At 42.2% G+C, this 60,948-nt stretch overlaps 3 protein-coding genes across 7 annotated transcripts in view; 2 read left to right on the top strand and 1 right to left on the bottom strand.

Annotated features, from left to right (window-relative positions):
* Nucleotides 1–4,813: 4,813 nt before the first annotated feature.
* On the top strand, nucleotides 4,814–9,710 carry LOC139549444 (heterogeneous nuclear ribonucleoprotein R-like). Of its 3 annotated transcripts, none has more exons than XM_071359945.1 (11): nucleotides 4,814–4,943; nucleotides 5,848–5,927; nucleotides 6,132–6,250; nucleotides 6,406–6,513; nucleotides 6,636–6,749; nucleotides 6,957–7,133; nucleotides 7,405–7,540; nucleotides 7,638–7,843; nucleotides 8,027–8,179; nucleotides 8,270–8,379; nucleotides 8,474–9,710. In XM_071359945.1, exons 2-11 carry the CDS (start codon nucleotides 5,852–5,854, stop codon nucleotides 9,003–9,005), a joined length of 1,731 nt encoding a protein of 576 aa, XP_071216046.1. In that variant the 5' UTR covers nucleotides 4,814–4,943; nucleotides 5,848–5,851; the 3' UTR covers nucleotides 9,006–9,710. The 3 variants fall into 3 exon arrangements, with proteins under 3 accessions (XP_071216046.1, XP_071216044.1, XP_071216045.1); XM_071359943.1 differs by having other exon boundaries at nucleotides 5,848–6,014; XM_071359944.1 differs by having other exon boundaries at nucleotides 4,862–4,997; nucleotides 5,848–6,014.
* Nucleotides 9,711–20,889: 11,179 nt separating this feature from the next.
* On the bottom strand, nucleotides 20,890–27,753 carry LOC139549442 (protein NLRC3-like). Of its 3 annotated transcripts, none has more exons than XM_071359940.1 (11): nucleotides 27,464–27,753; nucleotides 26,839–27,025; nucleotides 26,392–26,763; nucleotides 26,147–26,180; nucleotides 23,431–25,422; nucleotides 23,161–23,334; nucleotides 22,907–23,068; nucleotides 22,554–22,727; nucleotides 22,233–22,397; nucleotides 22,073–22,119; nucleotides 20,890–21,974 (listed from the first exon to the last, which is right to left on the bottom strand). In XM_071359940.1, exons 1-11 carry the CDS (start codon nucleotides 27,509–27,511, stop codon nucleotides 21,448–21,450), a joined length of 3,882 nt encoding a protein of 1,293 aa, XP_071216041.1. In that variant the 5' UTR covers nucleotides 27,512–27,753; the 3' UTR covers nucleotides 20,890–21,447. The 3 variants fall into 3 exon arrangements, with proteins under 3 accessions (XP_071216041.1, XP_071216042.1, XP_071216043.1); XM_071359941.1 differs by having other exon boundaries at nucleotides 21,837–21,974; nucleotides 22,233–22,416; XM_071359942.1 differs by having other exon boundaries at nucleotides 21,837–21,974; nucleotides 22,233–22,347.
* A 20,608-nt stretch (nucleotides 27,754–48,361) lies between these two features.
* Nucleotides 48,362–60,948, top strand: part of LOC139549655 (neutral amino acid uniporter 4-like) — a 293,437-nt gene continuing 280,850 nt past the window's right edge. Inside the window, exons 1-6 of the mRNA XM_071360322.1 lie at nucleotides 48,362–48,629; nucleotides 49,083–49,204; nucleotides 52,900–52,993; nucleotides 54,113–54,127; nucleotides 57,268–57,352; nucleotides 59,394–59,482. Of these exons, the coding sequence (XP_071216423.1) occupies nucleotides 49,186–49,204; nucleotides 52,900–52,993; nucleotides 54,113–54,127; nucleotides 57,268–57,352; nucleotides 59,394–59,482 (302 nt within the window). The 5' untranslated portion in view covers nucleotides 48,362–48,629; nucleotides 49,083–49,185. The remainder of the gene's footprint in view (nucleotides 48,630–49,082; nucleotides 49,205–52,899; nucleotides 52,994–54,112; nucleotides 54,128–57,267; nucleotides 57,353–59,393; nucleotides 59,483–60,948) is intronic.

Genomic DNA, 60,948 nt, shown 5'->3' with positions numbered 1-60,948 from the left:
CCATCTCGAATCCCACCGTACCTTCTCCGCTGTGCAATCCGGTTTCCGAGCCGGTCACGGGTGCACCTCAGCCACGCTCAAGGTACTAAACGATATCATAACCGCCATCGATAAAAGACATTACTGTGCAGCCGTCTTCATCGACCTGGCCAAGGCTTTCGACTCTGTCAATCACCATATTCTTATCGGCAGACTCAGTAGCCTCGGTTTTTCTAATGACTGCCTTGCCTGGTTCACCAACTACTTTGCAGACAGAGTTCAGTGTGTCAAATCGGAGGGCATGTTGTCCGGTCCTCTGGCAGTCTCTATGGGGGTACCACAGGGTTCAATTCTCGGGCCGACTCTTTTCTCTGTATACATCAATGATGTTGCTCTTGCTGCGGGCGATTCCCTGATCCACCTCTACGCAGACGACACCATTCTATATACTTCCGGCCCTTCCTTGGACACTGTGCTATCTAACCTCCAAACGAGCTTCAATGCCATACAACACTCCTTCCGTGTCCTCCAACTGCTCTTAAACGCTAGTAAAACCAAATGCATGCTTTTCAACCGTTCGCTGCCTGCACCCGCACGCCCGACTAGCATCACCACCCTGGACGGTTCCGACCTAGAATATGTGGACATCTATAAGTACCTAGGTGTCTGGCTAGACTGCAAACTCTCCTTCCAGACTCATATCAAACATCTCCAATCCAAAATCAAATCAAGAATCGGCTTTCTATTCCGCAACAAAGCCTCCTTCACTCACGCCGCCAAACTTACCCTAGTAAAACTGACTATCCTACCGATCCTCGACTTCGGCGATGTCATCTACAAAATAGCTTCCAATACTCTACTCAGCAAACTGGATGCAGTTTATCACAGTGCCATTCGTTTTGTTACTAAAGCACCTTATACGACCCACCACTGCGACCTGTATGCCCTAGTCGGCTGGCCCTCGCTACATGTTCGTCGTCAGACCCACTGGCTCCAGGTCATCTACAAGGCTATGCTAGGTAAAGTGCCGCCTTATCTCAGTTCACTGGTCACGATGGCTACACCCACCCGCAGCACGCGCTCCAGCAGGTGTATCTCACTGATCATCCCTAAAGCCAAAACCTCATTTGGACGCCTTTCCTTCCAGTTCTCTGCTGCCTGCGACTGGAACGAATTGCAAAAATCTCTGAAGTTGGAGACTTTTATCTCCCTCAACAACTTTAAAAATCTGCTATCCGAGCAGCTAACCGATCGCTGCAGCTGTACATAGTCCATCTGTAAACTACCCACCCAATTTACCTACCTCACCCCCCATACTGCTTTATTTATTTACTTTTCTGCTCTTTTGCACACCAGTATCTCTTCTTGCACATGATCATCTGATGATTTATCACTCCAGTGTTAATCTGCTAAATTGTAATTATTCGATTTATTGCCTACCTCATGCCTTTTGCACACATTGTATATAGATTCTTTTTTTTTCTACCATGTTATTGACCTGTTTATTGTTTACTCCATGTGTAACTCTGTGTTGTCTGTTCACACTGCTATGCTTTATCTTGGCCAGGTCGCAGTTGCAAATGAGAACTTGTTCTCAACTAGCCTACCTGGTTAAATAAAGGTGAAATAAAAAAATTAATAAAAAATTATGTGATGATCCGACCGCATTCTATCCCCTATCAACACTTTTTTAACTTTTGGTGCCAGAGAGAATGGTATAAGAAAGTAGTCAAGACGACTAGCTTGATTCAGCCTCCGCCATGTATATCTCACTAAATCAGGGTATTTAAGTCTCCATATATCCACTAATTCCAATATATCCATGACATTCATGATTTCCTTAAGTGCCTGAGGGTGATAGTTTGTAGTGTGATTTCCTTTCCGGTCTATAGAGGTATTTAAGACCGTATTAAAATCTCCCACTATAATAATAGAGTCTAGTGTTGCTTGTAGAGTTGATAAATTCTTATATATATTTTCAAAGAAGCTTGGATCATCATTATTCGGACCGTATAGGTTAACCAGCCATATTTGTTTATTGTCCAATAACATATTTAAAATAATCCATCTACCTTGAGGATCTGTTTGGACAATTTGCACATTTGGATCAAAATTATTGTTAATTAAGACCATCACCCCTTTTGAATTTCTTTGCCCATGGGAGAAATATATTTTGCCCCCCCAGTTCTTTTTCCACAAAACTTCATCTAAAACTGTTGAATGGGTTTCCTGTAAACAATAGATATTATAATCCTTCTCTTTTAGCCAGGTAAATACTGATCGTCTTTTCTTATTATCTGCTAAGCCATTACAATTGTAACTGGCTATACTTATTTCACCACTTACCATAATGAGACACACCTTTCAGTCTTTTAATCAGAATATATTTTTGTAAACGTACTATTAAAAAGTAACATAATGATTGAGTGTCTATATAGTTGTACCATGATATTTGCATTTCTACTAAGTAAACCTCCAATTGGTCCCTACTATTCCACCCGCTAAAAGCCCTCCTCAACCCGAGTTGGGTTGTCATCCCAATGCCCGGCAGACCACCCTCGACCCCCTGTATCCCATAGCCCTGAACCGACTGGGATCCATCCTTTGAAAAGAGCATACAGTGCCATTTACCGGATTGTAGTAGATCAATTGCCATATGCATTTCCATTGCCCTCACCTCGATTTGTATTATATATAGCTGTGGATCATCCTCTATTGTCCCTAACATCTTTTACTTCTTCCTTCGCAACAGTTGTGGGATACACACATACACTCACACACACACACTCAGCCCTTACCCCCACACAACCATAAGCTCACTTTCTCAACAATTGCACCATCCCAGAGCCCAACTCAAGATGGGTCATGAATTACAAATGTTACTGCAGTTGCAGCTGCATGAGAAGGCCTGCAAGACCGCGCAAAATAATGAGCAAAAATTGAGAGATTTATTTACCATTGTCACATCCTAGATAATGGTGGTCAAATGTACACCTTAGTCCTGAAACACCCACAATACGGCCACCCGTCATGACCATGTCCCCACGCATCTCCATGCAGTCCGACTTTGATTTTGTGCCGCCAGGGCCACAATAATATACCCCCTCTCTGAATGTCCGAGTGTGACCCCCTCCCCATGGGTTACTGCAGCTAGTGTTGCCAGCACTGCCACTGCCTGGGTGGGGGCACCCCACCGGAATCCCCACCGGCTAGGTACAAGGTCGTCAAGGTTCTCATTAGCAGCTTTGAGAATTTCCTTGTGTGCAGTGTCAAAGGACACTTTGATAATGAGTAAAGTTGACTGAATAGATTTTATTGGTAAGGCTATCAATACGACTCGGTTTGTGGAAAGCAGAAATGCCAGGTTGAAGGTTATTGTGGAGACTGCAAAAGAGAGATTGGGGTAACAGATGTTACTGTTGAAATGGTTGTTGGCATGCTGAACAATCCTAATGGAGGAGTGTTTCAGCATGATAATGTTTCATGGCATTGGGGAGGGGGACGGTGTAGTATAGCTTAGTAGGGATTTATTTGTTTTTATTTTATTTTCATGTTAGTACAGAATTGGGCAGATCATGATTGATCGTGCATTCCAGCACAGAAGGTGGCGGCATTTACTTAAACGATTGTTTGTGGACCGCCATTATATCATAGAAGAAGAAGTCTTTCGTTGACAGATTTTGGGGGCCCGGGAAGATGGTGGAAATTGAGGTTTTGTTTGAAGCTGCTAGTGAGTCAAGTGAAGCTAATGGTACAGAAAGTGAGAATGAATGGGTTACAGTGGCGAAGAAAAAGGGAAACTAGTAGTAAAGCTATGTTGGAAAATAGGGAACTGCTAGACCTGTTTTTAGTTGGAGTCAGGGTTTTGAATCAATGCTACTTGGAAATCCGTTTAACATCTCCAGGAAAATCTGGAATGTGTTGGAAGAAAGTGTGGAGTCGGTGAAAGTCACAAGAAGTGGTCTCATTTTGATTTTTTGTGTGTCTGCGGAGTGGAATGTTTCCTGCATGGATTTTGGTAGCAGGGCGCCTATCAATGGGGTTATTTCTGGGGTGGTGTAAGAAATAAAGGCAGAGGATATAACTGAAGACATCGATGGAGTGGTTGGTGCACGTCAATTGACCTGCATGGTGGACGTAGAAAAGAAGTTCACTTCATCCATGCTACTGTTCTTTGATGAACACATGAAGTTAGGATTCATGAGATACCCTGTAAGAGCTTTTGTGTACAAGCCCCTTCAGTGTCATTAATGTAAAAGATTTGGTCTTGTGTCAAGTGTGTGCAGAAGGGAAGAATATATGCCAGATGAAGGGAAATGCTGCAACTGTGGAGGTGAACATGCGCCTGAATTTTTGGTGTGCCTTGTTAGGGAGAATGAGGTTGCAAAGGTGTCTCCTATCTGGAGGCAGTGAGAAAATTGGAAGGAACGAGTGGCGGAAAAGAAGTAATGATAGTAGAGCCACCACGACCTGTGAATGTTTCTCATCAACCGAGGGATAGTGAAATGCTACATGTTAAAAAGGTGGACTTTGTATTATTTATTGCTATGGTCAAACTGTACAGCACAATTGGAGAAGAAGTCTAAGAAAATTGGATTCATTGTGAATGCCGCTGAATGTTTTTTGGGTCTTCATGATTTCACAGCCAAGGCGGTGCAATACATTCTGTTGGTGAATGTAGCCTGTGTAGGGATGTAATTTTGAAGTGGACTGTGATTGAAGAAGTATGATGTTTTATATTTGTAGTTGATGTGTTTTATTTTGTATGATGTCGTTTTCCATCTTTCCCGGAATGTTTTATAAAAAGTTGCTTATTCAATACCCCGTCCAGCTGGTGGCGGTAATGCACCATTAACATTGGATGCCAACCGCCGTTAAACCCTATCGAAGAAGAAGCAATCCCTCTCGCTTCGACTCTTCTCAAACATCTTATTCATATTTGCCATATTGGATCACTCTTCTGGGTAACTGCTGAAAAAATATATTTTACGATACTGTTATTTTTCTGGAAAAGATAGGTACGTGTTTGTTAACTATTAATTGTTCACCTCTTTTGGCGGATGGTTTATTCGAATTCTGAAAGGTGTCCAGCAAGCTAACAGGCCTTGTCTTTAACTAGCTAACGTTAGCCCTGCTAACTAGCTATTTGCGTAGCCAAGCTTATGAATCTTGATACTAGGTTATGTTTTTTTAATGTTGGTATTTCTAACGCTAAAACGATTATTTGGTTGGATGTGAAAGTTCCAAATTGTGACAATCCAGTCTTTTAGCTAGCTAACTTTGGCTGTTGGAAGGGGGCGGGACGGTGCTAAGTCAAGAAAAACACCGCAAAGCAACATTTTATATACAGTACTTTGGCTTGACTAAGTTGACTAGGTACTGTAGCTAGCTTGCCCCCGATATAAACGTACCTTTAACTTGTATCCAGGTATTTGTTATTGCAGACCACGATTGTTCGCATTGAAATGAATGTTTAAGCATTTCTGATGCATTTACAACATCTTTAGCTACCATCTGAAAGATACAAACTGTTAAGATTGCCAGAAGATACCAACCGTTCCGTTACGCTTGTTTACACTGAGCTGCAGCGTTAACAAGCATAACGGTATATTCTTGCGAACTGTTGAGTACTTTCGGGGGGATAGCTAGATGGGAGTAACTATTGCAACAGGACAGCATTTGCAAATATGCATGTTAGAAATGGGGGCGTTTGTGTTCTCTACAAGTTACTAGTGTCATGATCTGTAAAAAGCAGTTGAAACAATATGATTGTGTTTTAGATTAGAATGTCAAATATTATGTTCTAATGAGCAACATTTTAACTGAAATTCTGTTTTTTTATCTTATCTCTATTCCCCTTTCTCCCAGGAGAATGGCTGCTGCCGAGGTGAACGATAGTTCTGCCCCAATGAAGGAGGAAAATGAGCCTATGGAAGTCGCGGCCGAAGGTGAGCACACAGAGAACTACCAGACACTCATCGATGCTGGACTGCGGCAGAACGTGGCTGAGAGTCTCGACAACATATTCTCAACCGGTGGGGCATCTGTCATACAATGGCTGAGTCTAATCTATTTTCTAAAGATACGTGATGTTGCTCGAGGATCCATGAAAGGCCAGTTTGTAGTAGTAGTAATCTGTCTTGTACCCACAGGGTTGCTGGCGTACGCTGACCTAGAAGAGGGGGTCATCGATGCTCTGCGGGCATTCAATGAAGAGGGAGCGCTGTCTGTACTCTCACAGTTCAAAGAAAGTGACCTATCTCATGTGCAGGTGAGTTACAGGGGGAGCTGAATGAACGAGAATGAATGGAAGTCAGTTTAAATTATGATGCATTAGAGTCTAAGAAGTTGACATTGAGGTCTATCATTTTTCCTCTGCTCATAACACCAATACATAAATCAATTCTGCTGTGGTTTAATTTCCAGAACAAAAGTGCTTTTCTTTGTACAGCTATGAAGATGTACAGACAGAGGGAAAAGCAAGGAAGTAAAGTACAAGAATCCACTAAGGTTCCTGCTGAGTCCAAGATCAAGGTAAAATGCAGCAGTTTGAAAGTTCATTCAGTTGCGTCAATAGAACTTCCTGTGTGTGTCTGTACACCTGCTCAGGTTGTGTAGTTATGCAGTGGTTATGCTGATGTCTACGTGTTCCCCAGGCACTGCTGGAGCGGACAGGATACACCCTGGACGTCACCACCGAACAGAGGAAATACGGAGGGCCCCCACCAGAGGAAGTGTTTAAAGGAGAACAGCCTGGGATTGGAACTGAGGTAAAGCTGCTGGAGTTGCTTCGTTTTCAAGTAACATTATTTGAAAGGGTCATGGTCATCGTGGCAAGCCATTGACTGATATAGGGAAGATAAATGAGTTTGCAAGACTGTGGAAGAATGTCAACAGAAAAGTTGATAGCAACACTACAGCAGTCTTCCCCGATCACATTGTGTAACCCTCACTCAGGCTCTGTTTTCTGCCTTTAGGTGTTTGTGGGAAAGATCCCCAGGGACCTGTATGAAGATGAGCTGGTGCCTTTGTTTGAGAAGGCGGGCCCAATCTGGGACCTGAGGTTAATGATGGACCCACTGTCAGGTCAGAACCGGGGCTACGCCTTCATTACCTTCTGCGGCAAGGATGCAGCAACTGAGGCAGTGAAACTTGTAAGTCCCTGCAGCCAGTCTATAGTCTTAGTTTATCTTCTAAGAACCAAGGGGCTGTTTCCCAGACACCGATTAAGCCTGGTCCTGCACTAAAAATCGCTTTCAATAGGGAATCTTCATTGGGTGTGCTTTTTAGTCTAGGGCCAGAGTTAATTTGTGTCTGAGAAACCGACCCAAGATGTGATACATATTTCATTGGAGCAGTTGTCGGACCACTTTCAGCTACCTTTTCAACCCTACAAAGCCATCTTTCCTCTACTCTTGTTTTCAGTGTGACAACTATGAAATCCGGTCTAGGAAATACCTTGGAGTATGCAAATCCGTAGCAAACAACCGCCTGTTTGTCGGATCAATCCCAAAGAACAAGACCAGAGAGAATATATTGGAGGACTTCAGCAAAGTCACAGGTCAGTTAAGTGCAGGCCAATTTTGTTTACACTGTTTTATATTCTTTGGGTCATCATTGGTCAGATATCAGTGATGTGACTCTCCTTCTTCCTCCAGAGGGGCTTCAGGAAGTGATCCTCTACCCCCAGACGGATGACAAGGAGAAGAACCGTGGCTTCTGTTTCCTGGAGTACGAGGACCACAAGTCTGCAGCCGAAGCCCGCCTCTGCCTAATGAGTGACACGGTGATGGTGTGGGGGAACCCGGTCACTGTGGAGTGGGCCAACCCGGTCACTGAGCGCAATGCGGGTGCCTTGGCCCAGGTGAGTCTCATCTCTCTCTCTCACTTTGTGGATCTCACTCGCTCTCACACTTCTTTCTTTCTCTCCCCATCTCTTGTTTTTGTTTTACCCCTCTGTGTTCCACTTCTGTTGTCTTTTATTCAACTTGTGCTTTTATTTATACTTTTCTAAACTGAGTTGAACTTTGATGTCTGTGTGAGTCAGCAGGTGAAGGTCTTGTTTGTCAGGAAGCTGGCCGCCTCAGTCACAGAGGAGCTACTGGAGAAGACCTTCTCTGCCTTTGGCAAAGTGGACCGGTTGAATAAGATAGAAGACTACGCCTTTGTCCACTTTGAAGACAAGGACGCAGCTGTGAAGGTGGGTTAAAACATATTAATTGTTTTCAGTTTTTTGTTGGAGGGGGTTTGCCTTGCTTCGGCTATGTAACAATTTTCCTGTTTGTCTTAGGCAATGGCAGAAATGAATGGGAAGGAGCTGGGGGGAGGGGAGATTGAGATAAGAATGGCAAAGAGGAAGAAAGCGCGAAATGCTCAGCGCCAGGCCACCAGAAACCGAAGGTGAGGCCACAGAGACTGGGATTTACTAATCTATTATCTGATTGAGTAGATCTCCCATCATGGGATTACATTGAAGCTGATATGTTTTCTGCAGGAATGATGCTGATTACAACCACCCACCGCCACGCATACCTCCACCAGATAGGGTCCGTGGCCGAGGGAGCGGGGACTATGCCGCCTATCCCCCAGACTACAACAGCTACGATGACTACTACGGCTTTGACTATCACGACCCCCGCAGAGGTTACGAGGACCCCTACTACGGTTACGAGGACCCCTACTACGGTTACGAGGACCGCTATTACGGTTACGAGGACCCCTACTACGGTTACGAGGACCCCCACTACGGTTACGAGGACTTGTACAGCATGAGGGGCCATGGCAGACTGCCCAGCAGGGAAGGCCTACCCCCACCCAGGGCCCGCAGACCACCACCCACACAGGGCTATGCGGAGAGGGGTCCACCCATTGGAGGGCCCAGGGATGGCAGAGTAAGGGCCCGTGGGGGACCCTTCCAGCCACAGAGGGGCCGCGGTAACCGAAAAGCCAGGGGGAACCATGGGGGCGGGAAGAGGAAGGCAGACGTCTTCGTCCAGCCTGACTCAAAGCGCCGGCAGACCAACTAGTAGAACTGGGGGTCTCAGCCCATCGCCCAGCAGCAAGGTGGCGACTATTCCGGTAACTATGGTTAAGGTAATGAAGAAGACACATGAAAAAGGCATTTGACAGAAGTACAACAACAGAAATACCCCCCGAAAAAACATTTGGCTGCAATTCTTTTGACTTTTTATTCTCCATCCCTCACGAAGAAAATAAACATCACTGAGAGAGAAAAGTGGTCAGACCCCCAGAATCTGCTTGATTGGCTGGAATTGTATTTTGGCCTCTAGATGTGAATGTAACTGTTTTGCTGAATCCTTTCTTACTGTTACATGGGACGTATGTTTTAACTCACAAATCACTTTTACCTAAAAGTGTGTCTAGCATTTCTAGAGGTAAATTATCATTTTTTTTGCTGGTACAATAACTTCCTATGTTTTCTTTGGGAAGCCATAGCAGTTTCTCTGTTTGTATTCATAACAATTTATGTTTATTCCGTTTCAATAAAATTGTTTTATTCAATTGCCAGATACCATCAAATTCAATGGTGTCATTCAGTATTTAGTCTATTCCTAAATCTATCTCAAATTTCACATTTGGAACAAGATTTTCTCAGCTTTTTGCTCATGGAATAAATCAGGAGACCAAATTTCAATTATCAAATACCAAAATAATTTATGACAGCGCACAAACAATGTATGAATGACTGAATAAAAACATTTTAACTATTATTTTTTTATTATTTTTTTATTCAGGAAATGCCACTCTTATGATCTTGGTAACACCATAGCAGCTTGTTTGTACAACAATGCAGATTTTTCTACCTTAATCTTCTACGTTGGATTAAACTGGAAGACCAGAACAACCAAGAATGCAAATACATTCCACTTCCCTGAAGGCCCTGGATCAGCTGCAACTCACCTCCACTCAAACACCACGAGGCGCAATTACTCAGTGATTTGCTATTACACACCAAGATTCTCCAAAGGCTTAAAAAGTTATTAGCAAATTATCATAAGTAATGTCAGTGGTGCTAATCGTTTGTCTTGTCGCTGTAGCAATGACCCCTCAAGCCCTTCTGTATTTTCACAGAGAAATGCTCAGAGCAAACATCTTCGGTCCCATTCTATCACTGTATTTGTATTTGTTTTCTCCTTTTATTCCAACTGATCCAGGTGGTGAAGTGAGAGCAGCATCGCTTGAGTGATGAACAAACTCAACCTGAACTGTGTTCCTTTACAAAAGGGTGAGCAATTATACTGAACAAGAATATAAACGCAACATGCAACAATTTCATAGATTTTATTGAGTTACAGTTCAAATAAAGAAATCAGTCAATTCAAATAAAATAATTAGGCCCTGATCTATGGATTTCACATAACTGGGCAGGGGTGCAGTCATGGGTGGGCCTGGGAGGGCATAGGCCCACACACTTGGGAGCCAAGCCCACACACTGGGGAGCCAGGTCCAGCAAATTAGAATTTGTTTTTCCCCACCAAAGAGCTTTATTACAGACAGAAATACTCCTCAGTTTCATCAGCTGTCCTGGTGGCTGGTCTCAGACGATCCCGCAGGTGGAGAAGCCGGATGTGGTGGTCCTGGGCTGGCGTGGTTACACGTGGTCTACGGTTGTGAGGCGGGTTGGACATTCTGCCAAATTCTCTAAAATGAAGGAGGTGACTTATGGTAGAGAAAGTAACATATACTTCTCAGGCAACATCTCTGAAGGACATTCCTGCAGTCAGCATGTCAATTACACACTTCCTCAACTTGAGACATTTGTGGCATTGTGTTGTGACACAACTGCATATTTTAGAGTGGCCTTTTATTGTCCCCAGCACAAGGTGCACCTGTGTCATGATCATGCTGTTTAATCAGCTTCTTGATATGCCACACCAGTCAGTCAGGTGGATGGATTATCTTGGCAAAGGAGAAATGCTCACTAAAAGGGAGGTACACAAATTTGTGCACAACATTTGAGAGAATAAGCTTTTTGTGCGTATGGAACATTTTTGGGGTGCCTGATGAAGACCAAAGGGTCGACACGTTTGTTATAAATAAAACCATCTGGGAGCATGAGCAGCAGTGTGTGGCATTTTCCTTTCTGTTTTCCATCTTTTATTTAATCTCATGAAATTTGGGACTAGCACTTTACGACAAGCATTTCGCTACGCTCGCATTGACATCTGCTAACCATATATGTGACCAATAAAATTTGATTTGACATGTTACATTTTATATTTTTGTTCCATATTTACTAGTAGTTTATTGCCCAAAGCGTTTTCATGAGAAGACCAATTTCCGGGTTGTAGCTAGGCCACCTTCCACCTCAGGTGTGGAAGGCCGACATCGGCAGATACGGTGGAGTGAGACGCAGGCCATGGGGGAAAAAACAAGTCTAGCTTAAACAGATGGATTTTGATGCCAATTAATTTGATGCTAATGATTTTGATGCTAATTAGACAGTGTGCTGACTGCAGAAGCAACTCATAAGGAAATCAGTCAATTAAATAAATTCATTAGACCCTAATCTATGGGTTTCACATGACTGGGAATACAGATATGCATCTGGGATCTTTTATTTCAGCTCATGAAACATGGGGAAAACACTTTACATGTTGCTTTATTTTTGTTCAGTATACATTGAGTTTGATAACAGTTTTAATAGGATTTCCATTGTCATTAATATTCCAAAATAAAAATAACCCTGAGAACAATATAAAGAAAAAAGCTAAGAAGAAGTTCCCCTTGTACCTGAACGCAACAACATAGCATACAGAACAGAGCATTCGGAAAGTTCAGGCCCCTTGACTTTTTACACATTTTGTTACATTACAGCCTTATTCTAAAATTGATAAAATAATTGTTTAAACTCAATCTACACACAATAACACAATGACTAAGCGAAAACTGTTTTTTTTTAATTTTTTGCACATTTATTAACAATAAAGAACAGATGCCTTATGCCTTTACATAAGTATTCATAAGTTTCACGCACCATTCCTATGGTGGTGGCAGTATCATGCTGTGGGGATGCTTTTCAGCAGCAGGAACTGGGAGTCTAGTCAGGATCAAGGGAAAGGTGAACAAAGCAAAGTACAGAGAGTTTCTTGATGAAAACCTGCTCCAGAGCGCTCAGGACCACAGACTGGGGCGAAGGCTGAACTTCCAACAGGACAACGACCCTAAGTACACAACCAAGACAGCGCAGGAGTGGCTTGGGGACAACTCTCAATGACCTTGAGTGGCCCAGCAAGTGACTGGACTTGAACCCGATCAAACATCTCTGGAGAGACCTGAAAATAGCTGTGCAGTGACGCTCCCCACCCAACCTGATAGCGCTTGAGAGAATCTTCAGAGAAGAATCTGAGAAACTCCCCAAATACAGGTGTGCCAAGCTTGTAGCGTCATACCCAAGAAGACTCAAGGCTGTAATCGCTGCCAAAGGTGCTACAACAAAGTATTGAGTAAAGGGTCTGAATACTTATGTAAATGTTATAATTACATTTATTTTTTATACGTTTGCTAAAATAAATAACGTTTTTGCTTTGTCATTATGGGGTATTGTGTGTAGATTGATGAGGGGGAAAAAACTATTTCATCCATTTTTAGAATAAGGCTGTAACGTGACAAGTCTTCCTCTTTCCTATATTGAATAAGAAATATACAGTACAAATACATTTGGACCTCAGAGATATTAATACTTCGGGAATAGTGGTCGTTTGAAAACACTGAAATATTTGTCATTTTTAAATGTACAGGAAGGGGTGGGGATTCAAAACATTATCGAAAATAATGAGTATTTCCATGTATTTTCAAGAACAGTGGTTCCCAAACTTTTTACAGTCCCGTACCCCTTCAAACATTCAACCTCCAGCTGCGTATCCCCTCTAGCACCAGGGTCAGCGCACTCTCACATGTTTTTTGCCATCATTGTAAGCCTGCCACACACACACTATACGATACATTTATTAAACATAATAATGAGTGTGAGTTTTTGTCACCACCCGGCTAGTGGGAAGTGACAAAGAGCTCTTAATTTTGCACTTTATTTAGCCATCTTACATATAAAACCTTATTTGTTCATCAAAAATGGTGAATTACTCACCACAGGTTAATGAGAATGGTGTGCTTGAAAGGATGCACATAACTCTGCAATGTTGGGTTGTATTGGAGAGAGTCTCAGTCTTAAATCATTTCCCACACACAGTCTGTGGCTATATTTAGTTTTCATGCTATTGAGGGCCGAGAATCCACTCTCACATAGGTACATGGTTACAAAGGGCATCAGTGTCTTAACAGCGCAATTTGCCAAGGCAGGAAACTCTGAGCACAGCCCTATCCAGAAATCTGCCAGTGGCTTCTGATTAAATTTCGATGAGGCTCTCTTGTTCAGATATCGGTAAGTGGACTGGAGGCAGGGCAGGAAAGGGATAACGAATCCAGTTGTTTGTGTCATCCGTTTCGGGAAAGTACCTGCGTAATTACGCACCCAGCTCACTCAGGTGCTTCGCTATATCACATTTGACATTGTCCGTAAGCTTGAGTTCATTTGCACACAAAAAAATCATACAACGATGGAAAGACCTGTGTGTTGTCCTTGTTAATGCAGACAGAAAAATTTCCAACTTCTTAATCAAAGCCTCAATTTTGTCCCGCACATTGAATATAGTTGCGGAGAGTCCCTGTAATCCTAGATTCCGATCATTCAGGTGAGAAAAAACATCACCCAGATAGGCCAGTCGTGTGAGAAACTCGTCATCATGCAAGCGGTCAGACAAGTGAAAATGATGGTCAGTAAAGAAAACTTTAAGCTCGTCTCTCAATTCAAAAAACGTGTCAATACTTTGCCCCTTGATAACCAGTGCACTTCTGTATGTTGTAAAAGCATTACATGGTCGCTGCCCATATCATTGCATAATGCAGAAAATACACAAGAGTTCAGGGGCCTTGCTTTAACAAAGTTTACCATTTTCACTATAGTGTCAAATGTCTTTCAAGCTCTCAGGCATTCCCTTGGCAGCAAGAGCCTCTTGGTGGATGCTGCAGTGTACCCAAGTGGCGTCGGGAGCAACTGCTTGCATGCGCATTACCACTCCACTACGTCTCCCTTTCATGGCTTTTGCACCATCAGTACAGATACCAACACATCTTGACCACCAAAGTCCATTTGATGTCACAAAGCTGTACAGTACTTAAAAAATATCCTCTCATGTGGTCCTGGTTTGCAGAAGAGGATGTCTTCCTTAATTGACCCCCCATAAATGTAACAGACATATACAAGGAGCTGTGCCAGGCCCGCCATGTCTTTTGACTCATACAGCTGTAACGCATAGAGTTCACTGGCTTGTATGCGAAGCAGTAATTGTTTCAAAACATCTCTTGCCATGTCACTGATGCGTCGTGAAACAGTGTTGTTTGAGGAAGTCATTGTCTGTTTATTTCTTTTTTTACTTTTCCCCTCAGCATTGTCCCAGCCATATCCGTTGCAGCAGGAAGAATTAAGTCCTCCGCAATAGTATGGGGCTTGCCTGTCCATATGATGATTCTAGCCCCTTCTTATTAATGGTACAGTATCTGTTGCTTTCATATACTGTATGTCTTACTACTCGAAAGTTGTCTTAATTCTCTCCAAAAACTTCTTTGGCAAATTTTTCAAATTGGCATGTTTTGTTTCGAAATGTCTGCGCAAGATTCCAATTCCTCCATCAGTGCTCAGATTGTCCGCAATAGGCTGAGAGAGGCTGGACTGAGGGCTTGTAGGCCTGTTGTAAGGTAGATCCTCACCAGACATCACCGGCAATAACGTCTCCTATGGGCACAAACCCACCGTCGCTGGAACAGACAGGAATAGCAAAAAGTGCTCTTCACTGACGAGTCGTGGTTTTGTCTCACCAGGGGTGATGGTCGGATTCACGTTTATCGTCGAAGGAATGAGCATTACACTAAGGCCTGTACTCTGGAGCGGGATCGATTTGGAGGTGGAGGGTCCGTCATGGCCTGGGGCGGTGTGTCACAGCATCATCGGATTGAGCTTGTTGTCATTGCAGGCAATCTCAATGCTGTGCATTACAGGGAAGACATCCTCCTCCCTCATGTGGTACCCTTCCTGCAGGCTCATCCTGACATGACCCTCCAGCATGACAACGACACCAGCCATACTACTCGTCCTGTGTGTGATTTCCAGCAAGACAGGAATGTCAGTGTTCTGCCATGGCCAGCGAAGAGCCCGGATCTCAATCCCATTGAGCACATCTGGGACCTGTTGGATCGGATGGTGAGGGCTAGGGCCATTCCCCCCAGAAATGTCCGGGAACTTGCAGGTGCCTTGGTGGAAGAGTGGGGTAACATCTCACAGCAAGAACTGGCAAATCTGGTGCAGTCCATGAGGAGGAGATGCACTGCAGTACTTAATGGCCACACCAGATACTGACTGTTACTTTTGATTTTGACCCCCCCTTTGTTCAGGGACACATTATTCAATTTCTGTGAGTCACATGTCTGTGGAACTTGTTCAGTTTATGTCTCAGTTGTTGAGTCTTGTTATGTTCATACAAATATTTACACATGTTAAGTTTGCTGAAAATAAACGCAGTTGACAGTAAGAGGACATTTCTTTTTTTGCTGAGTTTATAACACACTGTGGTTGAGGAAAGGCACTATTCCCAATGTAAGTGAACCCCAAGTCAATGTAGTTCTCATCATATTTGCGCTTCTTCGATGGTCCAACCTCCCTGTCTGTTGTTCGGTGCTTTCCCGGGTAAGGGGGCAGTAGCTATTCGGCTGCATCAGATTCACAACTCAGTGTCCATGCTAGCTGGGCTAACAACAAATGTAGAATATCTGATGCTTACATTGGATGTGCTCGTGGAAGCATGTTACGCACTCCTCTGAGAAGAGGGAACGCAACTCCCTGCTGCAACTCAACTCCCTGTGAAGTGCAAGAGGTATGGACTGTAGGCGTGAGTAAGGACGACAAAGGCAGATTTTACCGTTACTAGGATTTATTTCCTTACGGTAATATGGGGAAAAGGGGCTGGACGGAACCAAAGCAAAGAAAGTAAATATCAAAACTTCCCCCTTTCCTATCTAACCTGCCTACCCACTACTTACCTATCTTAGCACCACCTGGTGCCCTAACCAAAATACAGGGGGTGGTCCGCCCAGGTCTTACCTAGTGTGCCTAGACAATGAATATACTACGGGTATATGTATGCCCGCGGGCCTCTTGCCTAAGCACTCCCAAAGTGCCTTCTCCTTCCCCCCTGGGAACAAATGAAACAGAACAATTACTAACAATTTCACAAACACTCAGAAACACAGGACATCAATGAGGCTCTGTCTGACTGAGCAACAAACTCACAGAATATACTAACTGCTCCCAGCAACAACTAACACAGTAAATTACCCCAAAGCCATCAGCCTCCTCTCTCAGCAAATATCTCTCTTTTAAATCAAACTCTCTGCCTTCCTCAGCCTTCAATGATCTCTCCCTGCCTATCCTCTCTCTCTAATAATTTCTCTCCCTCCAAAAAAAATCTCTCTTCCTGAACAGAACACTGGATTTTATTTTCCTCAGGTGGCAAAGGTAATTAGTGTCAGCTGCTTCTTGACAAGGGGGCGTGGTCAGCTCTCCAATTATCAATTAGCCATGGAGTACTCAGGAAGCTATCTCCTGAAACACACACTCAAATACATACCAAAACACAGAAAACTGGGGAACGTAACAAAGCAGAACAACTTGTGTCGTCGACAGGTGCAGGTGTAGTACTGCTGGTAGTAGCAGTACTACCAGTAGAGCTGGTATGTGTCTCTATGGACGCGGGCCTTACTCTTTTCTAACCATTTATCAATTTTCGAGCAAACGGAATGAGCAGCAGATACGTTTGGCTACATATGGACCGTTAGTGGAATTCCCACGAGAGAGTAACATTTAATGTGATTGGATGTTAATTATTTGACTAGGCTACCTGTATTTGACATTGTGTTGTTATTTCGCTGAACACACTAGATGGTTTCATTTTATTTTTGGCAGTGAAACGAGGCTACTCGGGCGAGAGAAAAAAAACTCATCCAAATTTATAGCCCCGTTGGAAGATATAAATGGACTGTGAAAATATGAAGATTTAAAAATACACTGCTCAAAAAAATAAAGGGAACACTTAAACAACACAATGTAACTCCAAGTCAATCACACTTCTGTGAAATCAAACTGTCCACTTAGGAAGCAACACTGATTGACAATAAATTTCACATGCTGTTGTGCAAATGGAATAGACAAAAGGTGGAAATTATAGGCAATTAGCAAGACACCCCCAATAAAGGAGTGGTTCTGCAGGTGGTGACCACAGACCACTTCTCAGTTTCTATGCTTCCTGGCTGATGTTTTGGTCACTTTTGAATGCTGGCGGTGCTTTCACTCTAGTGGTAGCATGAGACGGAGTCTACAACCCACACAAGTGGCTCAGGTAGTGCAGCTCATCCAGGATGGCACATCAATGCGAGCTGTGGCAAGAAGGTTTGCTGTTTCTGTCAGCGTAGTGTCCAGAGCATGGAGGCGCTACCAGGAGACAGGCCAGTACATCAGGAGATGTGGAGGAGGCCGTAGGAGGGCAACAACCACGCAGCAGGACCGCTACCTCCGCCTTTGTGCAAGGAGGAGCACTGCCAGAGCCCTGCAAAATGACCTCCAGCAGGCCACAAATGTGCATGTGTCAGCATATGGTCTCACAAGGGGTCTGAGGATCTCATCTCGGTACCTAATGGCAGTCAGGCTACCTCTGGTGAGCACATGGAGGGCTGTGCGGCCCCACAAAGAAATGCCACCCCACACCATGACTGACCCACCGCCAAACCGGTCATGCTGGAGGATGTTGCAGGCAGCAGAACGTTCTCCACGGCGTCTCCAGACTCTGTCACGTCTGTCACATGTGCTCATGTGCTCAGTGTGAACCTGCTTTCATCTGTGAAGAGCACAGGGCGCCAGTGGCGAATTTGCCAATCTGGGTGTTCTCTGGCAAATGCCAAACGTCCTGCACGCTGTAAGCACAACCCCCACCTGTGGACGTCGGGCCCTCATACCACCCTCATGGAGTCTGTTTCTGACCGTTTGAGCAGACACATGCACATTTGTGGCCTGCTGGAGGTCATTTTGCAGGGCTCTGGCAGTGCTCCTCCTTGCACAAAGGCGGAGGTAGCGGTCCTGCTGCTGGGTTGTTGCCCTCCTACGGCCTCCTCCACGTCTCCTGATGTACTGGCCTGTCTCCTGGTAGCGCCTCCATGCTCTGGACACTACACTGACAGACACAGCAAACCTTCTTGCCACAGCTCGCATTGATGTGCCATCCTGGATGAGCTGCATTACCTGAGCCACTTGTGTGGGTTGTAGACTCCGTCTCATGCTACCACTAGAGTGAAAGCACCGCCAGCATTCAAAAGTGACCAAAACATCAGCCAGGAAGCATAGGAACTGAGAAGTGGTCTGTGGTCACCACCTGCAGAACCACTCCTTTATTGGGGGTGTCTTGCTAATTGCCTATAATTTCCACCTTTTGTCTATTCCATTTGCACAACAGCATGTGAAATTTATTGTCAATCAGTGTTGCTTCCTAAGTGGACAGTTTGATTTCACAGAAGTGTGATTGACTTGGAGTTACATTGTGTTGTTTAAGTGTTCCCTTTATTTTTTTGAGCAGTGTATATTTTTTTCTTAGTATTATTATTATTATTTAAAAAAAATGTGAATCACTTTTTTATTTGGCGTACTCCCGACGGCATTGTGTTCCCCGGTTTTGGGAATAGCTGCTCCAGGTAGATGGGTTGCCTCTCACAATGTAACAATGTTCCAGCATACATATACATTTAGATTTTAATTTAATAATAACAAATATTTGTTTATTTTCTATTGAGAATACTTATTTGGGGATTTGTTTTATATTGCACAATTTCACAGGCAACCACTGTGATAGCAAGGCAGGTTCTATTATAAAGCAAGATGTTTTTGTATTTGAGTGCAGTAGTCAGAGAAGATATTATCATGGTGAAACACATTTAATCATGGTCGGACAGTGGGAATTAGAATTGTGTAAAACCAGCCCAGAAGGGCCTCCATTGTCAGTCTATCCCTTCACTCAGGGGACCCCTGTCTACCATGAAGGTCCTATACAAAGTCAATCCATTTGACATTGTTGTAAAGGACTTCCCCTCACAATATGGTCACAGCCTAGACGTGTCCTCCACTTTTAAGTGGCATTGTAAAAAAAGCCATATGTTTCCACACACAGTTTACAGCAGCAAAATAAGTGGTAGCTACTATATCTGCATAATATCAAGGCCTGTAGCCTGGTGACTTGACCTGGAGGTTAATCTAATCCATGTGACGTGGTTTTGGTTTAAAGCCTAGCTAGCTGCAGAAGCTAATAGCACTCAAATGACTGTCTGTCTGTCTGGTGAATGAGTTTTGGAGGGAGTTATCACCTCAGTCAGGAATAGGCTACTAACCTGGACCTATCAATCTGTTCTGGTGGTGAGTCTGCCGGTCTGTTTTTCTGCATCTGCACGATACTTTGTTAATATTTTTTATATACAATACAATGTTAATAATGTCATTATTATATCATATTTTCCTTATTTTAACAATACCCTGATACTGTATTATAAAATTGGCAGATCTGCAAAAGGAGGCTACAGTCATAGTATGTGGGTACTACAACAGTCCATGCTATCTGGGACCCTTGGGACATCCCAACCACATTGAAGTTTAAATTTAAGATGGCGGTTGGGAACTTGGGCCGGTGGCCGATAGGTCTCTGGTTCGGGTCCGTTTTGACTTGGTGGGAGATCTGTCAACGTGCCCTTGGCCGGGGCGCTTCACCCTGGTTGCTCCTGTAGGTCGTTCTGGATGGGAGTCTGCTAGATGACTGAATGTAGTGTAAATGTTGAGCGGCTTCACTGCAGGTAGATTGTATGTTTTAATATTTAAAAAATAAAACATTAAGATGGTTAAGTTTAGGGTAGGGACGTCAAGGATCCCAGATAGCACTGACAATACTACAACATGGCTGCTTTTACTCTTCTCTGAACAGCTGATTTAACCACAAAAAAGTAAACATGACTTTCTTAATTGCAAATTAGTGAGTATTGTCTTGAGTTGTTGCCACCAGCTATATGTCATTGTGTATAGTGGTCAGCAGAGGGCGCTAGAAGACACATATTTACCTTAACATTTCAAGGCCTCTTTGCAAGAGCTCAAACTGAACAAATCAATTTTAACCTTCAAATTCTGAATGCAGTGTGTGCACCCCTGGGTCAAACGACGTTCCCTGCTAAAGCACAGGTTGCCAAACCAACCAATAAGTATAATACAACAGATACAAAAGGCCAGGGATTTCTATTACTTTGTTTCCTCTTGTCTGTGATCAAAGGGTGTGTTGGGGATATATCTGCTTCCTTCCTCTATCTATCCGCTATGTGGTAAAACTACCCAGTAGGCAATGAGAAGGGCTCTAGTCTAAAAACAAGATGTCTTCTTGAATGAATCCAGCCTCTTCCCTATGCTCTAGTCTCCTCATGTCTCATTAAAAGTTGGAGGGAGACAGATGGTGCTGTGCAAGTCAAGCATGGCTGACTTCATATGTCGGCTTCTATCTCTGTGTGAGCTCTCTTTCGTGTAACTCTTAGGCTGTGTTCAGACAGGCAGCCCAATTCGGATATTTTTTTTCACTAATTGGTATTTTGACCTATCAGATCAGCTCTGAAAAAGACCTGCTGAGCCCAGCCTTTGACGCTCTTCTCCCTCTTTCTCTCTCCAGCCCCGAGGGCGAGTATGTATTCTTAACGGTCCACCCTTCAGGGGAGTGAGTGTGGATGGATTGGTGAGATGAAAGTACAAAACATTTTGAGGTAACGAGATTAAGAAATTAAATAACTTTTTATTGGTTAAAAATCATATTTATTGTGTATTATAACACATAAGACCACAATCATGCATACAGTACAATTAATAGATTTAATTTCCATTTTCATTATTCAAAAATAAAAACACCTCGAACGCTGAGAACAATGTAAAGAAACAAAACAAAGGAGAAGTTCCCCTTGTATCTGAACGCAACGACATATTATACAGAATAGGTCATACTTTCACAGAACTAGCGTAAAGCTGTAAAACAAAGTCTTCCTCTTTCCTATATTGAATAAGAAATATACAGTATAAATACAGTAGGACCTCAGAGATACGAACACTTCAGGAATGGAGGTCGTTCAAAACACTGAAATGTTTGTAATTTTTTTAAATATACTGAAAAAATATCAAACCATTATAGAAAATATGAACTGAGTATTTCCATGTATTTTCTCGGGCCAACTGATCACCTTGAACAGGATATGGTCTTGACTCTGTCATGGACTCAGACGAACAGCAGTCTATTAGTAAACATTCAACATCACCCTCCTTTACTCCTCATTCTAGACCTAGCACAGGGACACTGATGAATAGTCATTGACTGAAAATGCTGGATAGAGGGGTTCAGTGAAGGTGGAGTGGAATGTGTGCAGGTGGGTCAGTGTGTCAGAGGAGACTAGGTAGAAGGATAGAGTGCCTTGTGAGGAGTTCAGATACACCCCAACTCTGTCAGCGCAGGAAGAGGGGACAGGTATGACCTTGTTCGTATTATTGTGACAGATATATAGTCTGCGTTTGAGGAGTCTCAGGCTCCAGGATTTGTCATTGTAACCGAGCAAACAGTCATGTCCTTTTCCAACCCTGCTCATGTCTTTATATGCCACACCTACACTAACCGCTCTCCCACTCCACTCAGCCTCCCAGTAACAGCGCCCAGTCAGAACCTCTCTACACAGCACCTGAGGACAGTCATCAAATCTCTCGATGTGAGGACAGTACGGATGATCATCAGCCTCACATATCACAGTTCTTCCGCTGTTGGACAGAGACAGCTTTCTGTGTGTTGTGTTAGGGTCCAGTGTGAGTGCACAGGCATCTGCAGGAAAGAACTGAGGTTAGGAAGGAGGGTAGACGTGCCAAGATTCATTTATGCATATAGGAGACAAGAGGATAAGTTAACAATGTCAAACGTACACTTCTTCAGGCCTGATTTTAAGTAGCACTCTTCATTGTGTTCCACACTGTAAGGGAAGCCGAGGAACATTGATTTAGTGACCTGTAACTCAGTGAAACCTGCACACACAGATTAAGCCTAGCCGTGGACTAAGGAGAACTTTCAAGTTACTTGATTTACTTTAGTATGAAATGTGGATCCTCCCGTGCTGCAGAGAGCAGTCTCACTCCTGTGTCTCCTGGGTGATTGTAGCTCAGATCCAGCTCCCTCAGGTTTGAGGCGTTTGACCTCAGAGCTGAGGTCAGAGAAGCACATCCTTCCTCTGAGACAATACAGCCAGACAGCCTCCAAAGAGAAGACATCACTATTTCAAAAGCAGACATCTACCTGCTTATTTGACATATGTGAATGGATAACTTATTTCTATTTCTAAATATAACCTAATGAAATGTGCTGTGTATGGTAATTTCATAATCTCTTATTGGGTGATAAGTTAACTACCTCAGTGTCTCCAGTTTACAATGTGGATTCCCCAGTACAGCAGACAGCAGCTTCACGCCTGAATCATACAGGTCATTGTCACTGAGGTCCAGCTCTCTCAGGTTTGAGATATTTGAACGTAGAGCTGAAGCCAAAGAGGTACAACCTTCCTTTGTCACGCCACAGGATGACAACCTGCAAGAAGAGGTCAGAGAAATCTTGAAATGGTCAAATGTTTAAGTACCAAACCATTTGTGAGATTGCTTTCTGTGTAGTAAAATTGGACTGGTATCCGCTAATATAACTGTGATGATTCCACTGATTTTCAAAACGTATCTATTTTCCTTTCTAATTTTGAAAACAAAAGGGCCTACTTCAATGTTTCCAATTTCTGCAGTCCAGCAGAGAGCAGTTTCACACCAGAATCCTGGAGCTCATTGTCACTCAGGTCCAGGTCTCTCAGGTGTGACGAGTCTGAGCTAAGAGCAGACTCCAAAGCTGAACAGCATTCCGCTGTTAGATTGCATCGATTTAGCCTTTGGAAATGGAGACAATAAATCATGGTCAGATTATGAGTAATAGACTACATATAATTACACCAAAAAGTGTAACAAACAAAATTCCTCACCTCAATATTTTCAGTTTACAGTGTTGACTACTCAACCCGGCACAGATTAGATCCATACTGGAGTTCTGCAGGTAATTGTAACTCAGGTCCAGCTTTTGCAGTGGGGAGTTTGATGACTTGAGAGCTGAAGCCACTACTCCACACAATTTCTCTGTGATGTTCCAGTTAGAAAGTCTATAATGGCAGGGTAAATACAGAGTGAGTATACATTCAAACTTAGTTTCTGTACAAATGTGCAGGTATGTGTGAAAGTTAACACTTAACACTCACAGGGCATTTATGCAGCACTTCACAACTGGAATCATCCTCCATTGGCCCTCCTCAGAAGTGTTGTACTTCTTTGGGTCAAACTCATGCAGAATCCCAGTTGACATTAGTACATAAGCCAGAGCTGTGCATTGTTCAGGTGAGAGCTTTTTTCCTCCATGATTTCCTGGCCTCAAGTATGCTTGAACCTCTTCAAGAAGGGTATTGTCATTGATTTCAGCCAAGCAGAATAAAAGGTTGATGCATCTCTCAGGGGATTTGTAATACCTCAGCATCTCCTTTATGTATTTCTTTGTTTCCTCAACACTCTCTGCACAGCTCTCCATCTCTGGCAGTAGGTCTTGTAGGAGTATCTGATTGGAGTCCAGTGAGAGGCCAAGAAGGAAGCGGAGCATAATGTCCAGATGTCCATTTTCACTCTCCAAGGCATTGAGCACTGCGCTCTTCAGTAACACATGAAAGGCTGGTTTTTCATGTAGAACCAGCTCTGAAGACTCAGAGTCAGACCCTTCTACTGCCTCATCATCCAAAAGACAATGTTCCTCAGGCTCTTCCTCCAGAGTGGAGATTTCTTCACAGTATTCCAATTGGTCAGACTCCAGACTTTCTCCAGGCCCATCTCTCTGTGAAGCATCTAAATGGTATCCAACGTGTTTGCTCAACAGAGAGTCTTCCTCAACCAACGTGTCATTGAGGAAAGACTTCAGCACCTCCATGTTATCAGTTGTGTAGCAGTAAAGCAAATACAGTGCGGCAAAGTACTCCTGGATGGTCAAATGCAAAAAGCAGTAGACTGTCTTGCTGTAGAGCCCAACCTCTTGTTTGAAGATTTCTGTGCACAATCCAGATTGCACTGAAACTTTTTTGATGTCAATGCCACACTCTCTCAGATCCTTCTCATAAAATATGAAATTGCTTTTCGTCAGGTGTTCAAAAGCTAGCTTGGCCAGCTTTAGAATGATTTCTTTATCTGATTTCAAGATCCTCCGCGCATCTGTCTCTTCGATGTTATGGTACTTCTGGTTCTTCAGGTTTGTCTGAATGAGCACGAAGTGTGTGTACATCTCAGAAAGGGTTTTAGGGATTTCTTTGCAGTCATCTCTGAACTTCTCCCATAGAACTGTAGCAGTGATCCAGCAGAAGACAGGAATGTGGCACATGATGTTGAGGCTCCTTGTTGTCTTTATGTGTGAGATGATTCTGTTGGCCAGCTTTGCATCTGAACAGAATCTCTTCCTGAAGTACTCCTCCTCCTGCAAGTCATTGAACCCACGCACTTCTGTCATCTTTGTAATGTTCTTCCTGGGGATTTTATTGGCTGCTGCTGGTCGGGAGGTTATCCAGAGGCTAGCTCTTGGTGACAGATTCCCCTTAATGAGATTTGTCAATAGGACATCAATGGGCGCTTCTTCTGCTATGTCAAACAATGTTTCGTTTTGATTAAAATCAAGTGCAAATCGGCTTTCATCCAGACCATCGAAGATGAACAGAACTTGACAACCTGCAATTGTATTTGCATCCTCTATATCTCCAAGTTCATGGTAGAAGCCACACAGAAGGCTATGAAGACTGGACTGCTTTTTGAACAAATTCAATTCCCGGAATGGAAGCAGAAATATAAAATCCAGATGCTGATTGGCTTTTCCTTCTGCCCAGTCAAGGATGAACTTCTGGACTGTGACTGTTTTTCCGATCCCAGCAATGCCCTTGGTCATCACAGTTGTGATTATTCTGTTCTGTCCAGGTAAAGGTTTAAAGATGTCGTTGCAATTGATAGGAGTGTCTTCTGATGTGCATGTTCTGGATGCTGTCTCGATCTGCAACACCTCATGTTCATTACAGACCCCTTCAGTCTCTCCTGCTGTGATGTAGAGTTCTGTGTAAATATTTTTGAGAGGAGTTTCATTTCTGGAGTTGCCTTCAAACAGGTGTTCACAGCGGCTTTTCATTCTGGCTTTAAGATTCGCTTTGACTCTCTGTAGGACACCATCCTCTGCAAGGAGGAAGTTACAGGGACACAAAACACAGATGAGGTATGTATGAGGTGATGACAAATAGCACAAGTCAAATAATCATATTGTCAAGTCTTCCAGTAATGCATAACATCGATATCTACTTAGCAGTAGGTCTTCTTTGTGCCTGCTTTGCTTTAGCTTAGATGTGCACCAGATACAGGAAAAGGATGTCAGGCCAACCTTCACTTACTGTAGGCACAGGATGAAAACAAAAACACGCAGTCAGTTTATGGTGCTACAATTAAATGCGGAATATAAATGATGACTCCATTTTGATCCAGTTCAGGGCAGGCAGCCTAGTGTTTAAGAATGTTGTGACAGTAACCAAAAGGATGCTGGTTCGAATCCGCGAGCAGGCGAGGTGAAAAATCTGCCGATGTGCCCTTGAGCACGGTACGTAACCCTAAATGGTCCTGTAAGTCACTCTGGATAAAAATGTCTGTAAATTACTTTAATTTTTTATTTATAAAAAAATAAATACCACTAATACTACTACTATTACTACTGCTACTATTACTACTACTGCTACTATTACTACTGCTACTATTACTAATTAACACTGCTACTATTACTACTGCTACTATTACTACTGCTACTATTAATACTGTTACTGCTACTAAAGGTACACTAGTAATTTACATAATATACTGTAATCTATCAAGTATATTTGTTTAAAATAGCAAAAAAGATATTTGTCTTACCCTTGATCACTGCCTTGTGGAGCCTGTGACAAGTCTACTGGAATATACAAAACATAAATATTGTTTAGGATACAAATCATTTGGTATTTGAGAGGGACAAATTCTATAAGAAATTAGAAAGAAAAGCACAAGGTCTCCCTAATGGAGCTAATGTTATTCATATGAGTAATTTTAAAATGTCATGAACCATGAAAATGCCTGTTAGAAACCATTCAGATGCTGATTAGAATCATAGCAGATACACCTACCTCTCTGGTGAGATGGCATGCTAATATTAACAGGGCCCGAAAAGAAGTTGTTGCTGAGTTGAGGTGCAAAGTTAGTGCCTCCAGACTGGGCAATGTAGGAATGGCTGGGAGCATGTGGTGGTAACATGAGGGATGGGGAGACTGGTAAAATGGGTGACAAGAGAGAAGGAGGGTCAGATAAAATGGAGGATGGGAGAGAGGGATTGTGTGGTGAAGCTGTGGACGACAGAGAGAAAAGGTGGGGATGAGTGCAGGGTGGAAGGGGGTGTGGCGAAATGGAGGAATGGAGAGGCTGGCAGTTTGATGAAAAATAAGAAGATGGGAGTGGTAGTGACGCTTCTGTCTGCTCAGTGGTTGGTTGATCTCCTAGACCTAGAGAGAGGACAGAGAGAGTTGGATACTACACATTTGACACTTACAAAAAAATCGGACTGTTAAATGGCTTACTCGTTTCTCTGTTGCTTGTGGTTGGGTCGTTGTGTTCTCGTAGTATCTGTTCAGAAGTGGCAGTGAGGGGGGAACGCAGAAGCCTCTCCCTACACTGGGGACAGGATGCTGACAGTCGGCAAGGTTGGCCCCATATCTTTCTAATGCATGGCTTGGTGCCAAGGAGATTCTTGTTCCACTTAGGTTTCTGCAACAATAAGGGTTATTACAGTTTCATCTAGTCTAAAATCCAACCATGGCGTATAAGAATTGGCCTACACAAAATGTGTGTTTGTGTTATTTGTATTGTTTAAAAAGTTGTTAGAAGAAACAATATGCTCTTTAGCCAAATGTACTGATCTTTTAGATGATAGATGACTGACGACATCATTGTTTATATGACACTTGATAAGAATAGTAGATTTCAAAGACAGAAAAAACATGTTTAATCATCAACATTAGTCGTAATATGGGCTATATACTGTATAGGCTCAATGAACGCTTTACAAAGTTACATTATGATTACATTAAATTAGCAATACACATAACTCATAAAACATCTATGTGTCAATGTGGGTTTTTCAAAATGAAGAGAATACATACAATGTTCCTTTAACTTTAGATTTACAGAGAGCCATTGACTAACCTTTGGATTGATCGTCTTTGCAATGGTCCGTCTCTTTTTGTTATTCATGGTGTCCTCCAAAACGTGTTCCGACAGGCTGCGACCAGTTTCCTCTTCTTGTCTATGTCATAGAGAATGAGGGATAAACAGTAACCTACAATTGAATTCTCATTATGCTCAGGAAAACCATTTGATTCAGTTGCATTTAGCTAACTTGCATGCAGTCTCTTAGGTTGCCTGTAGCTTCTATGGCTAACAATATACACAGAGTATACCAAACATTAGGAACACCTTCCTGATAATGAGTTGCACTTAGCCTATCATGTGTTTGTGCGAGAGCAAAGGGCACCGACCACACACATGACAGAGACCTTTCTAGACAAACAAGTTGTTGAAATGGTTACCATATGATTAGTCCCAATAGTCTCTCTAACAAAGAAGAATGGAACAGGAATAGAAAGAATAAATGCTGTTCGCACATGCAAGACACATGCAAGATACCTTAATAAAAAATGAATAAAGTGAAAGTGAAAGTCACTCAGTAAAATACTACTTAAGTAAAAGTCTAAAAGTATTTGGTTTTAAATATGCTTTAGTATCAAAAGTAAATGTAATTGCTAAAATATATGTGTGTCAAAAGTAAAAGTATAAATATTTTCTAATTCCTTATTTTATTTATATATAGATAGCCAGGGGCACACTCCAACAATAATTTACAAACAAAGCATGTGTGTTTAGTGAGTCCACCAGCTCAAAGGCAGTATGGGATGACCAGCAATGTTCTCTTGATAAGTGAGGGTGATTCCCTGATCCACCTCTATGCAGACGACACCATTCTGTATACATCTGGCCCTTGGGACACAGTGTTAATAACTAACCTCCAAACGAGCTTCAATGCCATACAACACCCCTTCCGTGGCCTCCAACTGCTCTTTAACGCTAGTAAAACCAAATGCATGCTTTTCAACCCTTCACTGCCCGCACCCGCCCACCCGACTAGCATCACTACTCTGGACGTGTATATATATGTGGACAACTACAAATACCTAGGTGTCTGGCTAGACTGTAAACTCTCCTTCCAGACTCATATTAAACATCTCCAATCCAAAATGAAATCTAGAATCGGCTTCCTATTTCACAACAAAGCCTCCTTCACTCACGCCGCCAAACATACCCTCGTAAAACTGACTGTCCTACCAATCCTCGACTTCGACGATGTCATTTACAAAATAGCTTCCAATACTCTACTCAGCAAACTGGATGTAGTCTATCACAGTGCCATCCGTTTTGTCACCGAAGCCCCTTATACCACCCACCACTGCGACCTGTATGCTCTAGTCGGCTGGCCCTCGCTATATAATCGTCGCCAGACCCACTGGCTCCAGGTCATCTATAAGTCTATGCTAGGTAAAGCTCCGCCTTATCTCAGCTCACTGGTCACGATAACAACACCCACCCGTAGCATGCGCTCCAGCAGGTATATCTCACTGGTCGTCCCCAAAGCCAACACCTCCTTTGACCGCCAGTTCTCTGCTGCCAATGGACTAATCGCTGAAGCTGGAGACTTATATTTCTCTCACTAACTTTAAACATCAGCTATCTAACCGATCGCTGCAGCTGTACATAGCCCATCTGTAAATAGCCCACCCAATCTACCTACCTCATCCCCATATTGTTTTTATTTACTTTTCTGCTCTTTTGCACACCAGTATTTCTACTTGCACAGCATCATCTGCTCATCTATCACTCCAGTGTTAATTTGCTAAACTGTAATTACTTTGCTACTATGTCCTACTTATTGCCGTACCTCCTCACGCCATTTGCACACACTGTATATATACTTTATTTTTTCTCTATTGTGTTAACTGTATGCTTGTTTATTCCATGTGTAACTCTGTGTTGTTGTTTGTGTCACACTGCTTTGCTTTATCTTGGCCAGGTCGCAGTTGTAAATGAGAACTTGTTCTCAACTAGCTTACCTGGTTAAATAAAGGTGAAATAAAAATAAAGAAAATTAAAAAAAAAACAAGTGTGTGAAATTCACAATTTTCCTGTCCTGATAATCATTCAAAATGTAACAAGTACTTTTTTGTATCAGGGAAAAGGTATGGAGTAAAATGTATATACTTTTCTTTAGGAATCTAGTGAAGTAAAAGTAAAAGTTGTCAAAAATATAAATAATAAAGTAAATTACAGATACCCAAAAAACTACCTAAGTTGTACTTTAAAGTATTTTACTTAAGTACTTTACAACACTGTCTAACGTTTACAAGTAGCCTAGTTCACTTCAACTTTTACAAATTGCAACAGTGAACAACGTGCAATGTACAAACGACAGAAGCAACTCACCCGACTACTGCCCTCATCCAGAAGGGGAGGAGAGTGGACAATTGTAAGTGCAAACTTCTGTTCAAACTTCTTTGGAAGACTGTTGTGGCGAAGTGGAGGGAGGGAGATGGTAGGGGACACAATGTGTAGCAACAGCTCAGATTGCTATGGTATGTTGAGTGGAAGCTTATGTTACGTGGAATGACTAGCAAGTGTAGTCCAGGGGACAGAAAGGAAGGTATGAGGTCTGATGTTGTGATCACTTGCTGCTAAAATTGCTTAATTGTTTTGGTTGGTTGGTTCAGTATTGTAATTTGTTGGTATTGCTAGCTAACGAGTTAACTGTAGCAAGCTATATGCTAACAGCAGCTAGTTAAACAAACTAGTTAGCTAGATAGATTACATTCAATTCGGCTCCATTGTGGTTAGCTCTCAATTTCAATTTAAGGGGTTTTATTGGCATGGGAAACATATGTTTACATTGCCAAAGCAAGTGAAATAGATCATAAACATTAAAAAATTAACAGTAAACATTACACTCACAAAAGTTACAAAAGAATAAAGACATTTCAAACATAAATCTCTCATTAACGTTAGCTAGCTAGCCAAGCTAAACTCAAGTTTATCGCAAATCATGAAGTTTGATTTAGCTTGGCTAGCTGTTTTAGATGCTGACCAGATGGGCCACTTCGCTTTTCTAGCTAACCTAGGTAGCTAGCTAGCTAGCTATATAGCAAATAATGTTAACCCACTGGATGGTGTTTCCTAAGCATGTTAAGTTGAAGCTGTGTGTAAATGTGTGTGTGAGCGACAAAGAGAAGTAGCTAGCTATCTAGCTAGCTCGTATGAGTGAGAGAAAGAATGCATCTTGTAAATAACTTAGCCTCACATGGAATCAGATTATCACAATACTGTAATTTATGCATGGCAACACATGTAATGACACATTCTTATGATGTATAGCTAAGCTAAGTTATCAGTTTTGTGTCTGTCTCTGACTTATAGCTTTATAGTGGCAGATACAGTTGAAGTTTACATACACTTAGGTGGGAGTCATTAAAACTCGTTTTTCAACCACTCCACAAATGTCTTGTTAACAAATTATAGTTTTGGCAAGTCGGTTAGGACATCTACTTTGTGCATGACACAAGTAATTTTTCCAAAAATTGTTTACAGACAGATTTTTTCACTTATAATTCACTTTATCACAATTCCAGTGGGTCAGAAGTTTACATACATAAACAACTTGTAAAATTCCAGAAAATTATGTCATGGCTTTAGAAGCTTCTGATAGGCTAATTGACATAATTTGAGTCAATTGAAGGTGTACCTGTGAATGTATTTCAAGGCCTACCTTCAAACTCAGTGCCTCTTTGCTTGACATCATGGGAAAATCAAAAGAAATCAGCCAAGAAAACATTTTGTAGACCTCCACAAGTCTGGTTCATCCTTGGGAGCAATTTCCAAATGCCTGAAGGTACCACGTTCATCTGTACAAACAATAGTACGTAAGTATAAACACCATGGGACCACGCAGCCATCATACCGCTAAGGAAGGAGACGCGTTCTGTCTCCTAGAGATGAACGTACTTTGGTGTGAAAAGTGCACATCAATCCCAGAACAACAGCAAAGGACCTTGTGAAAATGCTGGAGGAAAAAGGTACAAAAGCGCAGAGGGATAGGCCAATGAGTGATATATGCTTCAATAAGGTTTGCTTAGCTTTTATAGCAGTGGTTATCAACTGTACCGCAGAAGTGGAATGTAATCACAGAAAATAGATGTTGTGGTGGCATCTGCAGAGAAGTAGGCTACTTGATTGTACGAGATTTAACTTCAGAACAGTTACAGGGTGTGTTGAGTGGTGGTGTCCTGTCCTCCCAGGCCATTAGCATGGTGTAGGAGCAGATAGGGTTAAAGTAGTGGAATGGGTTGGTGAGTGTTAATGAGTGAAGGGTTAGTTGGACATGGAAGGGTGATTTTATTTCCCCTTTTGTTCACAGTGTAATGGAATTACAATCCAGTCCAGTTGGTGGCGTTAATGCACTTTTTGGTTGCCAACTGCCATATAAAAATCTCAGAAGAAGAAGAACTTCAATTTGAAGACAGGTTTGATGTCCACAATGGACTACCTTTTTACTAAATTGAGCAATTTCATTTGGGGATTCGTAGTACATGATTTCACAGGTAAACGCAGGGATATCAAGGCAGTTTCTATTATAAAACAAAACAAATATGTTGAACAGATTTGTGTTGGAATGCAGTGGTCATAGAAAATACATCATAGTGAAACACACTTTAATCATGGTGGGACACTAGGAATTAGGATTCTGTAAAACAAGTCAGCAGGACTCTTGTATCAGTCTGTCCCTTCACTCAGGGGTCCTATCCAAATAAAGTAAACCTCAGTGACATAATTACTTAAGGACTTCCCCTCACTCAAAGGACACATAGTAGGGCTACCTTCCTATTTAGAACTAGTCCATAGATATAGTCCTTCATTTTAGGTGACACTGTAAAAAGGCCACATCTTTTCACACACAGTTTGAGCAAAATAAGGGAGAACTATCTATAATATCAAGGCCTGTAGCCTGGTGATTTACCTAGAGGTTAATCTAATCCATGTGACGTGGTATTGGTTTATAGCCTAGCTAGCTGAAGAAGCTGTGGTCTAATAACACTTAGATGACTGTCTGTCTGGTGACTGAGAGTTTTAGAGGGAGTTATCACTTCAAACTTTACTCAGGACTGAGCTACTAATCTGGACCGACCATTCTATTCTGGTGGTGAGTCTGCCTCTGTGTTCCTGCATCTGCGAAATCTCTTGTTGTTATCTTCATAATATTCACATGAACAAAGGAAACAAATTCCTTCCTCAATTCTTTCAATGCACTTGGTAGTAGTCTGGTCACAAAATGTGTCTCTGTTGTTGGCTGTGAATTCACTCATGTTTAGCCTCTGGTGTATGACCATCAGGTATGATGTCCTAGTCCGGCCTAATGCATAGGGTCGGCACACAATTGGCCCAGCTTTGTCCGGGTTGGACCGCGGTAGGCTGTCATTGTAAATAAGAATTTGTTCTAATCTGACTTGCCTAGTTAAATAAAGGTTACATATAAAATAGGCAACACATTTGCACAGCAATACACTTATAATAACAATCTAATTATTATTATTAATACAATCTTTTCCTTATTTTAATGATACTCTGATACTGTATCATAAAACAGGCAGATCTGCATAAAGGATTCTACATCAGTCTTCCACATCTGTAGCATGCAGATACAATTACAAATACTACATTTGTGGGGTCCCAAACACTTATCTATAAGGACTACACTATGTATGCTTTCACTCTTCTCTGAACAGCTGACTTATCAGAAAAAAGTAAACATGATTTACTTTGGATTATAACAAACTTGTGATTCCTGTCTAGAGTTCTAGCGCCAACCAGATGTCATGTTGTGTAGTAGTCAGCAGGTGGTGCCAGAAGACACGTTTTTACCTCACAACATCCTCAAGGTCTCCTTGCAAGAGCTCAAAGTCAACAAATCAATTCTACCTTCAAATTCTGAATGCAGTGTGTGCACACCTGGGTAAAGCTAGGTTCTCTGATAAAGCACACGGTTGCCAAACCAACCAAGAAATACAACACCACAGATACATAAGGCCAGGGATTTCTATGATGTTGTTTTCTCTTGTCTGTGAATTGTCCTCCCATCAAAGAGTATTCAGTAGACACCCGACAGCATTTTAATCTAGTGATGTAGAAGTGTTCGGGTCCATTGTTGCGTTTCTTTCTCTCACTTTTGTTTCATCCATGGTAGCTCTGGGATTGGAAACCTGATTCCCATCAATAATTTATGCTCTTAGCTATTCTCTCCAAATCAGACTATAAACTTTATTTTCCAGGGTATTATATTTGTATCATAAAAATATATAATTATTAGTTCATAAAACTCTGTTTGTTTCTACTCATTACATTTACTTTCTATTTATCCCCCAGGATAGCTAACTTCACACAAAATAAAAATGTTTAATACTCCCCAAAAAACTGTTTAAATATAAACAAATGTCTGTATTGTGCTATCCCGTGTCTGATACATGTATACGTGAATCATAAAGAAATACCCACTTAACTTCCATTATTAATATTTATAAACCATATCATATGGCTTACTACACATATGGAAATTATTAGTAAATGATAAATGCATTTATTCCTATTGTTCACACAACTGTAAAAGCTCTTTTGATTTATCTAAACCACCCTTTAAAGGCCCAATGCAGCTGATTTTATCTCAATATCAAATCATTTCTGGGTAACATTTAAGTACCTTACTGTGATTGTTTTCAATTAAAATGGTCAAAAATAAACAAAAATAGCAATTTCTCAAGCAAGAATTTAGCTTGGACTGTCTGTGAGTGGTCTGAGTTGGGAGGGGAAAACAGAGGTTTGGTCTATTAACTAATTTACCACCAGGCAGGCCAAAACTCCATCCCACCAAAACAGGCTGACATTTCAAGCGGTCTTTTCAAACAGCTATTACACTAAAAAGGCATAATTTTCACAATTTCACAGTATTATTCCAACCTCATAGTGTGGAAATATGTACACTGTAAAACACAGGAAATCATGTTTTTGACTGCACTGGTCCTTTAACCATGACCTATAATAACATTTAAGAATGACCCACATTCAGTTGTGTAACTCCTTATGTGTGCTCACCCTATTGATAATGACGCTCTGATTATGCTACATTTTCTAAGGCACTAATAGAGATGTCATGCATTGCCCACTTGGCATCCAATTACCAAGCTACATGATTGGCTATGTAACAGAGATGGGTCACAATATTATTTTTTGGTATTTGGTATTTTATTGGGATCCCCATTAGCTGTTGCAGAAGCAGCAGCTACTCTTCCTGGGGTCCACACAAAAGGTGGCATGTATGGTGGGATAAGTGTGTGTGTCAGAGCTGTGTGTAAGTTGACTAAGCAAACAATTTGGGATTTTCAACACATTAATGTTTCTTATAAAAACAAGAAGGGATGCAGTCAGTCTCTCCTCAACTCTTAGCCAAGAGAGACTGGCATGCATAGTATTTATATCAGCCCTCTGATTACAATGAACAGCAAGATGTGCAGCTCTGTTCTGGGCCAGCTGCAGCTTAACTAGGTCTTTCCTTGCAGCACTGGACCACACGACTGGACAATAAGACAAGATAAGATAAAACTAGAGCCTGCAGAACTTGCTTTTTGGAGTGTGGTGTCAAAAAAGCAGAGCATCTCTTTATTACGGACAGACCTCTCCCCATCTTTACAACCATTTAATCTATATGATTTGACCATGACAGTTTACAATCTAAGGTAACACCAAGTAATTTAGTCTCCTCAACTTGTTCAACAGCCATACCATTCATTACCAGATTCAGCTGAGGTCTAGAACATTAGAGAATGATTTGTACCAAATACAATGCTCTTAGTTATAGAGATGTCCAGGACCAGTTTATTACTGGCCACCCATTCCAAAACCAGACTGCAATTCTTTGTTAAGGGTTTCAGTGACTTCATTAGCTGTGGTTGCTGATGTGTATGTGGTTGAGTCATCAGCATACATGGACACACATGCTTTGTTTAATGCCAGTGGCAGGTCATTGGTAAAAATAGAAAAGAGTAGAGATCCTAGAGAGCTGCCCTGCGGTACACCACACTTTACATGTTTGATATTTGAGAAGCTTCCATTTAAGAAAACTTTGAGTTCTTTGAGTTCTATTAGATAGACAAATCTGAATCCACGATATGGCAGAGGTTGAAAAGCCATAACACATACATTTTTTCAACAACAGGTTATGGTCAATAATATCAAAGGCTGCACTGAAATCTAACAGTACAGCTCCCACAATCTTCTTATTATCAATTTCTTTCAACCAATCATCCGTCATTTGTGTCAGTGCAGTACATGTTGAGTGCCCTTCTCTATAAGCATGCTGAAATTCTGTTGTTAATTTGTTTACAGCGGAATAGCATTGTATTTGGTCAAACACAATTTTTTCCAATAGTTTACTAAGAGCTGGCAGAAAGCTTATAGGTCTGCTGTTAGAACCAGTAAAGGCCGCTTTACCACTCTTGGGTAGCGGAATTACTTTGGCTTCCCTCCAGGCCTGAGGACAAAGACTTTCCTCAGATAAAAAATATGACAGATAGGAGTGGCTATAGAGTCAGCTACCATCCTCAGTAGCTTTCCATCTAAGTTGTCAATGCCAGGAGGTTTGTCATTATTGATTGATAACAATAATTTTTCCAATTATCCCACACTAACTTTACAAAATTCAAACTTGCACTGCTTTTCTTTCATTATTTTTTTTATGCATGAATACAATTGCATTTTCTGCCTAAGTTTGCCCACTTTGCCAATGATAATTAAAATAATTGGCAACATAAAATGGTTTTGTGATGAAAAATGAAGTTGAATTTGTCTTTCTGCCCATAATTTATTTGAAGTACTCAAGTTTTTTTTTTTTACATCATTCTTCATGTCATTGATCTTGGCTTAATAATACAGTCTCTCCTTCTTGTTGAGTTTAGTCACATCATTTCTAAATTTGCAGTAAGTAAGCGAGTCAGATGTGCAACCAGACTTATTAGCCACTCCTTTTGCCTCATCTCTTTAAACTAAACAGTTTTTCAATTCATCATCAATCCATGGATCCATAACAGTTCTAACACTCAGTTTCTTAACAGGTGCATGTTTGTCAATAATTGGAAGAAGCAATTTCATAAATTCATGCAGCGTCTGGATGCTCCTCATTAATCACATCAGACCAACAAATATTTTTAACATCATCCACATAAGAGTCACAGCAAAATTGTATTATACACTATTTTAGGCCCAGTTGTCGGAACTTTGGCTTTCCTGGATATAGCGACTATATTGTGATCACTGCATCCAATGAGTACGGATACAGCTTTAGAGCTAGGTTCTACAGTATTAGTAAAAATGTGATCGATACATGTGGATGATCTTGTTCCTGTAATGTTTGTAAACACCCTGGTAGGTTGATTAGAAGGCCAGCATCCCGGAGTCGCCTCTTTACTGTTGACGTTGAGACTGGTGTTTTCTGGGTATTATTTAATGAAGCTGCCAGTTGAGGACTTGTGAGGCGTCTGTTTCTCAAACTAGACACTCTAATGTACTTGTCCTCTTGCTCAGTTATGAACCAGGGCCTCCCACTCTTTCTATTCTGGTTACACCCAGTTTGCACTGTTCTGTGAAGGGAGTAGTACACAGCGTTGTACCAGATCTTCAGTTTCTTGGCAATTTCTCGCATGGAATAGCCTTCAATTCTCAGAACAAGAATAGACTGATGAGTTTCAGAAGAAAGTTCTTTGTTTCTGGCCGTTTTGAGCCTGTAATCGAACCCACAAATGTTGATGCTCCAGATACTCAACTAGTCTAAAGGCTAGTTGTATTGCTTCTTTAATCAGAACAACAGTTTTTAGCTGTGCTAACATAATTGCAAAAGGGTTTTCTAATGATCATTTAGCATTTTAAACATACATTTGGATTAGCTAACACAACGTGCCATTGGAACACAGGAATGATGGTTTCTGATAATGGGCCTATGTAGATATTCCATTAAAAATCAGCTGTTTCCAGCTCCAATAGTCATTTACAACATTAACAATGTCAACACTGTATTTCTGATCAATTTGATGTTATTTTAATAGACAAAAAATTTGCTTTTCTTTCAAAAACAAGGAAATGTATAAGTGACCCCAAACTTTTGAACGGTAGTGTACGTCACAGCAGCTCACCAGTCAGCTCTGCTGTGAAAGTCTAAATACGCACGGAGCACTATCTGCTGTTTCCCAATCAGTTAATTACAGGCAGGGTCGTGTTGCTCTCTTAGTAAATTGGTTCATTATAGTGCCGGCTGAGTTGTGGCGTTTCATAATTAGCTTGTCACAGGCAAAGTCCTATTGTTTGTTTCAGAGGGTGCTCAGTTTAGTCAGCTCATAGCCAGGGAATTAGGGTTGTTGGCACTGGAACACGAATTACCTGCTCACGGCTAACACCTTTGTGGAGGCGTGACTTTTATAATGGGACCAATGATGCAATTTCAAGAGACTTTTAATGAATAAGAGAACATTAGAGATGCTTTGATTACTTTCAAAACAGCAGGAGACACATTTCACACCATCAGAGCTCTCCAAACTATTACGTTTGAAAAGGCTTTTATAGAGAAGAATATGAGTATGAAATACTTATTCCTTTGAAAACAGAAAACAGCAGGAGACAGGATAGAGTAAATGACTGAGCAATTTGTTAACAGCTCAACTGGAGCAGAAGCTTGCTGCACTCTGAATTGATTGCCCCTTGACACATCTGGGGGGGGGGGGGGGGCTAGGCGCATCCAAAGCTCATTAAGCCCACCCCATGAGAATGAAAATATGAATGTTAATCCCCCACAATGGTCAAAGATATTGATGTCCGACACCCCCGGGAACTCCCAGGAGTCAATGTAGAATTTAATCCTTGAATAAAGGGCTGTTTATAATGACGGTATAGAAACACTGCCAGTTGCCCAGACCTAGATTCAGCCTACTCCTGGATTAAAAAGTACGCACAATAGAAAATCAGCAGGACAACGCTTAATCTGGGTCCAGGAAACTGGCCCTCAAAGTAAAACCACTGACTCATCTTTTCTCTACTAAAGCCATGCATGCAGATTTCAGTGGAGGAGATGGCTAATCAAGCCCCCCCCCCCAGTTAAACAGTTAAATAATTGAACAAACTTAAACATTTCAAACCCTCTTTATATTTAACGACCACAGATTCAACAATAGGATTGACTTGGTCAGTTCAACTTTCTTCTCTCAATGAGACACAAACGTGGCTCTTGCTCTTGATAATGTAAAAAAAAGTATGTTTTATGAAGTTTACTCTAAAGAAATTATGACTTTGTCAAGTATTTCAGTAAATCAATAGGTGCTTGTGAAATCATGTATTAATCCTAATTGATCAAATAATGTATTTTTTCATATTAACTCCCACAGATAGTCCCTGCAGTCCTTTGAAGGTAAACACACTACCGTCTCTCCCGTCAAGGTTTCATTTGCTTTGAAGTAGAAATGAATAGATATTTCTGAGTGTCACCCTGCACGCTCCCCCAACACACAACTTACTTTGTTTGGTGCTTTGCGTGTGGGTTTACAGTGAGTCAGACTTCAAAGGGATTGTCTTAGACTGTCATGGAGTTCTGTGTGTGGTTTAGCTCAGAGGGATAACACAGTCTTGGGGCACACAGAAGACCCAAGTTTCGAAACCCTGATCGATCACATTTACCTTGGCTCTAGCAGTCAAGTTGTGTGCCCACTTTTTGAACCTACTTCAGCCTCAACTTGTGTGGTGTTAGATTAAACTCACTTTTGCTACAGACACAAGCTGAGAGGACGTTTGGGGAATAAAAAACACTTTCTCCCAGTGACATGTGTAATGTACACAGGATGGGGAGTAGCTAGATGAATTAAAATAAAGGAAGAGGAAAATGAGAAGCTTCATTATTATCAAACCCTGGAGTTCTATTTCAGGGGTGCATGGGCATTCTCCGTCTAGATCAAACCCTGGAGTTCTATTTCAGGGGTGCATGGGCATTCTCCGTCTAGATCAAACCCTGGAGGTCCATTTCAGGGGTGCATGGGCATTGTCCGTCTGGATCAAACCCTGGAGGTCAATTTCAGGGGTGTATGGGCATTCTCCGTCTAGATCAAACCCTGGAGGTCCATTTCAGGGGTGCATGGGCATTGTCCGTCTGGATCAAACCCTGGAGGTCAATTTCAGGGGTGCATGGGCATTCTCCGTCTAGATCAATCCCTGGAGTTCTATTTCAGGGGTGCATGGGCATTCTCCGGTTAGATCAAACCCTGGAGTTCCATTTCAGGGGTGCATGGGCATTCTCCGGCTAGATCAATTCCTGGAGGGCCATTTCAGGGGTGCATGGGCATTCTCCGGTTAGATCAATCCCTGGAGGTCCATTTCAGGGGTGCATGGGCATTCTCCGGGTAGATCAATCTCTGGAGTTCTATTTCAGGGGTGCATGGGCATTCTCCGGCTAGATCAATCCCTGGAGTTCTATTCCAGGGGTGCATGGGCATTCTACGGCTAGATCAATCCCTGGAGTTCTATTTCAGGGGTGCATGGGCATTCTCCGGTTAGATCAAACCCTGGAGTTCTATTTCAGGGGTGCATGGGCATTCTCCGTCTAGATCAAACCCTGGAGTTCTATTTCAGGGGTGCATGGGCATTCTCCGGTTAGATCAAACCCTGGAGTTCTATTTCAGGGGTGCATGGGCTTTCTCCGGTTAGATCAAACCCTGGAGTTCTATTTCAGGGGTGCATGGGCATTCTCCGGTTAGATCAATCTCTGGAGGTCCATTTCAGGGGTGTATGGGCATTCTCCGGTTAGATCAATCCCTGGAGGTCCATTTCAGGGGTGCATGGGCATTCTCAGGCTAGATCAATCCCTGGAGGTCCATTTCAGGGGTGCATGGGCATTCTCCGGCTAGACGAGACCATCCAGTTGCAAGCGGAACCAGCTACCAGCCACGAGTACAATTACATTTAACCTTTAATTAATGGGAAATAGGCTTTAATTAAAATTGCAATAGGCTGAAAATTCACGTTTCATTATCATTACAGAAGGTAATTCCAATTGCAAACGCGATAAGTCGCCGAATTTGGCTGGGGGTCCCTAAATGTCCTCTTTTCCTTCTCTAATTTGTCTGGCTCTTGAGATGCGAGAAATTACAGTTTGAGGGAGAGAAGCGGGAGGATGAAATTCTATAGTTTTTCTGGTCTTGCTCAAAGAGCATTTAAAAGACATGAGTATGAAATAAGGAAAAGGCTGTTTGTTCAGCCTCGGTTCAAGGAAGTTAATTACAAAGTTTGGATTTGTCTCCACAGACAGGAGCAGGTAAAGTAGTGTAGAGATAGTCTAGCCTAATTTAAAGTGTATCCCAATAGGGGTGAAGCTAGTGACCCCAAGCAGGTTTTGCCATGGCCATAGGAGTTACTTTTTCATAGATTTCTCTCTGTTCCTCTATATCAGTTTCAAAACAGTTTATTTTTCAGTGTTTCTCTCTGTGGCTCCCACCTGCATTTTCAAGAGCACAACTGAGGCACAGAACCATTCTAGAAAAGTCAATGTGAAAAGAAAATATCCAAACTAGCATAGTAAGGTTTGGGTCGGGCATGGTAGGGTCAAAAGGGCACAACAGTATCCTTACTCTGTCCTCCTCTGTCTTTCTATCTCTCTGTAGCACTCTAGGCTGCATCACATTCGGCCGTGATTGGGAGTCCCATAGGGCGGCGCACAATTGGCCCAGCGTTGTCCAGGTTTGGCCGGGGTAGGCCGTCATTGTAAATAAGAATTTGTTCTTAACTGACTTGCCTAGTTAAATGAAGGTTCAATAAAATCAAAGTGTTAGTCTCTCTACCACACCGTCTCAATGTCTCTCTGATAGCATTTCTCTATCTCGCTCTTTCACAACCAATGAATTTCCAATTGTAAGAAGCAAACAAGTATTGGATATAAAACTTGGTACTGATAGCTTTTCTTCACTCCATTTTGTTTTAAATGAACTTGTTTCTTGTTGTAATAGATGACTACCCTGAGGGAGTGTATTTAAACATAAATGCTGTTATCAGGTTCAATGCTGTTACAAATGAGGTGGAATCACTGTTAACACTGTTGCTTTCCATTGTTGGTCATTGCCCTCAGCTAAGTTTGCTAAACAAATATAATGAAAGACTTTTAACCTCTACGGGATGGGTGTCCCTAAACCTGGACAATTGTTGCTAACATGCGCTAATATGACTAGAATGACGTTGTATACAACAGCCAACTTTCCAGGACATAGACATGTCTTATATGAGCAGAAAGCTTCAATTCCTGTTAATCAAACTGCAGTGTCCAATTAACAGTAGCTTTTACAGTGAAAAAACACCATGCTATTGTTTGAGGGGAGTGCACAACAACACACAACTTTTATCATGGCAACTGGTTTGACACATTCACCTCTGAAGGTAAATAATGTACTTACATTCAGTAATCTTGCTCTTATTTGTCTTCCCGAGGGTCCCAGAGATAAAATGTAGCATCGTTTGTTTGATAAAATCCATTTTTATGTTCAAATGTAGGAACTGGTGTCTACAGTTTTACCCCACTGCTGTCTCTAGCTCCCCAACCACCCTGAGCGGCCATCTAGATGTGTGAGAGTTAGTGTATAAGCTAATGATCCATCATGTATGACATTCCTAGGAGTGTGTAATCTTAAATGTTTTATTATTTATAGCATTTTTGTATGTTCTCTATAGTTGTGTACTTGAAAATGTATCTATTGGCACATTTGGGCAAACTCCTGATACAAAATATTGTGCAGTAATGTAATTCTTCACTGGATCAGTCTGAAACTTTGCACACACACTGCTGCCATCTGATGGCAAACACCTAAATTACACCTAGACTCCTATCTGAAAGTATGGCCTTTCTCTTGCATTTCATGTTTTTTTGTTTGTATTACCTTTTACCAGATCTAATGTGTTATATTCTCCTACATTAATTTCACATTTCCACAAACTTCAAAGTTTTTCCTTTCAAGTGGTATCAAGAATATGCATATCCTTGCTTGAGCTACAGGCAGTTTGGGTATGTCATTTTAGGTGAACATTTTAAAAAGGGGTACTTGGCCTGCAAGTTTTTACACTGCAAATCTAAACTTGTTGACCTCTGAAAAAGCAGGTTTCAATAATAAAATTGAACTGTTAGTCTACAATTATCCGCAAATTGTCACACCCTGATCTGTGTCACCTGTCTTTGTGATTGTCTCCACCCCCCTCCAGGTGTCGCCCATATTCCCCATTATCCCCTGTGTATTTATACCTGTGTTCTCTGTTTGTCTGCTGCAAATTCGTCTTGTTAGTCAAGTCAACCAGCGGTTTTGTGTCTCAGCTCCTGCTTTTCCCAGTCTCTCTTTTTCTCGCCCTCCTGGTTTTGACCCTTGCCTGTCCTGACTCTGAGCCCGCCTGCCGACCTATACCTTTGCCCCACCTCTGGATTATTGACCTCTGCCTGCCCTGACCCTGAGTCTGCCTGCCGTCCGGTACCGTTGCTCCACCTCTGGTTTACTGACCCCTGCCTGCCTTGCCCTGTCTATTGCCTGCCCCTGTTGAATTATTAAACCATTGTTAATTCAACATTGTCTGCATCTGGGTCTTACCTTCATACAACTACTATAATTCAACCATCATTCAATTAAGAACTCCTTACAAGATTAACTCTCCAAGGTTTAACATATTAAAGCTAGTTTGTAATGTTGTAAATGCTAATAGCAAATTTTTGTCTGATTCATATCTCTCTAATTGGGAAGATAAGAAACGGGAAAAGCTGTTAGAATAACAGTTTTGTTATCAATATTAATCTCATGAAGTTCATGAAGGTGACACGCACACGCACTGACATGCACAAGAGCACAGAGAGACTTGGTCAGATACTGCTGTAGTGAAAAGCCTTCACATTAGGAGGGAGCAGCTCAAAACATTTGAAAATCTATTGTTACAGATAATGTGTATTTTTATACTGTCATTAAGTGTCTGGGGCTTGAATAATCTACCTAGTCTAGTCATATCTTCATAATGTGTCTGGCCTGTAGCAACTGTTTAGGCCTTCTGTTTTAGTCAGCTCAGCTGAAAACTGATTTGATTTTACATGCCGATTGAACCGACAAATGCACAGAGCAAATTCAATTTTAGAGAAGCGCTGTACTCTGAAGGGACATTAAATCTTAGATGTGCCAGAAAACTGATTCATGGATTTTAAAAGTCTGATTCTTTTTAGAGGACTGTTGTGAATGAATTAGACGTTTCAAATGAAACCGGATTTCAAAGACAAGAGAGAGTATAGAGCAGAATCACCTTAATTTTCCAAATACATTTCCATTACAGGAATTTGACTTGTTGGAATGGTGCTGTCACAATAAACAGAATACACAGACAGACAATAAGCAGAATATATGGACAAAATATATACAGTTGAAGCCAGAAGTTTACATACACCTTAACCAAATACATTTAAACTCAGTTTTTCACAATTCCTGACATTTAATCCTAGTAAAAATTCCCTGTCTTAGGTCAGTTAGGATCACCACTTCATTTTCAGAATGTGAAATGTCAGAATAATAGTAGAGAGAATTATTTATTTCAGCTTTTATTTCTTTCATCACATTCCCAATGGGTCAGAAGTTTACATACACTATATTAGTATTTGGTAGCATTTCCTTTAAATTGTTTAACTTGGGTCAAACGTTTCGGGTAGCCTTCCACAAGCTTCCCACAATAAGTTGGGTGAATTTTGGCCCATTCCTCCTGACAGAGCTGGTGTAACTGAGTCAGGTTTGTAAGCCTCCTTTCTCGCACACGCTTTTTCAGTATTGCCCACACATATTATATAGGATTGAGGTCAGGGCTTTGTGATGGCCACTCCAATACCTTGACTTTGTTGTCCTTAATTAAGCCATACTGCCACTTTGGAAGTATGGTTGGGGTCATTGTCCATTTGGAATACCCATTTGCGACCAAGCTTTAACTTCCTGACTGACGTCTTGCGATGTTGCTTCAATACATCCATATCCTTTTCATTCCTCATGATCCATCTATTTTGTGAAGTGCACCAGTCCCTTCTGCAGCAAAGCACCCTCACAACATTAACCCGTGCTTCACGGTTGGGATGGTGTTCTTCGGCTTGCAAGCCTCCCCCTTTTTCCTCCAAACATAACAATGGTCATTATTGCCAAACAGTTCTATTTTTGTTTAATCAGACCAGAGGACATTTCTCCAAAAAGTAAGATCTTTGTCCCCATGTGCAGTTGCAAACCGTAGTCTGGCTTTTTTATGGCGTTTTTGGAGCCGTGGCTTCTTCCTTGCTGAGCGGCCTTTCAGGTTATGTCGATATAGGACTCGTTTTACTGTGGATATAGATACCTTTATACCCGTTTCCTCCAGCATCTTCACAAGGTCCTTTGCTGTTGTTCTGGGATTGATTTGCACTTTTCGCATCAAAGTACGTTCATCTCTAGGAGACAGAGCGCGTCTCCTTCCTGAGCAGTATGACGGCTGCGTGGTCCCATGGTGTTTATACTTGCGTACTATTGTTCGTACAGATGAACGTGGTACCTTCAGGCGTTTGGAAATTGCTCCCAAGGATGAACCAGACTTGTGGAGGTCTACAATTTATTTTCTGAGGTCTGATTGACTCAAATTATGTATTTTGCGCTCAATGAATCAAAACTATTATAATAAGCCGATTGATTCTGTATGCAGCAGATTTATTTCAATTTGGATAAATACACTTTCGCTAAATGTAATATTTGCCCAAATTTTGAAAACACATAGAATGACTGACTCTGAGTGCCATTTCTTAATTTGTTGATAGTGATGAGAAAAAATGGCTAGTATATTAAGGAGTACAGAGTCAGTGTTCACTAGTTGATTTATCTTTATTAATTTACTAAAGCATACAGTTTAAAACCATGCAGGGCACCCATATAAGGGCTACCGAGTGGCACAGCGGTCTAAGGCACTGCATCTCAGTGCTAGAGGTGTCACTATAGACCCTGGTTTGATCCTGGGCTGTATCACAACTGGCCATGATCGGGAGTCCCATAGGGTGGCGCACAATTGGCCCAGCATCGTCTGGGTTAGGGGAGGGTTTGGCCGGGTAGGCCGTCATTGTAAAATAAGAATTTGTTCTTAATATGGCTAGGGGTTCCGCTAGCGGAATGTTTCGACAACATCCGATGAAATGGTAGAGCGCGAAATGAATTATTATTTTTTAGAAATATTTCACTTTCATACAAGTGCAATACCCCAAATTAAAGCTTAACTTCTTGTTAATCTAGCCATCGTGTCAGATTTAAAAAAGGCTTTACGGCGAAAGTGCACCATGCGATTATGTTAGGACAGCACCTAGCCACAAAAACCATACAGACATTTTCCAGCCAAGGAGAGGGCTCACAAAAGTCAGAAATAGCGATTAAATTAATCACTAACCTTTGATGATCTCTGGTGGCACTCCCAGGACTCCATGTTACACAGTAAATGTTTGTTTTGTTCAATAAAGTCCCTCTTTATGTCCAAAAACCTCAGTTTAAATTGGCGCGTTATGTTCAGTAATGCATTGTCTCAAATAACATCCGGTGAAATTGCAGAGCCAAATCAAATGACAGAAATACTCATCATAAACATTGATGAAAGATACAAGTGTTATACATAGGATTAAAGATAAACTTCTTCTTAATCCAGCCTCTGTGTCAGATTTCAAAAAGGCTTTACGGCAAAAGCAAACCATACTATTATCTGAGGATAGCACCCCAGCACAGTGTCAAACCCCCAAGAAATCATAAGAATTATGATCTACGCCATAAAGTCATGGACACAATGCAATCCTTAGAAACCAACCTCTTGTATATGTCAGGTCATACAGTAATGTAGACCTCTCTCAGAAACCAACCTCTTGTATATGTCAGGTCATACAGTACTGTAGACCTCTCTCAGAAACCAACCTCTTGGATATGTCAGGTCATACAGTAATGTAGACCTCTCTCAGAAACCAACCTCTTGGATATGTCAGGACATACAGTACTGTAGACCTCTCTCAGAAACCAACCTCTTGGATATGTCAGGACATACAGTACTGTAGACCTCTCTCAGAAACCAACCTCTTGGATATGTCAGGACATACAGTACTGTAGACCACTCTTTAGGAACCAACCTCTTGGATATGTCAGGACATACAGTACTGTAGACCTCTCTTTAGGAACCAACCTCTTGGATATGTCAGGACATACAGTACTGTAGACCTCTCCTTAGAAACCAACCTCTTGGATATGTCAGGACATACAGTACTGTAGACCTCTCCTTAGAAACAAACCTCTTGGATATGTCAGGACATACAGTACTGTAGACCTCTCTCAGAAACCAACCTCTTGGATATGTCAGGACATACAGTACTGTAGGCCTCTTGGTGAAAGTGCTGTTCTCTCCCCTCACTAGGACACTGAATAATATGGAAAACAACCTTGTGAGAGTCAATCATAGAAAAACTTGTAGCAGTATGTTACAATGTCATTATTATGCACCTGATGGTAATAAAACACCATGTTCAGCTTTCATCATCACTAAATTACTGCCCTCACATTAACCCCCAAGCCATAGGCTCAAACAGAGAGTTCAGTTGCACATACAGTAGGTGACAGTACATAACAGTGTAAGAGACCATTTTTCATTCTGGGAATTCAATTGTTTGTTTGCACGAAACATCAATAACATTGTATGGTCAATATGTGATCAGCTGCCTATTTCACAGCTAAAATCTGTTCATTCATCAGCATTTTTGACATATTCCATATGTTGTTGTTCTTGCTGGCTGGGCTGCAACCTGGTCTCAGAGCATTTTGTATTATTGTGTACATAAATGCATATAGTATAGTCCCTTTTTCAGTACGACACACTGATGTCACACACAGATGCATGCGACTCTTGGCGGCAGTAAGAAAGCCAATCGCCATCTGCGCCCATTCAACATAGCCTAGATTTACGTTTTTATTACTTGTAAACAAAAATAACTTTTTGGGGTGCTCATATGCTTACAATGATGTTTTGATTCTTGTCTGAAAAGTTGCTAAGATTATATTTGGTTGTGATCTTTGCAAAATAACTATTTTGGATGCAGCAGTTGTTAGCTAGAATGCTAATGCTCATTGATATGGGCTGTAGCAAAAGCTGGCCAAACAGACATTTTACTGCTTGAAGTTTAGTTTAAAAAAAAGAGTATAATGTAGTTGATTTGCAATGATGACACAAACATTGTATTAAGCAGGACATTCATATGAGCCTTAAAATCCAATTATAATTCAAAAGTAGTGTAAACTTAACTCATAAGCAACATGTAACTAGAGGCTTTTTTTGCTGGCATTCTATAAGAACTCCCCTTGTTCTGCCACCAACTTGAGTGCCCCAAAAGCTCAATATGTTGCTGCGTGTCCCGGATTTACATGTACTATGTTACGTCTAGGCTGAGACCAGGCTGCAGTGTTTCCCTATCCTGGTCCTGAGTGCTAACAACAGTACACACAGTTTTTTATTGTAACGCTGGAAAAGCACACCCGATTCAACTAATCATCAAGCCCTCAATGAGCTGAATGCGGTGTGTTTGTCCAGGGCAACAACAAAAATGTGTACCGTTGGTGGTACTCGAGGACCAGGGTTGGGAAACACTGCTGTACTGTACTTTACCAATATGGGAACAGGGCATTAGTTCCGCTGGCATGCCATCAGTCTTGTACAGGGACTGCAAGGGACTCAGCCAGCCATGGGTGAAGAGTTGAGGACTGTCAACCCAACTCTAATTAGGCCTACTTCAGGCACAAGCGAAATAACTTTTCAGAACTGCAAGTGGAATCGTAAATATGTGAACACTTTTCCTTTAAGACCCCCCTCCCGGGTTGACTATTATAGCGGGTGTGACGTTTTCCACATTTATCGTCGGCTAAGGAAAATGTGCTGTGCTACACCTTCTAATCCGGAGAATGAATTTTTCAACCTGGTAATGAAATTGTATCCAAAGAGGACAGCTATGAATTCATAATCTCAATGGAAGTGTTCCCGTCATTTCAACATCCATACAAAAATAACGTATCGAGTGCGCGCAGTTGCACAGGAACGTCTGGGCTTTGACAGAGCTTTCAACCGAAGTACAGTAGCAAGTTATCTTTGCCCTGACTCTGAACCGCGAGATAGTTTGGTAGGACCATTCAGAAACCCCACAATGCTTATGACTGATTTGACTACAATGTAACTAGCTCTAACTAACATAATTCACATGGCCACGTTATATTGATAACATTGCTGTCTCTGTTACATTTGATCCATGATAGCACGGCTACTGATTTGACAGCTGGTTTAGGCTACGTTTCTATTTCTTGTCTGTTCGCCCGACCAACAATAACACTGGTTTACATCGTTTGCTACATTGACGGCATATTTTAGCCCTTACCTTTAACTGCAAATCGACTAAATTGCACGTTCTATTTAGATACGTTGCAATATATTAGGCTATAAGCCTAAACTTCTATTAGTTTATTTAGCTACAATGTCTTTAATATTACGGAAGCTTGCTGGTGAGTACGAGCAAGAAAACGCGTCAATAGCGATCCAATAACATTGTTGATGTTTCCTTATATTATCGTGTCCGTAGGCCAACTGCAAGCCTACCCATCTCGCCCATTCCCGGCCAGGGCTAACCACAGCACAGTGACAGGACTGTCTGTGGCGACTGCTGCCCAGATGCCCGGTGGAGGATGCCTTCACAACAGCTAGGTAGCTACTAGCCTCTCTGGGAATGATGATGATCCCGATGACGCTATAATTTAGGAGTTGGAACTAGCTGGAATTAAATTGAACAACCGTCATATCAAAGTTTGGGTGGAAACGGATGCATCCGTACTATTTATTCCCTCCATCACAGTAGCATCTTTTTTGGTGCTAGACTAGGTTCCCAACAAGGGGTACTTGGACCCCTGGGGGAACTTTGCCTAGAGACCATAGCCTACTCATAAAATGCACATGGGGGGTACATCTGGGCATAGAAAAATTCAGTTGGTGATACAGTAACCGGAAAGGTTGGGCACAGTAATATGAGAAATGCTGTTCATCGATTACAGCTCAGCATTTAACACCATAGTACCCTCCAAACTCGTCATCAAGCTCGAGACCCTGGGTCTCGACCCCGCCCTGTGCAACTGGGTCCTGGACTTCCTGACGGGCCGCCCCCAGGTGGTGAGGGTAGGTAACAACATCTCCACCCCGCTGATCCTCAACACTGGGGCCCCACAAGGGTGCGTTCTGAGCCCTCTCCTGTACTCCCTGTTCACCCACGACTGCGTGGCCATGCACGCCTCCAACTCAATCATCAAGTTTGCGGATGACACTACAGTGGTAGGCTTGATTACCAACAACGACGAGACGGCCTACAGGGAGGAGGTGAGGGCCCTCGGAGTGTGGTGTCAGGAAAATAACCTCACACTCAACGTCAACAAAACAAAGGAGATGATTGTGGACTTCAGGAAACAGCAGAGGGAGCACCCCCCTATCCACATCGACGGGTCAGTAGTGGAGAAGGTGGAAAGTTTTAAGTTCCTCGGTGTACACATCACGGACAAACTGAATTGGTCCACCCACACAGACAGCGTTGTGAAGAAGGCGCAGCAGCGCCTCTTCAACCTCAGGAGGCTGAAGAAATTCGGCTTGTCACCAAAAGCACTCACAAACTTCTACAGATGCACAATCGAGAGCATCCTGTCGGGCTGTATCACCGCCTGGTACGGCAACTGCTCCGCCCACAACCGTAAGGCTCTCCAGAGGGTAGTGAGGTCTGCAGAACGCATCACCGGGGGCAAACTACCTGCCCTCCAGGACACCTACACCACCCGATGTCACAGGAAGGCCATAAAGATCATCAAGGACAACAACCACCCAAGCCACTGCCTGTTCACCCCGCTATCATCCAGAAGGCGAGGTCAGTACAGGTGCATCAAAGCAGGGACCGAGAGACTGAAAAACAGCTTCTATCTCAAGGCCATCAGACTGTTAAACAGCCACCACTAACATTTAGCGGCCGCTGCCAACATACTGACTCAACTCCAGCCACTTTAAAAATGGGAATTGATGGAAATTATGTAAAAATGTACCACTAGCCACTTTAAACAATGCCACTTAATATAATGTTTACATACCCTACATTACCCATCTCATATGTATATACTGTACTCTATATCATCTACTGCATCTTGCCATCTTTATGTAATACATGTACCACTAGCCACTTTAAACTATGCCACTTTATGTTTACATACCCTACAGTACTCATCTCATATGTATATACCGTACTCTATACCATCTACTGCATCTGCCATGCCGTTCTGTACCACCACTCATTCATATATCTTTATGTACATATTCTTTATCCCTTTACACTTGTGTGTGTGTGTAAGGTAGTAGTTGTGGAATTGTTAGGTTAGATTACTTGTTGGTTATTACTGCATTGTCGGAACTAGAAGCACAAGCATTTCGCTACACTCGCATTAACATCTGCTAACCATGTGTATGTGACTAATAAAATTTGATTTGATTTGATTTGACTTATACTCAACATTCAAAGCTTGTTGACTAACACTCCTGGTTCCAACACTTTGTATGCCATCTTCGTCCATTTTTTTTGCATTGTATCTGCTTGTTAGAGATTCCTATGGATCAGTTGCTGAAGGAAAAATATTGGATCCAGTGAAATGAAAGAGTCCCTGTTGAAGTGTCTTTATAGCCTTGAGTTTCCACCTCAATGTTCTTCTTTGTATGTTAGTGAAGAACGTTAGCGGACTAGTTTAAGTGGGCTAAATCGATCTGTGACAGGCAGTTGAAGCATTCTCTAAATTGTTCCAACAGTGTGAGTGAGCCACATCCTCTCACTTGCTCTAGAAAAAAATTACACCTCTGTGCTGCCTCAGCCTTAGACCAGCTCTTAGTGTCAAGAAAACATTCTCAAAGACATAGACAAAGAAAGCACACAATTACAGTTTACAATTGAGTCACCTTCTCTGATAATACATTTTCCTGGTAGTATTTCAATGTCAACAGTCCATTGACATTAAATGTCAATTGTCAACAGAGAAAGTCGGAGCAACAATGTTGATATTGTCGTTTCTTGAAAGGGTAAAGTGCGTGAAGAGGTTTGCAAAGAAAGAAATCAAGGCATAGTCTCTTCTCTTTTCCCTGTGTGTGGCTGGAGTTTGAGGTTGCCGTCAGTGAACGTGCTCAAAGGTTAAAGAATAGGATTGCAATAGAATGTGTAACTGATCTTTGCCCCCTGTCATTACCTTGGCCAAACATCTGAAACCTTACCTCTTCAAAGAGTATCTTAAATAATAATCCCACAGCACCCCCCTTGCTAGCTCTGACTTTGCTGATAGCTACTTTGAGGGAAATTGTACTTACTGTGATGTGGTTGTCCCACCTAGCTATCTTAAGATGAATGCACTAACTGTAAGTCGCTCTGGATAAGAGTGTCTGCTAAATGACAAATGTAAATGCTATGGGTGGTATGCTATTGAAGATGATACATCCATAAGTGCCCATGTACAGCGCATTAGGAAAGTATTCAGACCCCTTGACCTTGAACACATTTTGTTACAGCCTTATTCTACAGTTGATGGGGGGGGGGTCACCTCCCTGATCAAGGTCTTTCTACCCCGATTGCGCAGTTTGGCCAGCCGGGTTCTTGGTGTAACAAACTTCTTCCATTTAAGAAGGGTGGAAGCCACTGAGTTCTTCTGCAGAAATGTTTTGGTACCCTTCCCCAGATCTGTGTCTCGACAATCCTGTCTCTGAGCTCAACGGACAATTCCTTTGACCTCATGGCCTGGTTTTTGCTCTGATATGCGCTGTTAACTGTGGGACCTTATATAGACAGGTGTGTGCCTTTCCAAATCATGTCCAATCAATTGTATTTAACACAGGTGGACACCAATCAAGTTGTAAAAACATCTCAAGGACGATCAATGGAAACAGGATGCACCTGAGCTCAATTTCTTGTCTCAAAGGGTTTGAATACTTAAGTAAATAAGGTTTTTCTCTTTTTTATGTTTAATACATTTGCAAACATTTCTAAAAACCTGTTTTTGCTTTGTCATTATAGGGTATTGTGTGTGTATATTGATGAGGGGGAATAAGAATAAGACTGTAAGGTAACAAAATGTGGAAAAACTCAAGGGGTCTGAATACTTTTTGAATGCACTGAATGTCATGGAAAGAGCAGGTGTTCTTAATGTTTTGTATGCTTAGTGTACACTTAAACACTTTATGAAAAGTGTTACAAATATAGATATTACCTTGATATTACATATGCTTATGGGCTAGGGGTTAATGGCTAGGGCTTGGTTTTGGAGGGAGCATTAGATTAAGGAAAACTATATGAACTAGTGACTGATCTTAACCTCTAACCTCCTGGTTAACCCTTCCAGACATGGAGGTGATGACCCCTCTCATTGAGAACCCTTGTGGAGGAGGGCAGGAGGAGGAGAACAACTCTGAAGAGAACCAAGATCCAGAGCTGCTGCCTACAAGACGCTATGAGCTCGGCAACAGCCAGGGCATCACTTAACCTCTCTTGGGTACGTGAGACGTTAGCGTCCCACCTCTTCAACAGCCAGTGAAACTGCTGGGCGCCAAATTCAAATACAGAAATACTCATTATAAAAATTCAGAAAACAAAACATATTTTACATAGGTTTAAAGATTAACTTCTTGTGAATCCAACCACGGTGTCAGATTTAAAAAAATGCTTTACGGCGAAAGCATACCGTACGATTATTTGAGAACATAGCCCAGCAGACAAATCATTACAAACAGTAACCAGCCAAGTAGAAGAGTTACACAAGTCAGAAATAGAGATCAAATTAATCCCTTACCTTTGATGATCTTCATATGGTTGCACTCAGCAGACATTAATTTACTCAATAAATGTTGCTTTTGTTTGATAAACTCTCTTTATATCCAAAAACCTCCATTTTGTTCGCACGTTTTCTTCAGTAATCCACAGGCTCAAGCGCAGTCAAAACAGGCAGACAAAAAATCCAAATTGTATCCGTAAAGTTCATAGAAACATGTCAAACGATGTTTATATTCAAGCCTCAGGTTGTTTTTAGCCTATATAATCGATAATATTTCAACCGGACAATAACGTCGTCAATATAACATGTAAACAAGAAAGGCACTCTCTCGGTCTCGCACATGAAAAAGCTCTGTGACACTTTAGGGTCCACTCATTCAGACTGCTCTTACTTCCTCATTTTTCAGAATACAAGCCTGAAACTATTTCTAAAGACTGTTGACATCTAGTGGAAGGCATAGGAACTGCAATTTGAGTCCTAAGTCAATGGATACTGTAATGGCATTGAATAGAAAACTACAAAACTCCCCAGAAAACTGCTTCCCGAATGGATTTTTCTCAGGTTTTCGCCTGCCAAATCAGTTCTGTTATACTCACAGACACTTTTTTAACAGTTTTGGAAACTTTAGAGTGTTTTCTATCCAGATCTACCAGTTATATGCATATCATATATTCTGGGCCCGAGAAGCAGGCAGTTTAATTTGGGCATGCTTTTCATCCAAAATTCAGAATGCTGCCACCTACCCTAGAGAAGTTAAGTTAAAACACCTCAACTACCTCAACAGCCACCAGGGCATCACGTAAGTTAACACACCTCAACTACCTCACCAAGGCATCACGTAATGGCGCTGGAGGGGATGGCTGCTGTTTTATGGGCTCCTAACAAACTGCTATTTTGTTTGTTTTTCGTATTGTTTTTCACTAATTTTGTACATAATGTTGCTTCTACCGTCTCTTATGACCGTAAAGAGCTTCTGGACATCAGAACAGTGATTACTCACCTCGAACTGGATGAAGAGTTTTTCTTTAATGAGTCCGACGTGAAGGATATACTGCTTTGTTGAGACGAGGCCCACAATCCCCATCATCCGCATGAAGAAAAGACGGAGATAAAGGGGAGGAAGGCGAGTTGCCTCGTAAGAATTTGTCGACGAGTAGGTAAACCACCACTACCCTCCATATTATTGGCCAACGTGCAATCATTGGAAAACAAACTGGACGATCTACGAATAAGACTATCCTACCGATGGGACATTAAAAACAGTAACATCTTATGTTTCACCGAGACGTGGCTAACAATGACACAGTTAATATAGAGCTGGCTGGCTTCTCTGTGCATCGGCAGGACAGAGCAGCTACGTCTGGTAAGACTCGGGGCAGGGGTGTGTGTCTATTTGTCAATAACTGCTGGTGCACAATGTCTAATATTAAAGAAGTTTCGAGGTATTTCTCGCCTGAGGTGGAATACCTCATGATAAGCTGTAAATCACACTATCTACCTAGAGAGTTCTCATCTATATTATTTGTAGCCGTCTGTTTAACACCACAAACCGATACTGGCACTAAGACCGGACTCAATGAGCTGTATAAGGTCATAAGTAAACAAGAAAATGCTCATCCAGATACGGCGCTCCTAGTGGCCGGAGACTTTAATGCAGGGAAACTTAAATCCATTTTACCTCATTTCTATCAGCATGTCACATGTGCAACCAGAGGGGGGAAAAACTCTAGACCACCTTTGCTCCACACACAGATATGTGTACAAAGCCCTCCCTCACTCTCCATTTGGCAAATCTGACCATAATTCTATCCTCCTGATTCCTGCTTACAAGCAAAAATGAATGCAGGAAGTACCAGGGACTCGCTATATACGGAAGTGGTCAGATGACTCGGATGCTACGCGACAGGACTGTTTTGCTAGCACAGACTGGAATATGTTCCGGGATTCATCCAATGGCATTGAGGAGTATACCACCTCCGTCACCGGCTTCATCAATAAGTGCATCGACGATGTTGTCCCCACACTGACTGTACGTACATATCCCAACCAGAAGCCATGGATTACAGGCAACATCTGCACCAAGCTAAAGGCTAGAGCTGCCGCTTTCAAGGAGCGAGACACTGTTCCAAACGCTTATAAGAAATCCCGCTATGCCCTCAGACGAACCATCAAACAGGCAAAGCCTCAATACAGGACTAAGATTGAATCCTACTGCACTGGCTCTGACACTTGTTGGATGTGGCAGGGATTTAAAATTATTATGGACTACAAATGGAAACCCAGCTGCGAGCTGCCCAGTGACGCGAGCCTACCAGATGATCTAAATGCCTTTTATTCTCTCTTCGAGGCAAGCAACACTGAAGCATGCATGAGAGCACCAGCTGTTCCGCACGACTGTGTGATCACGCTCTCCGTAGCCGATGTGAGCAAGACCTTTTAAACAGGTCAACATTCACAAAGCCGCGGGGCCAAACGGATTACCAGGACGTGTACTCAAAGCATGTGCGACCAACTGGCAAGTGTCTTCACTGACCCTTTCAACCTGTCCCTGACTGAGTCTGTAATACTGATATGTTTCAAACAGACCACCATAGTCCCTGTGCCCAAGAAAGCGAAGGTTACCTGCCTTAATGATTACTGCCCTGTAGCACTCACGTCGGTAGCCATGAAGTGCTTTGAAAGGCTGGTCATGGCTCACATCAACACCATAATGTTGGAAACTCTAGACCCACTCCAATTCGCATACCGCCCCAACAGATCCACAGATGACGCAATCTCAATTGCACTCCACACTGCCCTTTCCCACCTGGACAAAAGGAACACCTATGTGAGAATGCTATTCATTGTCTACAGCTCAGTGTTCAACACCATAGTACCCACAAAGCTCATCACTAAGCTAAGGACCCTGGGACTAAACACATCCCTCTGCAACTGGGTCCTAGACTTCCTGACGGGCTGCCCCCAAGTGGTAAGGACAGGCAACAACACTTCCGCCACGCTGATCCTCAACACTTTGTCCCCTCCTGTACTCTCTGTTCACCCACGACTCCAACACCATCATTACGTTTGCTGACGATACAAAGTGGTAGGCCTGATCACCAACAACGATGAGACAGCCTATAGGGAGGAGGTCAGAGACCTTGCAACAACCTCTCCCTCAATGTAAGCAAGACAAAGGAGCTGATTGTGGACTATAGGAAAAGGAGGGCCGAAACTGGCCCCCATTAACATCGATGGGGCTGAAAGTACCTATATGCTAGGCGGTGTTAGAGGAAGGCCCAAAAAATTTGTCAAAGACTCCAGTCACCCAAGTCATAGACTGTTCTTTGCTTTTTCATGGCAAGCGGTACCGGAGCGCCAAGTCTACGACCAAAAGGCTCCTTAACAGCTTCTACCCCCAAGCCATAAGACTATGGAACAATTAATCAAATGGCCACCCGGACTATTTACATTGACACCCCTCCCCCTTGTTTTAACGCTGCTGCTACTCGCTGTTTATTATCTATACATAGTCAAGGTCATTTGTAAAGTGACTAATCTGTACCCCCGCACATTGACTTGGTACTGGTACCCCCTGTGTATAGCCTCGTTATTGTTTTGTCATTTTCTTGTCAACTTTTTGATTTTATTTTTTACTTTAGTTTATTTAGTAAATATTTTCTTATCTCTATTTCTTGAACTGCATTGTTGGTTAAGGGCTTGTAAGTAAGCATTTCATGGTAAGGTCTACACCTGTTCGGCGCATGTGACAAAACATTTGATTTGACTTAAGTTACCCACCTCAACCGTGAAACACTATTAGTGGCTCCAGTTGTTTACCGTTCTACTGTGTTAGTGGACACTGCGGCCCTTGAGGAATTGAGTTGGATCAAATAAAAAATTCAAGATCAAATTACATTGGTCTCTGAGTGTACCCCTAACCCTCTCTGTGTTCCACAGGTTTACTCAGGCTCTCATCCACCTGCTGAAGGGAAACGTTGGGATTGGGTTGCTGGGTCTTCCCCTGGCAGTACGCAACGCAGGGGTCATAGGGCAGTACGCAACGCAGGGGTCATAGGGCAGTACGCAATGCAGGGGTCATAGGGCAGTACGCAACGCAGGGGTCATAGGGGAGTACGCAACGCAGGGGTCATAGGGCAGTACGCAACGCAGGGGTCATAGTGAGTAACTAATGCCCCATTAGTGATACTACATTTTAGTCATTTAGCAGACTCTCCAGAGTGACTTACAGGAGCAATTAGTGTTAAGTGCCTTACTTCAAGGGCACATCGACAGATTTTTCATCTAGTCGACTCGGGTATTCGAACAAGCGACCTTTTGGTTACTGGTCCAACACTCTTAACCACCTGCAGCCTTACACCGTTCACACCATAACACAAACAGGGCTGGGTCACACTTTACATTACATTAGTGTCCTTGTGTACTGCTTTATGTACATTGGTTTGGTTTATTAAGTAGGAAAAATACACACACTCTTGTTAGAGTCGAGGCAGAGTAATGTTATTGAGAGAACTTGTGCGTTGATGTGTCATCCCTACAGCATTACATTATACATCATTGATATTGGTTGGTAAAAATAATTGGAATTTCGCTAATGAAAAAGTAATGGGCTGGGCATGATTATGGATGACGCATAAATATGTATTCATTATCTGTGATCTGAATGTTTATTGGAAGTGATTACATAAAACACCAATGTACAAGATCATTCTTATCATTCCATTGTTTGATTTAACCAGCAGTTCAGTTTCTAGGTTTACTGGACCAGTGTGTACGATGGGAGCAGAAATTAGCACGTCTTGTACAGATGAATACACGTGTAGGAATTAAGCTCCAAGTCTTCAGGTGTGTTAATTCAGTGTTGTGGAAAAGTTAGGTGTCAGTGGACCTGCTAGATTCCTCTGTCTACAGACAATGATTCCCTGCTGTGGATCCTGGCTCATGTTAAGTTGATTTGGGGTTTTATATTTGGACCTCTGCGTCGTACAAGAGTCCAAAGGTCATAATAACTCATATGTTTATTGACCTGCATACTCCTGCTAACTGGACTGGGCACATAACCCTTATCTCTGAGTTTTACAGATGGATGTGAGTGCGTAATTATATGATCATGTACATTGGTTTAAAGTACTGTGTGTGTGTGTGTCATGGAATTGGTGTGTTATCAGATTATATTTGAATACGTAGATTGCTGCAGCTTCTTCTCGGAACCAAGGCCTGGTTAAGCAGTTAGTGAGGTGTTCATCAAACTAGTCCCCACCACAAGTGCTTCAGCACCATGGTACAAACCTGCCTGTGTGCCTGCCTGCTTTGCAGCTGTGGCACTGGCTAGTGGTTGAGCTCAGATCAGTTTATAGCCTCACATATTTCCTGATTTCTCCATTTGCCAAATGGACAAAAGGAGGATAGGATCAGGCTAGACAAGTGTCATTATTTGAAAGGACAATCAGGTCAATTTGTACACTTCAGACTAATGTCGTCTCCCAGCCGGCTCTGTTGTAATGGAGACTGAGAACGAGGTTAGCTTCAGACCAACAGCAGGCACACATGATCACTGTTACCCTACCAGTGAAACAGATGTAGCCTGCATGTCACATGTATCACGTTGCCAAGGTTACGTTGCGTTTGCTGGACTTTCCCCAGAGAATCTGCAGGCTCCATAGACTAGATGGTGTTCCAGTGCTAGTATTGTATTGGTTGAGGAGAGAACCCAAAATGTTGTGGTGTCCTCTTGCATAATCTCCCCTCCTTTGTGCTGTCTCATGATGATGGTGTGATCATGTCACATGATGGAGAGATTTTCTTTCTGGATGACAGAACAGAACAAAATAATGATCACAACACCGTTACGTGATATGAGGTTTTCGCGGACATACATAGAATAGCAAAGAGCTATCCCACTACTGATCGTGTGTAAGTGAGCCTATTTCTCTGGGTTATATCTGATGCGTTTGCATTAATATGGACTGATGAGTGTTCCTATCTGGTTCACAGTTGGTTTCAGTTGGTGTTGACATTACTGTCAGTATGTTCTCAGTCTGTTCTTTGTGTTTTTATTTTTTCAGGTGGGACCTCTTTGCCTGGTGCTGATGGATGTGGTCTGTGTTCAATGTATGCACATCCTGGTCCACTGTAGCCACCACCTGTGCGAGAGGTAATAACCATGCTATCTCACACACACACACACACACACACACACACACACACACACACACACACACACACACACACACACACACACACACACACACACACACACACACACACACACACACACACACACACACACACACACACACACACACAGACCCCCGCCCCCTTAGGGCTCCCTTAGCAGCATCCTCACTGACAAGCCACTCGTGTGTCATGGTGTTTCATAGCCGTCATCAACACCTGTCTCGTTGTGTTTGTCCTCACACATACTTTCCTTTTCAATACAATTACAGTAATAAAAACACTTAACCGCAAGGGACCCAGCCGCTATGTCGACTCAAATGCTCTCTCTCTCGCTGTCTCTCTCCCTCTAACTCTCCGCATCACTTAAAGTCTGTGAGCACACCGCTCTGCTTAATATGGTGGCTAATGTGCAGTCATTTCCCTTGGCGGATCTAATGACGGGGTGGTCAGACGTGAGACGTGAGATGTTAAAGGGAGCGTTAAGTGTTTCCTGGCTGTTGCAGGGTGTAAACGAGCCCTGGAGGTGGCCCACCCACATCTCCATTACTCTACTGACAAGTGCTCTAGCAACAACATCAACCCTCCTCCCTAACCACACATAATACGTACAAACAGTGTGTCATGTATTCCAACTGAGTGTTGGGGGAGGAGAGTATGAAACATTGTAATGTAATCATTATCAGTTATTTACCTTTTTATTGTGTCTAAGTCCTCAGCGTGTGTACCGGTTAGTGCTGAGAGCAGATAACAACCAGCTAGAGGTCTTCTTTTGGATCCGTGGCTTTCTCACCTGACCCGATATGCGTCATTTAAATATGTAGCCCTGTTCCGAATGTACCCGAAAACAGTCGTACCCGTTCTGAGAAGGACCTTGGAAAACAAACCCAAACAGACCCGTGCTGGTTCAGATCCAAGACACCCATTCAGATCAGAAAGAAGGAGAGAGTAAAGGAAACCTCCAACTGGGCGCTGCCAGCGCCATCAATAAACAAGCTATATTGGTCAAATGATCCACAGTTACGTGTCCTTAAAAACTGCCTAGAACAAATTACAAAAAAACTTGTTTCGATGTGTAATTTATTCTACACTTTATAGTCTATTGTTTTTTTACTTGACTAAAGCAATAGTAGATTACCTCACGGTTCAGCTGGCGGGAGAGTTGAGTGATAAATGCAGCGTTGCATGCATATACTGTAGGCCTTTAGGCTTACACTGTGTGATATTCATATTTACTAAATTAACAGGAGACAAGCTTAGGCCTAGCCATGGAGAGAAAGATGGAGATATACCAGCGCCATGTTCCCGACATACAGTGGGGCAAAAAAGTATTTAGTCAGCCACCAATTGTGCAAGTTCTCCCACTTAAAAAGATGAGAGAGGCCTGTAATTTTCATCATAGGTACACTTCAACTATGACAGACAAAATGAGGAAAAAAAATCCAG

Source organism: Salvelinus alpinus, chromosome 22 (assembly GCF_045679555.1).
Source record: "Salvelinus alpinus chromosome 22, SLU_Salpinus.1, whole genome shotgun sequence".
Lineage (NCBI taxonomy): Eukaryota > Metazoa > Chordata > Actinopteri > Salmoniformes > Salmonidae > Salvelinus > Salvelinus alpinus.
The sequence above is the reverse complement of the archived record's forward strand: the minus strand, read 5'-3'. Positions and strand labels throughout refer to the sequence as shown.

Coding starts and splice junctions, on each gene's coding strand:
- LOC139549444 (XM_071359943.1), top strand. CDS start 5,852: ATGGCTGCTGCCGAGGTGAACGATAGTTCTGCCCCAATGAAGGAGGAA. Junction 7,541..7,637: donor GGACTTCAGCAAAGTCACAG/GTCAGTTAAGTG, acceptor TTCTTCCTCCAG/AGGGGCTTCAGGAAGTGATC. Junction 8,380..8,473: donor CAGGCCACCAGAAACCGAAG/GTGAGGCCACAG, acceptor TGTTTTCTGCAG/GAATGATGCTGATTACAACC.
- LOC139549442 (XM_071359940.1), bottom strand. CDS start 27,511: ATGAATAACAAAAAGAGACGGACCATTGCAAAGACGATCAATCCAAAG. Junction 25,423..26,146: donor GCTCCACAAGGCAGTGATCA/AGGGTAAGACAA, acceptor CTTCCTCCTTGC/AGAGGATGGTGTCCTACAGA. Junction 23,335..23,430: donor AAGTGCTGCATAAATGCCCT/GTGAGTGTTAAG, acceptor CTGCCATTATAG/ACTTTCTAACTGGAACATCA.